Here is a 72,089-nt window from a genome sequence, read left to right as displayed (position 1 = left end):
GGCTGCTATTCCTCTCCCCACCCCATGCCCCAAGATGAACGTTTTGGGTATTCTTCATTAGAAAAAAAAGGAGAGATAGTTGTTAGGTGGTAGCCACTAAGAAGACTGACTGCTGCAAGAGACTGTAAGCCCGCTAACCTCCAAGTGAGTGATGAATGGGTGAATGGGTGAAAATTCCAACAAATCCATTTGTACCCATTTGCTATTCATGGCATTTGTTTTTAAGTAATGAAAATAGGACCAAATCAGCCCCAGATTGTTCAATTTCTCATTTATTCCTAAATGATTGCTCACTCCTGTTCATAGTGGAGGAAGCTTCACCTACTGTTTTCTACAGTAAAAGCTAAAGCAATCTATTAAGTAAAAATTACACACATGGAACTATCTAATATCTTATAAATCTAAATAAATAAAGGTTATTTAGGGTCTGGAATATTGAAATTATCTCCATGTGCAAATTGTTCAGCTTATACAAAGATGTGAGGAACATTTACATTGCATATAATGGTTGGAAATGCCCATGTTGCTGGCTACCATTGTGACCTGGGACATCCTAGAGCAGGCATAGGCATAGCTGTCAAGTTTTCCCTTTTCTCGTGAGGAAGCCTATTCAGCATAAGGGAATTTCCCTTTTTTTAAAAAGGGAGAACTTGTCAGCTATGGGCATAGGCAAACTTGGCCCTCCAGATGTTTTGGAACTACAACTTCCATCATCCCTAGCTAGCAGGACCAGGGATCAGGGATGATGGGAGTTGTAGTCCCAAAATATCTGGAGGGCTGAGTTTGCCTATGCCTGTCCTAGAGCCAGGTGATGGGGGAAACACATTGTCAGAGTGTCTCAGATTTTGCTAAGGTAATGTTCAACAGGGTTCTTATATGCTGGGGGGGAAATCAGAGCACTAATGTTGGACACCCCATGTTTGTTTGCTTGCCACAACTGAAAACAGTTAGACTAGCTCTGATAGGAGTTTGCATGGGCTCTCTGATTGGAGATATTTGCTATTCTGGGCATGCCCTCCTAGCTGAGGTAACTGTGCTTTATGTTTCTCTCCATTGCGGTTTAGACATATTTAACATCCACCCACTTGCCCTGGTAATCCAAGCATCTGAATTATGTGAGTGGTTAAACCATCAATTAAATCATTTTGAATATTGAAGAGATTCATAATAAGTCTCTTGCCCTTCCCCTACAGTGGCTGGCTAAACAGAGCCCATTGTTTGGTACAAAACAAATAGCCTGCTTAGCTCCACTCAAGTTATCCAACTCTCCTGCTCAAGCACTGCATGTAGCTAATGAGCTCTCTGTAGGCAGTGATATCCAAAACTCTTTGGTCAGTGGGAGGGTCACAGAGCTACAGAACCTTTAGCGCTACGCAATCAGGACTTGGAAAGCGAAGGCAGCTGTTACTCTTGATTAAAATGCATTAGTTTAGGTCTGGGTGAAAGGATCTCATATTTTTATCAATTTTCAGCTTCAGATTGCTTTTGATTGTATACCCGAGTGTTTTCTGCCGTCACCTGAAGCGCATTGTTTTGTGAGCTATGTATATTGAAACAAGTTCAGATATAATACAAAAATCAGGAAAGAAAATAGAAAGACAGACAGACAGACACAGAGAAGAGGGAATCTGACTTTCTACAAAATTAATAAAAACCATTTTTATTATGATTTAACATCTTAACCTCAAAGGATGTAATCCTGTACATTACTATACATGTATAATTTCCTGAAATCAATTGAATTTACAAGTGTACTACCCTGGTCTAAAAGCATCATCATCATCATCATCATTATATTTGTACCCCACCCATCTGACTGGGTAGCTCCAGCCCCTCTTTGTGGCTTCCAACATATATAAAAACATAATATAACATGAGACCTCATTTAATATAATATTACATGAACAGCAGAAATATCTGCTATATACCTTTCACATTTCGAGTGGGATTTGGACCATATAACTTTGGACAATTTATACAATTATTTTGTACCAAAACTGAAACTGGATGTCTTAATGGTACTCCCAGCTAGGAATAGGAATGTCTGACCACTAGGTTGTTAAAAGTTTTCAAGTCAAGCAGCCCTGCTCTGTTTCTCTGAGGAAGTACAGCCCACCTTCAGAGGGTGAGCCATCCTGGTTTCTGCTCACTCTTGCAACCTGGAAAGAGGAGACTTTGGAGTCAGGGGTCATGCTGGCTGGTAGGTGATGCAACACCTCGGGCACTCCTAGAAATACTATATTACAATGTTCGGTGTGATGCTGCCTGTGAAAGGGAAGCTTTGAAGGTGGGGTATTGTGCCATGATCCTTGCCTTCAAAATTTCCCAACCCTTTCTGGACTACCAGGAAGAGGAGTCTCTGTGTAGTGGAGAGCCAGTGTGGTGTAGTGGTTAAGAGCAGTAGACTCGTAATCCGGGGAACCGGGTTCACGTCTCCGCTCCTCCACATGCAGCTGCTGGGTGACCTTGGGCTAGTCACACTTATTTGAGGTCTCTCAGCCCCACCCACCTCACAGTGTGTCTGTTGTGGGGGAGGAGGGGAAAGGAGATTGTTAGCCGCTTTGAGACTCCTTCGGGTAGTGATAAAGCGGGATATCAAATCCAAACTCTTCTTCTTCTGAAAGCTGGGATTCTGTAGTTGGCTGTGATGGGAAGGGGAAACCCATTGCAGAGTAAGGCAGTGATCAGGAGTGGGTGGGGCTGGGATGGGGTAGGATGCATGGAGGTGTGATAAGATCAGGGAACAAGGATTGTGAGTGTATATGTGAGAGTGATGGATGGGTTGTGTGGGGGTATGCATGTATAAGAGAGAAAGAGAGAACTTTGCAAGCGACTGAACTAAGGACTTGGCTGTAGACTTTAATATAGCAAGGTCTTTGAAGCAAAGAACTCCCTCTGGACTCAGACAGAAGACTAATAATTTATATTATTAACATCTGTAAATAATGTGTGTGTATATAGTGCTGTATGTTGGTGTTGGCCTAGTAAAGATAACTCTGCTAACCGCTGTTTTCTGTGGTGAGCTTAACCCCTTGACTGAGCTTCCTGCAGTCCATACACTCAACAATCCCAGCAATCTCCACTTCTTGAAATATATGAAATAATTATCAAGGTAGGACTTGAAAACTTCAGACTTTACAAACAAACTCAGTAAGGCCACAGCACTAACCACAGCTAAGCCTCCTTTATTTGGCATTAAAAAGCTGACACTCAATAACATTAGGATCAAGCTCTACTTATTAACATTTCAGAAAAGCCAGTTCTTTGCAGCAAATATAACCAATCTCATAGATATCAAGACCACAGCTTGTATGGTTTATTGTAGGATTTTTATTTTAAATAACTTCGGACTGCTTTTTAGGGGAAAAACCTACTCAAAGCAGCTTACAAATTAAAAAATGAAATACAATCCCAATGAACAACATGCTTAATAAAACACACACACACACACACACAGAGAGAGAGAGAGAGAGAGAGAGAGAGAGAGAGAGAGAGAGAGAGAGAGAGAGAGAGAGGTATTATAATAAATATTCAGTCTTTTGAAAAAGATGACATAATGACAGTAAAGGGAGAGGTAATAAATCTAACAGGGTATAAGTGATTATAGTCCCAGCAGTCTATATGATAAAAATGCCAGACAGGGAGACAACTGGTGTTCTTATGTGTTAAAGGAACATACTTTTAATTCTATCTACACATTCAATGTATACACATTCAAACTTTGTGGGTGACCACTGATTTGTTGCTAAATGTCTCCAAGGAGCTCAGATTCAGAAGCACACTAATAGTTTGTGACTCCCTTCCCCCTAAAATGCCAGTTATACTTAGAACCCTTGTTTAAATTTTTATAGCACTAAGATAAAACCCATGGTCATGATATCATAGTAATGAATAATTGACCAGGAACCGTATTTTTCAGCTTGTTATTGTTCATAGAAACTGGGGTGGGGGTGGGGAGAGGGAATCACTATTACTGATTTACACAGGAAGCCCGTACCTTTGAGGCTCAGTCCTGCAGATACTTGCTTCAAAGATTTAATATGGTTGAATGATTTGGAATGCTAGCCCTGAGCGTTTCAAAACCACCCCGAGAAATATGAAGCCTTGATTGCAAATATGGATCTTTGGTTAAATTTTTTGCCTGAGGCTGTGTCTCCACTAGCATACCTCCAATACAATCCTTCGTACTCGATTTCTCCGTTGTCCCAAAATAGCCTGGTTTGAAGAATGTGTGAAAGGCCATGCATTTATTCTGCCTACAAAACAATGTCTCCTCCTCCCATAGTATGTAGGCCTTTCATTCCACTTGTCAATGGACTCAGGTGTTGTTTTTAGAGAGAGAAGGAACATAAGAACATAGAACAAGCCTGCTGGTTCAGGGCAATAGCCCACCTAGTCCAGCATCCTGGTTTCACATTGGCCAACAGATGCCTGTGGAAAGCCCACAGGTCAGACATGAGTACCATAGCACTCTGCCCACCTGCAACTCTCAACATACAGCCTCTGACAGTGGAGGCAGAACACAGCTGTTGTGGCGGGAAGTCATTGATAGCCATCTCCTCCATGAATTTGCCCAGTCCTCTTTTAAAGCCATCCACGTTAGTGGCCATCACTGCCTCCCATGGAACCAGCTCCATAGTGTGACTATGTACTGCATGAACAAGTACTTTTTTTCATCTGTCTTGAACCATCAGCTTCATTGGATGTCTACCCACCCACACAAGATAAAAAGTTTCATGGGGAAAATATCACTGCTGTGTGTCCACTAGTCCCTTTCCCCATCCCTTCACCTACATCCTTTAGCAGGGTTGGCCAATATGTCTCCATCCAGATCTTGTTGAACTACAATTCCCATCTTCCCTGACCACTTGCCATTCTTCCTGAGGGCAACATCTGGAGGGCACCCACATTGGCTACTCCTGTCCTGTAGTAAGCCAGACTCCAGAAGCCAAAGGAAACTTGGTCAGTAGTGGAATAGGGAAGTAGGTGCAGGACCTGCATCGCCTTAAGACTATGTGAAAGCACCTAAGGATATCTGCTGAGAACCACACTGAAACTTGCTCATGAGGGTAAGTATAAAGTGATGGCAAAGATTAATCAAGGCACATTTTAGACAAGTCACTGTAACACTGCAATTCTAAGTAGGTTTCCTCCCTTGTAAATCTGGTATGGACTGGAGTCTGAATTTCAAGTTCTACTAAATCCATACACACCTACTTCATTATAAGATCAGTGTCACAATCCTGATTTATAAGAGCTAAACTATATATTGCATGCAAATACAAGTAACCTGGGATGCGAGTGGCACTGTGGTCTAAACCACTGAGCCTAGGGCTTGCTGATTGGAAGGTCAATGGTTCGAATCCCCGTGACGGGGTGAGCTCCTGTTGCTCGGTCCCAGCTCCTGCCAACCTAGCAGTTCAAAAACACATCAAAGTGCAAGTAAATAAACAGGTACCACTCTGGCGGGAAGGTAAACGGCGTTTCCGTGCGCTGCTCTGATTTTGCCATAAGCAGCTTAGTGATGCTGGCCACATGACCCAGAAAAACTGTCTGCGGACAAACGTTGGCTCCCTCAACCAGTAAAGCGAGATGAGCGCCACAACCCCAGAGTCGTTTGCGACTGGACGTAACTGTCAGGGGTCCTTTACCTTTTTTATGGCTGGAGGCCCCTTTTTATTGTTTTAAAAGCCTTTTTGGTATATTACAATTGATAGCACAGAAGTGGTTAGGAAGGGCTTCTTCTTTCTCTCCCCCCCACCCCGACCTGCCATTGCTTTGTTCCAAATTGTTGTTTCCCATTGGATGTAGGGCTAAACTCTTTGGAATTTGTAATACTACTCTTTGAATGATACTACAAAAGGCAGTCGTAAGGCAGCAATGTTTCCTAATTCTAGTTGCTAAAAGCCACAGGACAGGAGAGTCTGGTTGTCTCTAGGTCATGCTTGCTGGTTTCCCACGGGCATTTGGCTGTGAGAAGAGGATGCTGGACTACATGGGCAGCTGGCCTGATCTGGCAGGCATTTCTTGTGTTCTTATGAATTTCAAGTGAAACCAAACCCCCATGACTGCTGTGGAACAAGTGGGGGAAATGGTGAGTAGGTAAAAAGTTAAGTATTCCTCCCTGACTTCACCACTATCAATTGCACCTTCTTGAAGGGTCTTTTAAGGTAAAAAGAGCCATCAGACAACAGACTTTTTTGCTACATATTTTCAGAACTTGGATCACCTTAATGCTTTGGTTTATGTTCTCTAGTTTTTACAAAATTATAAGTCACTCTTCAAAGCTAGAATGTGAATTTTCAGCTGTGAAAAGCCATTAAAGTTTAAGCCATTTGTGATATGTAAATCTCACAGTCTTTACGCACAAATATGCACCACATTCCTTTTGTTTCTCCAGCATCCTCTAAACAAAGTCTAGCTCCCTTTTATATAAACTAGAAGTAGGGTAATATGTGCATGTAAAGTGTTAGTTTCCCCGGGTCTATATTAAATTAAATATTTACCTAGGAAGCACTGTGTCATTTATTATTTATCTCACTCAATCTGTGGGATTTATTAAAAAAAATGATAAAAACGGCTAGTGGCATCAACCTACAGGTGTTGAAGTGAGCTCCCAGGCCAAACCAATTATGAGACCAACAAGCCTATAGTTACTGTGATATAATCATACTTGAATTAAGCATAGTTGAATTTAGCATATTTGAATTTAGCAGTTGATGATATGTGAATATATATATATATATATATATATATATATATATATATATATATATATATATTGCCGGGGGTGGGGATTAGGACACCAGCATGTTTATAGAACTCACTTTGTGGATTTTCCTTTTGTCTGATATTTGCCAGACCTTTCTACTCATATCTGCCCTTTTTCTTGACTTGACTTCTCATTTATTTCAATGAGAAATACTGAGAATTCCAGCACTGGAGTCTGGTCGTTTTTCCTCTTAGTATTTTTAAAGGTATTTTAGTGGAGTTCACACTTTCAGAGGTCACCATGACTGCACAATGGTATTACCTAAACCACCACAATTCCAGGTTCCATTTCCAGGTTCCCCATCCTTGTGTTTGTTTCTTTGACTTGTATCCAGCTGGATGCTTTCTAGGGATGGGTCTGAGCAGTTTTGCCTTTGCCCCCCCCCACCGTTCCCCCAGAAAAAAACACTCAGAGAGCCAGTGTGGTGTAGTGGTTAAGAGCGGTAGACTCGTAATCTGAGGAACCGGGTTCGCGTCTCCGCTCCTCCACATGCAGCTGCTGGGTGACCTTGGGCTAGTCACACTTCTCTGAAGTCTCTCAGCCCCAACCACCTCACAGGGTGTCTGTTGTGGGGGAGGAGGGGAAAGGAGATTGTTAGCCGCTTTGAGACTCCTTCGGGTAGTGATAAAGCGGGATATCAAATCCAAACTCTTCTCTTCTCTTCTCTAGCACTAAATCAGAATGAATAACAATCCACGGGAAATTGGATTGCTTTTTGTTCCGATTCAGCACTCAAGATTGGGTTTCCCCAGGAAAAGAGATGGGAAAATCCCTTAGTCATGTTAATTCATTTCAGTTAGTCTACTCTGAGTAAAACTTAGTTGGCTGCCATACAATGAGCACAAAATGCTAGTGGTTGTATCCAGCTAAGTCCTAATCAGGGTAGACCCATTGAAATGAATGAACTTATTTTAGTTCTGCTCATTTATTTCATTGGGGCTGTTCTGAGCAGGACCAGCACTGACTATAGCCCTATGACTATGCGTAATGGACAGGGCAGAGGAATCTTCCCCACCCAACCATCTAATCCAGGCATCCCCAAACGTTGGCCCTCCAGATGTTTTGGACTACAATTCCCATCTTCCCCGACCACTGGTCCTGTTAGCTAGGGATCATGGGAGTTGTAAGCCAAAACATCTGGAGGGCCGCAGTTTGGGGATGCCTGATATTCTAATCCAACACCAGATGACACAGCCCTAATCCCTACAAGTGAAGAACTGCTGTTATCTTCAACATCTGCTCTGTTTTAAACTCTTCCCATAGGCTTCCAGTCAGGCCTTTCCATTATAACTAGGCCATAGATAATGGGCCTCAGTCATAGCACGATGAAGGGAGGACATTTGGTTGTTTGAAATTATGGCAAATTACTAGCGTAAAGCCCTCAACGCGCAGGTAAACCTTATTATCCAAACACTCATTAGTCAAATCCCAATTAGTTCTTGCTCAAAGTACAAATATTGCTTAAAAATGTAAATCAATTGCAGAGCAAAAACATTCTAATACTACAAATCAACACTGTCAACTGAAACACGTATTCTATCCATTAGCATTGGGTTTAAGCCTCTCACCATGCTAGAATGGAAAATTGAAAGGAAGACAAGAGACCTAGTAATTCAAATGAGACAAGTAGCCCTTACTTGCTTTGCTGATGAAAAGGGGAAATCTGAAATGTGGAAACTGAGCAACCTCAGCAGAACGAAAGAGCCACCTTCACCCAATATAAGGCCTGTAATTTGCACATGCATGCAATGAAATGCCCTGTGGGCAAACTATCTTAATTCATTTCATTATTAGAGCATCCCTCAAATGTCAGCTTCTGGCTTTATCGCCAAGGTTTCTCATAGCAACGAGGTGACTTCCAAAGTAGGGCTCCCGTTAACAGCAAAGTTCTTTTGTGAAGTCACCAGACAAGACGGGGTAGTATTTTATTAGAAGAAAGCATATGTCAAAAAGATGAAAAGGGGAGTTCATCATTAAATGAAAATGTCCATCCTCAAGCTGCTGCTTCATACTTCTGCTCTGAGAACTTTGTTTGCTTCAGCATAAAACTTTGCTCTTCGTGTTGTTTGCTTTGTCTGGATCTCAGGAAAGCTGGAGCAAAGAATTATATTTCATTGTGGCGCAGATATGGAAAAGAGTGATTATTTCATGTTGTAAATCCACAGCAATGCCACAATTATGAATACCAGCAATCAAACATTAATGCTGTTAACATTAGAACAGCAATAATAATTTTACAATTGCACATAAAGAGCTTTTACCCCGTATTAAGTAGCACAGATGGTATGTGACAGCCTCTCATTTTATTTTATTTTCTTCCTGAGTCTAGGTATGAAATCAACATATTAAATATTACAAATGTGTTCCTGGTGTGCTTTTGTGCTGCAGGTTTTATGAACATAAGGAAATTAGAAAAAACACAACACACAATGGGCTGTCCCAAGACATTTTTCTACCTGAGAAGCAGAACAAGATGGCGCCTCCCTGCATTCCATGTACAAAAGCTGACCAGACCAGCAGAAGCAGTGCCGCAGAGCCAGGGCCGGTGCTAGGGTTTTTGGCACCCTAGGTGAGATCCCCTTCTGTCTACTTCCTGCCCTTCGGCATTTGCTGCCAATGGTGTCGGCCTCACTCTGCCTCATGTTAGTGCTGGCCCTTTCATTTGTTAAGTACTGTATTGTTTGATGTTGCATACAGCAGACCTCTCAAGTGTCCCGATTTAATCAGGACACCCTGAATTTACAGAAGCAGCCCTGCCTTCTGAACTCAATCCAGGATGCCCCAATTTTCTCCAAAGCCGCTCCAGGCCACACCTGATCTCCCAACATGGCGCAGGCTGGGGTGACTGTCCCGGAGAGCTGCTTTAGGCCTCATACCATTTCTGGTGGCAGCAAGGCGTTACACAGAATTCTAGGGGGCACTCTACCTGTTTGTCTCATCCCTGGACACTGTGCAGGAGGAGGAAGACTATCGAGGTATTGGGGGGCGGGGGGCAAGGAAGGAGTCAGCGGCTGGGAGGGGGAAGGGACGCAGTGGGAGGTGCCCCAAATTGCCCTCCCAAAATGTTGAACAGTATGCATACAGTAGGAAGCCACATATCACATTTAACAAATCCAATACATTGAAGCCACATTTAACATATTCAAAACTATCAGATGCAGCTGGTTTATTATCGTTTTATCAGATGTGGCTTAATATTGACTTTTACCAACTGAGATCGTTAAGCATATGAAATGCTCAATGTGGCAAGAAATATTTTGAGACGTGAATTAGTACATTTATCTCCTTCAGTATACTATGCACAGTCTAATGCATGCTAGCACTGGGTCCCCACCCACAAGCGGATTTAGATCATGGCTTGTGCGCGTGTGTGCGTGCACACACACACATACACATAGTAAGCTATCAGGCTTCTGGGTGTGATGCTGAGATACATGTTCAAAACTGTACATCTGTTGCTGTGAAAAGAGAAATCAGGGGAGGGAGGAGACTCTTCTTCCTGACTCTCTTGGAAAAGAGGGTTCAGAAAGTACAGCTGCATTTCTGGATCTAAGGAAGAGCATGGCAATGAAATGTATACAAACCATATACATTATCTGAATAGCACACTTTAAATAGTAGTTTCCTCAAATGCTTTCTTGGTTCTTTGTGTTGCTTAATTTGTAACTCATTCCTGAAGAGCTGTTTGTCACAACTCCTAGAGGTGGAAAGTTACTCTACTGAACTGGAAACTCTGTATTCCACAGTCTATAACCAAGTGGGGGAAGACATTTGAATCTATTGATTGCAACTTGTGACCATTCAACCATTTAGACCAAAAATTACTTCCCAAAAGCCATTAATGCTAAAAATGGCTGCTTCTGTCCTGATCAATGGGACATTTTCTTGGAAGATCAAATTCGCAGGTATGGGTGTTTATTACTATTATTTCACATATTTTGAATGCCGCTTGACTGCAGCTCAGAAATGTCACAGCTCTGGAGATTGGAAATTACACCCCATTATTACCTACATGAAATATAATCTGCCCATACCGAAGAAAGATAAGAAGGCATTGCTTTTCCATATGTGTTTCCTATTCCTAGATGAAAAATAAGAATAAAAATGGGATTCTGATTTCATTAAATTCTAATGTTGCATCAGAATGTTTCTGATTCCTGATTCCTCTTCTTCCTCTAAAGGGAATTCTAACTGTGCCTGAAATTTAATTAAGTTCCTTATTCTCCATGCTTCACCTTATACAGAAGCAACAGCATGGTACTAAGCTTCTTTTAAAAAACCCCCTCTAAGTGTTGTCTTTAATGGGATTGTTTGTGATTTTTGTATTGCTGTCCACTGCCCTGATATTTTATGAGGGGGTGGTTTATAAACACTTAAATAAATAAATAAATTTCCATATACAGTATAACTAACTGCACATGGCAATTGCCTTCGGGAGACAGTACTTGTTTTTATCTGTTATGTTCCATCGTCCAATATGTTCACTATTTAGGACCAACTATATATTACTCTTAAACACTGGAACTGAAGGAACAAAGGGTGAGGAACACATGCCATAGCTGTAGAGCCTCAAAAACGCTTTCAAGGCACTTTCACTGTAGGAAAGTGTGTCCTCCCTAAAAGAGGGCACGTGTTGCGGTGAGACCTGGAGATTGACCCTTGTGTTGTGGGTAGGTATATTGGACAGCCACAACACCTGGATTGGTAGGTCCCTTGTTGCTGGGTTTAATCTGGCCAATGGGGTGCAGTCTAAATGGATCAAGGGACCTATATATACCTATGCATGTGACCCAGAGCTTCCTCTTTTGGCACGTGTATCGGAACACCCGCCCACCTCTCCCTATTTTTAGGGCATTTTGCAATTGACCTTGCTATGCCGCCGTGTGTCATCTGTCATTGGGACAGGGGCATGGCAGGAATTTTCCCCACTTGGCTGACTAGCTCTTGCCATTTGGGTTTCACCTGCCACGTAGCAAATCATCACAACTTGTAATGTTGCAGATAGGCACTGTTTCAGGTGATAAGGATGGGAGAACAGTCTCACCATCCCTATGTGAAGGGTATTCCGTTAAAGGAATCCAGGGACTCAACTTGGTTTGGTCCAGGGCCGTCTCAAGCGTGTCGGGCGCCCTGGCGCCATGGTGTGGAGATCACTCTGGCGCCCCCGCTCCCCCCTTTTCTTGGCACGGCTGGTGGGCAGGCGCAGGGCGCAGCATGGCGCCCCCCCTGCTGGGCCGGCGCCCTAGCGCCCCACGCCACCCAGCCTACACCTAGAGCCGGCCCTGGTTTGGTCAACCCCTGAGAGGGGGCTATGCCCGTGCCTGAGTCCAGGGGAGCACCTGGAGGGTGAACAAAGTCTGTTCCTGGGCTTTTCAACTATTTCAAATGTTCACCCTTGGCTGACCTATGATAGAGCTCTGGCTAAGCGCTACCTGCAAGGGTGCAGGGAGCTAGTCGAACCAGAGCCCATGCAACCATTCACTTTCTGTAATCAATAAAGTTGTGGCCTAAATTCTACCAAAAACCAAACTAAAATTTGAGTCAAATGGGTTTTTATTTGGGGGGAGGTCTCTGGGTCTGAACATGCAAATGTAACAACTCCTCTTCGGAGTTGTACAGTTTCAAGCAGAAGGTAGCTGGTTATGGCACGGTTGGCTGGACCCTGTTATGCAATTGAGAACTGCAACAGGGGCAAATGAATTAAGAAAGCCTCAATGGATCAAAGGTCCGCCTAATGGGAATTTGGCCAGTTTGATGCCTCCATGGCATAATGGTAAAAGAGGGCAATGCTGTTTGCTTTCTGGTGCCTGATATTTAGAGGCATACTTTCTCTAAACCTGAACTTTTTGAGGCCCTCAGTTCCATTAGTTTATTATGTATACAGTGGTACCTCGGGTTAAGTACTTAATTGGTTCCGGGGTGCCATTCGCACCCCAAAAAGTACTTAATCCGAGCGGCGATAGCACGTGTGCCGAAGCACCGATAGAGCGTTTCTACATTTGCACAAAGTGCGTAGATTGCTTCTGCGCATGCGCGCGCTTCAGGACCCAGAAGTAAACACTTCCGGGTCCGCGGAGTACTTAAACTGAAAGTACTCAAACCGAAGCATACTTAAACCAAGGTATTTGTTTGAAGAAGTATATTTATCACCCAAATCAACTGATCTCACTTTCATTAGATAGCAGTGAGTTTTAGTATTAAGAATGAGGAAAGAACCACATATTTCCACTATATACACACCGTTCATAATTCTTGCATAAAATCAGCTGATCATCAGAGTTTGCATAGCATGTGCATGGTTTTCTGCATCTCCTGATAACTGTTAGGGCTATGCAAAAATGGGTCATCTGACATCAGGTGATGTCAAGTGATTTGAAAATGGGTGACTCTACACACCTGTCAAACTTGGCCTACAAAGTCAGTGGTGGGGGGAGCTAAAGAACCCGCCTACCAACTGGATCAGGTCCCCAACCCTGCCTTGAGTGTCATCATTCTTTTTTCTAAGCAGCACAGCCTAAGCTCTTTAGCTTTTGATATAGACAACCCCTTGGCCATTTCAGATGTTCTTTTCTGTACTTTAAGGACATCCTTTCTCAGGTGGAGCAACATTGTGCCAAAACTGCCAATAAAATATGGTGATGCCCATTTCCCATCACCTTCATAACCCATGGAAGGCATGGAACTTGCCTTCTTTATGCCACACAATGAGTAGACATTTTCACTGAATTTACATATGAAATTGATATTTTCTTGTGCATCAGTGCGCGTGCTTTCAAACTCCCCTGCTTCTTGATATAAGGCAGGCACCATTATACAGTTTTGGCACTTAGAAATAAGTTAATTTCAGCAAACCTATCCAGACAGATAGGTTTTTAAATGGTTGGTTTTATCTGCATTTTATTCACAATAAAGCAGAGGCTGGATACTTCTTTCCTTTTCTTGGATGGGTTCCTACTTCATGCTAGCAGCTTAAATGGCCAGACTTCTTTGCATTTCTCTTGAAAGGCTAAAGGTTGCATTTCAGTTGACGGAAGACCATTTGCTAAAGAGCAATGTGTACTAGCCACACTATGAGCTAAAAAGCGGTGTGTGTCAGATGCTTTCTTCTCATTCAATTCACAGGATTTTTATTCGAGACAAGAATTTCCAGGCCCATTCAGCAACATATGGAAATGTAGTTAATTCCGATTGCTTACCCTCGTGCATACACCTAGGAAAAGAGTCCTTAAAAACTTTATAAGGAGGCCATGTATAATATGATGTTCTTAAGGAATAGGAGGGAAATATTCTATTCAGCTTTTCTTCTTTGGAGAGGCATTGAGAATATACAAAAGAAGTAAAGGATGAGATGGTTGTTAACAATGTCTCGTCTTTGTGGGATGAAAATCATGATTCAGACTTTCAAGGAAAATGCATGAATGAGGTGTTCGATGTTAAGAAACCAACATAACAGATTTTGTAAAAGGATGTATAAAATACAGATTTGGAGTGACTAAAAAGATGAATATTTCAAGAAACTACGAGCAAATATTTATATAGGTTAATGTAATGTATTTTACTTGCTTCCTTCATATTTCATATTGAAAAGGGAGTATTCAGCATTGTATTATATATAGTGAAAGCTTCCAATTCGGTCCTGTAGGTTTCCTGTCTATTGTGTTTCTTACAATGTCTCAGCTCATATGTCTTTAGGCACATTAACTTTTCTTTGGTTTAAGCCTTATTGCTATGCAAGTACTTGAGAAAATAACTTATATCCAAGAAAGTGCTCAAATGTATACCTCAACATTATTCCACTAGGCAAAAGCACAAGGAACTGGAAGAAACAAAAATACTTGTACATTTGTTTTACACAAGAGACTCCAGTTACATGGAAGCGAGCTCGAAGTCTTATTGCAATCATCAGTATAGACCAGGCCCTCCAGATGTTTTGGACTACAATCCTTATCATCCCTGACCACTGGTCCTGTTAGCTAGGGATCATGGGAGTTGTAGGCCAAAACATCTGGAGGGCCGCAGTTTGGGGATGCGTGGTATAGACAAATTCTGACAACGGTTTATACAGATAGGTATAGCATGCTACAGATTACAATTGGGCTCATGTTAAGGAAATAAGGCAAAGAATCTTGGGTATCTTAAATAAGAGACAGTGGGGAAAACTTGGCAAGCAATTCCAGAACTGAGTTCTATTGCAGATCCTATACATTATGATTATTCCAATATAATTTGTAAACATAATTAAATATTTCAGTGAAAAAAATGAGACTCAGTTGTCATTGAATGAGGATAAGCGCATCAAGTCCACATCACTCTTTCTAATCTATTTCCTCCATGACCTAGTCAGTGCCATAAATGAATTCATAACAATTTGCTTTGGTTTTCACAAGTAATGTATGTTTTTTAATATGTACTTTTCACCATAAGTGCACATCAATAGCAATTGTTTTTGGAGCACCTCAGATTTATCCCCCAGTTCTGTTTGCTCTATATCAGCGACCACAAAATTGTCTCCAAAGTCTCCATCTTTTCTTTCTTTCTTTTTTAACAGTGCATTGCTACTACAATGCACATTTTGGATATTTATGAAGTTAATTGTTCCTGTCAAGCACATTACACACTTAATTTCTGCCATTTGGTTATCTTACTTGTCATTATTTAATATACTTGCCCCTACATATTTCATGTGTCAGAAATGACATAAGAGGGTCACATAAGAGAGAGGGTCACATAAGACATAAGAGAGAACACATAGTCACAATTTATTATTAAGTAACGAGGAATGTTAAATTAGTAAGAAGGAATGTGGTGCTGTTTTGCAATGCAACTGCATCAATAGTAGGGTTTCAACAATATAACAGAGGAGCAGTTTTAAGCAACACTGCAAAATAGATATTAGAAAGGTACAGAGATGGTAGGGGAATCACTGAGAATTACTTTCCTTCCTGTTCCTCTGATGGAAGCCTTACAATCCATACAGACTGTTGCCCCCCAAGCAAAATAGAATATGGGCCTCATTTGAAAAAGCAGTCTGTAGCACACTGTGAATTGTTTCATTGGCGTGCATGAAGTCCATCATTTCAGGAGTAAACAACTTTCTTGAGCCAATGAAACTTGCCAGTATGAGAGAAGAAGGAAATCCTAAATCTGATTCACTGGAAATTAAGCAAAGGGAACAAGACCATCAGAAAAGTTATTCTGACTGCCATTATTGAATTGAATGTGTTAAACACAATAGCTATCAGGTCTGTATACCGGTAGTTAAAGATACGGTTTTCCCAGTTGTGATGTATGGATGTGAGAGCTGGACCATAAAGAAGGCTGATCGCCGAAGAATTGATGCTTTTGAATTATGGTGCTGGAGGAGACTCTTGAGAGTCCCATGGACCGCAAGAAGATCAAATCTATCCAATCTTAAGGAAATCAGCTCTGAGTGCTCACTGGAAGGACAGATCCTGAAGCTGAGGCTCCAATACTTTGGCCACCTCATGAGAAGAGAAGACTCCCTGGAAAAGACCCTGATGTTGGGAAAGATTGAGGGCACTAGGAGAAGGGGACGACAGAGGACGAGATGGTTGGACAGTGTTCTTGAAGCTACCAACATGAGTTTGAACAGACTGCGAGAGGCAGTGGAAGACAGGAGTGCCTGGAGTGCTCTGGTCCATGGGGTCACGAACAATTGGACACGACTAAACAACTAAACAACAACATCATGGTTTCCAAAGGCTTAAGAAGAGGCCTTCCCACCCCTACCTCGATACATTGTGCTCTAACACCAATACCAATATAAGTAACATTGTACATCATTAACTGTATCATACGAATTAAGCTTCTAACTTTTAGCATGCCCAAAATCCAGTCAGCTAAGGCTTCACCCCATACCCATTTTAAAATCAATTGAACTTAGTACTGAGTTCAGAATTGTGCTGTAAACAACTTATTAAACCTGATTCAAAAGAAAAACAACGAGCATTCAAAATAAGCCATAGCATAGCGCCCATGGAGAATATGCTCCAATATTATATACAAAATCACTTCATGTGAACATTTTAAACACAGTGGCAAAATAAGTGCCGTAGGTCCACTTGGGAAGGATTTTTCTCCTGTGGCCTCAGTTCTTGCAGGCACCTTTCGTATGTAAGATCTCATGCTGGCAGGACATTAAAAGCAAATGTTTGGCAATAATATTCAACATATTACCTTTGGCAGAAGGCAGAGGACGTTAATGGAGGGAACATGGATGACAAATATCCGAAGTCAATAATAAGGATAATAACAACAGATGGACAAAGATGATAACATAAGATGTCCGACACAAAAGTGCCAATGAAAATGTCCCAACAAGGCAAATATGATTTTATTAATTTTATTTAATTTTAGTGTATGAGTGTCACACTTTCCAAACCAATATATAAACTGAAATGCAGTTTTCTTTCAAAATTCACACTTTTCCAGCACTTGCGAGCAAACTAAAGGCTGCATATGAATATGTGTCTATTAGTTTAAAAAAAATGTGTGCGCAAAATGCATGCTTGTGTCATTAAAGCACCAAAGTGCATTCTGCTAGGCAAGAAAGTGCTTATACTAGGCAATATACTAGGGAAAATTTTGAACAAAAATGATATATTTGGGGAAATGTGCACAAATTTTCTTGGGAACCTTTTCAGCTGCTTCTTTTTCTTTCAAAAAAAAAGCAAACATATGCTTTTTTGAGAATGTAAAATTGAGAAACCAAAATTAGCAGATCATTTTCTGTGTGGAAATTTCTTATTGAAATTCAAGGCAACAAACAAAAAATAAGATACCAAAATCCAGGAAGATGACGTTTCCTAAAGACTCTGTGACAGTCCAAATATATGATAACCAATGGATAGTGAAAAGAAAGGGCAACATGCTTTTTGACACAAGGAAGAGGAGGGGAGGCTTCATGGCTTCATTTGTTATGTGTTGCCTTTTAGCCTAAAGTGAAAAGCTTTCTTGGAGTCAGGCGGGGTCCAAGTTCACAGCCACTTCAAACCAAGTTAAAGATGCATTCAGGCTCTGAGACATTATTCTCTTTCTCTCACACAATAGGTTTCTAATCTACCTTTTTGTAGCTTGGTGGATGAATAGCTATATAGGCTGTGGTTATAAATGTATGCAGCTCTTTTTAAAATCTCCCTAAACTCTTGGCTTAGTGATTTCTCATGGCTGTCAACTTCAGAAATCTCTTACAAGCCTCACAGAGTGGGGGATCCTTTGGGGCATCAGGTTTGATCTCAGCCAATTTCACTGAGTGCCTCCCACCTTTTCATATTGTAGGCCTAGATTGGAGGCAGGGGCGGATTAAAGCAGCAGATCAGTGCCTAGCACACTATCTTTTGTTGGGATATATTAGTCAGGGATTTATTTTGAAAGGTAAGGCACAGGAGGTTTGGAAGAACCCTTCCCTGCTTATTGTTTCATTATCAGCTGGTGTCTCTTGATGGAGTAAGATTTTTCATGTCAATCTGCTTAGAATGATTCACCCTCAGAGACTGATTTGTTTATTAGTATGATTTGCCCCAGATGGAATCCTGAGTGCCCTCCGGGAACTTCTACTTGACATAATTGGTGTTTGGGTTAATGTGGGTCACTCTGTAGGACACGGAGACATAATCACTCCTAAGTAGCCTCCCCTACTTGATAGGGCTTCTTTGGCTCCTTGGAGATGGAAGAGATGAAGCAGATGAAATGATGGCTAGACTGTAATGAGTGAGAAAGTACAAATTTAAGTTAACTTTAGCAACTGCTCTGTGGTGGTGGAGGAGGAGGTTAAAAAAAGCACTGAACCATCAACACTGAGCATCTACGCAATGGCTGTTCAAGAGTTCTCAGTGGATTTTAAGGACAAAATCTATCCCATCCTTAGCAACCCAGGTGCAGGGCTGTTATGAGAAATCTAGGGTTGCCATATTTCAAAAAGCAAAATTCCTGACACCTGCACAGTGAAAATGACTAATATAGTTTAGTAAGCTACTCCTTTCTGGCTTGCGAGGTAACATCTTATCCATTGAAAACTGTTGGGCTCTTTCTTTTTAAGGCAGGGGTGGGAAACTTTAGGACTGGGTCACCAATGCAACCTTCTAGGCCTGCCTTGGGCTTGGAATTCTCCTCAGACCATACCCCTCTTCCAAGGCTACACCCTGTCATTGGCCCTGCTTCATACACAGAGTGTTTTTGCCTGGTTGGAAGGCATCCTTGAACACTGAGCATGCCTTTTGCTTATCTGGAGGGTAGAGAGGGGTGTGCAAAGGCAAAATTTACATTTGTTGCTCCACCCTCCTTTGGCCCTGGCCCCATCTATCACTGGGATGTGGCCCTTAAAAGTGTTTAAAGTGTCTGCTTCTTCTGAATCATGGAGGGTGGGAAGGAAATAATTGGCATTCTCAATAGTTTCTGACTGGATGGTGCTCTTCTTGGGAAGGTATGTCTGGTACCTACAGTAATATCTTTTCTTATCAGGACCAGAACAATTCTGAGTCTAGATGGTCCAGAAAAGAAACTTTGTAATAGTTTCCGTCCCCTCTTCAAGTCACCTTTGTTTTCCCCAGTTAGTTGTATTCATAAATAGTTAAGTTTTTGGAACAAGTTTGCTGTGGTTCTCAAAATTATCAGTAAGGTCCAGGGCAGGATAGCAAATAAAGGTGAGGTGGGTTTTTGAACCCTTCCAAACATTTTTGGTGTGTATACTGGAAACAAGCAATACCGCTGCCATTTCTGAATTTAACTTCATTGTTTAATTTTATCCATCAATCCACGGTCTCTAGACACTATCTTTTTAAGGACTGAAACAGCTGCTCATGGATAAGTAGTTAATGAAATATAGAGTTGGATATCATCAGCATACTGATGACCCCGTAGCTCCAAATGATCTCTCACTAGCATAATGGCAAGTGGAGCAAGGCTCCATAGATCTGCCTCATTTGCTAAGCCATATAACCAAGCACGATGCTGCAGTACACAATTTGTGCTGCAGGAACTGAATTAGTTTTGTAGCATTTGAATGTGGGATGGTGTAAAAATCAGAACAGAATTTAGCAGGCTGGAATGGTCCGCTACTAACAAAACTCATGCCAAAAACAGTGGGATGTGCTAGAAACACTGACAACAACATTTTAGAACTTCCAATATTGTCCTTTTATTAACACCTTCTCACTCTGAGCACATTCAGAGCTTAATGGAAAAGACTAGAAAGAGCATTGTAGGTGTTTTTATTTTCTTCTTTTTGCAAAACAGGAGTGAGGTATGCTAAATACACATGAGAACCAAAAAATCCATGCATTATCAGAATTTTGTTAACTCTTTTACAACCAGAATGCATTTTAACACAAATAGCAGGTCAAACCAACTAGTTCCAAAGCATCAAAAATAGCCCAGAATCCCAACCTTTGAGGAAGACAGAGCAACCATTTTCGCCACCCACAAAATATTAGATGAGATTGATGCAATAAGTGACAAAACTTCCACTGAAACCAAATGGGCAATAAAGGTTAGTCCATAAAAGCAGCCTGGAATACCAACTTCCAATCTAGCCAAGCAAACCAAATTTCAGAGGACACATTGAACTAGACAGGATTTATGTAGTAAGTCACAAACATTTCACATAATCCATGCTCCAGTACTTGTTCCATTCTGGCTTTTATGTTGCTTTTTATATAGCCCCCCCCCCCAATCTCTATCACCATCATATTTCAAAGCTTAGTTATGTTTTTGAGGCATGTTACACCTTTTAAGGTATGAGATGATGCAGTATCTAAAGTATGCAATTACTACTGATTGATCTCAAACCTTCATAATATGATTATTAACCAGAAAGAGGAGCATTGGCAATGCAAGCTTCTTTCTGTACATAGGGAGGAGAAAAGAGGGTGTCAGCTGCAACATAGAATCCTATTAGCCTTTGACTGCAACTGAAAAGTCTGCAGACATCTTAATTGAACTGTCTACAATTACCCCCAGATCTTATTTCCAGAGATATGTCAGCTAATTTGGAACACAGAAGCATGCATGTAAAATTCAAATTAGTTCTCCTAGTGTTTCATTACTTTGCATTCACCCAATTTAAATTCCATCTGCCATTTAGTTGCCCAGTTGCCAAATTGAGACAAGCACTTTGTAGCTCTACAAAGCATCGTGTTGCTTTGACAACCATATTAATGGAAGGCATTTATTAAGAACCACATCCTTGATGTGGGTACAGGATACAAATACAGATGACTTCACTACTTCACATTGGAAAAAGTCCTGAGTCTGATGGATCATAGAAAACTAGCCACATTAAATAATATAGAAGACAGGTGTAACATTTATAAACTGGGGGAAATGGTAGAATAGGACGCTTGTCTTCTTGGATTTGTGTTGTTTTCTTTCTTTTGGAACAGTTTTATCATTGGAATGGTTTTATAATTATATAATCTCTTGTTGCAACCTAACCAGGGAACTTATGGTGAAGGGCAAGAAAGAAACATTAATAAATGCTTCCTCTTCTCCAGTGTTAGGGTCTAAAGAAACTGGCTCAGCAAAAGTTGCATGATATGGAATTTCACAAGCAGTAAAAGCAGGTTCAATAAAACTAGCAAAGTATATATATATATATATTTTAAAAAATGCATATCCCTGAAACCAAATAAATGAAGACGTTTTAATGATATTACTCCACTTCTATATTAAGCTGCTACCTAGTCTCTCTGAGACATCACTTTTTAAGGTATAGTGTAGTTATCTACTTCAGTTTAGAAATGGGAAACCATTTGATTTACTGTCAATCATGGATTTGCATTCTCATTGATTTGCTCCTATAATAGTACAGGTTATTCAGTGGTGTGTGTGTGTGTGTGGGTGTGTGTGTGTGTGTGAGAGAGAGAGCTATAGTTAACGTACTCGTCCAAAAGAGCTCAATCTTAAGATGTACTGCAAAGCACAATATGAAATGATCACCATGATATATATGAGGAGGGACACACACATACACACTTAGCAAATTTATCACATCAAACATACGAATGCCAGAAGAGCCTGCTGGATCAGGCCAATGACCCATCTAGTCCAGCATCCAGTGGCCAAACAGATGCCTGTGGGAAGAGCCCTCTCCTCCCTTGCAGTTTCTGCCAACTGATAATCAGAAACATGCTGCCTCTAATCATGGAGGCAGAGCGTTGCTCTGTGGCCACAGCTACAATAGTGAGATATTAGCATGCTCAGGGAAACTGCAGTTTGCAGAGAGAAAAAAAGAAAGAGAAGCAAATAAAAAAAAACACCAACCTCTCCTTCCCCCAGAGAAACAGCTCTAATGAGAAGTGAATATGCTCCATGACTACCAGGGGTGAAGCATCTTCTGTTATCACCTGGAGTGGGAATTGAGCACACCAGGGGTGTGTGCATGAGCCAGGGTGGGCAGGGTGTGGTGGAGGCGGGGCGTGCCACTGGGCTGGGCATGCTGGGGGAGGGCACACTCATGTGCCAGAGCCCAGAAGACCAGAGGGGCAAGAAGCAGCCACTGCCTCTCCTCTTTCCGCCTCTTCTGCCCCAGGGTCAGGCATGACCCAGGAGTGGAGTTGAGGCTGGCTGGCGGTATTGGCCTGTCGTGCAAGGAAGCTGCCTGTGGTGGCACATGCACATGCGCACGCGCGCACACACACACACACACAGAGATAGAACATTTCACTGGATATGCTGGATTATGCAATATAAATTATTGAGTTCCACGCCTATGATAATCAGCTTTCAAAGATAATGCCTGTGTACAACGCTCAGAAACTTGAGCCACTTCATTTGGGCAAGATTATCTAAGAAGAGATTCCACTCCTACAAGAGTTGCACACTGCTATCTGCTGAACATGCCCTCACCACTATGACTGGGGTGACAGTGAGCTCAGGAAAAGGCCTACTTATGAGTAGGACCCTGACAGAGACACATGCCTAGCTGGCATGTTCTCCCCCTCCTGGGCGATCGTTCGGGAGCTTCATAAGCATTCCCCAGCCCGAACATCACAGCGACTGGTGTCAGATGAACACCAGCACACTTCACAGATACGCAGAGGTTTGTGCAGTTGCGTTAACAGACTCAGTAGCACAGCATTCGGCTAAACTACTTAATTTACATAGAAACACACAGAGAGCTCTTCATCATGGCTCCCTCTCTCTCTAGCATCACACAGCAAAGAGAAAGAACAAAGAAACAATAGTTCCACTTCAGGAACAACAGTAGATGAACATCCTGTCTATGTCACATCCACTCTGTGGAATGAAACACATACAGTCATGTGACAGACAACAAACCTATGACTGCACACAGGGAATGAATCTCCCAACACTCTGGACCATATGAATGAAATTAATGTAACACTTGTGCATTATATGTAGAAACAGGTTTTACAGAGTTGTGACATGTTTACCTTAGAGTAGCAACATGTTTACCTCAGAATACCAAACATTTATTAAAAATAATATCCAATAATATCCAGTTTACAATACGGGTCAATTATTTTTAATAGTCGTGTTTCTTTTCTGATCTAGTTTACTGGTGTGTGTTGCTTCCTTCTTCATTTATTCAGTCACAGACACCCTGATGGCACAAATGAAATTATGTGTTTACTTTAGTCGGATTGCTTTCCAGCTTTAAGAACAACACGAGAAATGAAAGAGGCTTTCAGACTTCAGATGGAACTGAATTCAAATCTCTCATCCTCAATCTCCTATGTCCCTCGCCAAGGATAAATCTGTCATTAACATTTGTAACTTTCCAAGCTGTATTTCTTAACATAGCCCTCTCCCCGCTATTTCCAGGGCTCCTGAGCGATAGTGAGTAAAGCCAAGCAAAGCTGCTGGACATTGTCTTACGTCCTCTCTCTGATTGGCAGATGACAGAAAAGAAACATTTCCCATGAGCCTCTGTGTGAGGTTGTTACTAACTGATTGAGTATTCACTTTCATGCCTTAAATCTCTGAAACCCAGGTGTGTTGTAGATTAGCACAACTTACAAGCAGTGTGTGGAGATTTATTATGATAATTGTTGCTTTTATTTTTTATTTCCCTGAACTCAAAGATAATTAATGCCAGTGTGTGTCCTGGTATCTGACTCCCTTAATTGGCCCTGTGGTGCCTTGGGTGTTTGAAAATCCACTCACTTAAGAGTCCCCCCCCCTTTTGACTTGTTTTCCTGGAGCTGTTCATTAGTGCCTAAAATATTTGATTACATTTAATTGTGATGCCTTCAATTCAGTGCACCTGCTGCAATTTACATAGGGGGAATGGGAGCTTGCCGAAGCTCCCCCCCCCCACTTTCTTTTAAGGCAGTGAGATTGGGGAATTAAATGTAAAAAGAATTCCCCAGTAAAGGGTAATTGGGGTTAAATACAAAAACAAAACTAACCTATAATACAGTTTAGTTTTTGTTTATAATGACTACGGTTGAACCAAAAGGATTTATACTACTTCATCTTTCTTTGCTTTTGCTAAAGGAAAGGACTTATTCCAATTCTTTCATCTTCTGTTGGCCATCTGCACTTAGTTTAAACCTAATCTTCAGTATTAGAAAGTCCACAGGTTGTCCTTCTTGATAGTTTGGCAGCTCTGAACCTGAATTCTGCTTGGAGATTGTGGGATGGGGGGGGGGTTGGTCTACGCTGTCGCCTCCACTGTGCTGTTACTTCCCAGCAAGCACTTTACAGCAAACATTTCCACACCCACAGCCCTCCTTTGGCGCTAACAGGAATTAACTGCTTGGCAGAAAGTTATTGGGCTGGGCAATGTTCTTCCAATTGACCACACTATCATTTAACAAGTTTTGAGAAAGGAGCTGAGAAAATGTGGGACCATGCATTTTCAAAGGGGAAATATAGATCAGACTTCTGCCCTTGCTATTAAACCGCACAGCTTCTTTTCATTTATCTCCAAAGAGCAGTGTTGTAAACCTCTAAAACTGCCTTTAAAACAAGATTTCATAAGAAAAGTAATTAGAGTGGTTTTAACACCCCTATAATGTTAGTATTGCCTAATAAATCTCCATTTGACCCTTGCAGTAGAAAGTAAAGGAGTGCAAAAGCACCATTTATTGCGGAATGAGAATAATGTGACCCATTAATATGCATTTCTCACGAATGCCCAACAGCAGCCTCTCCAGGTTATGATTGAAGCAACAGCAGTTTCTGTTATTACTCTTCATTACAGAAAATTGCTAACAAGCTTTTGAAAAATGAGACTTTACATTTCACTGTCAAAACTCGGCATGACATTTACGTCATGAAAGAGGTCAACATTCTAGAATTTCAGTTAGGGCAATTAATTAACTGATTAATTAATTAATTAATTTACAGCCATGTATACCACACGTAAAAGAATCTGGTGAACTTAAGATATCCATAAAGCAGCATGAAAATATTAAGGGTACAACCCAGACTCTGCCTCTAGGCTTTTGTGCAGTGGTGGAGCCAATTCCATATCCACAGCACTGCTACTCATGGCAGCCACAGTGGAATGAGCGGTGGTGGGCAAGATAATGCAAATGCAATCATGTTCCATTTGATGCTCCAGCTCTAGGCTGGCCTGATACCATTGTGTTTTGGCAGTGAGACCAACTTGGGATCCAGTGGATCTTGGGCTAACTCAGCCCTGACATTTGCCCTCAGAATGCCCAGTTTCAGGGCCTTTCACTGGCTACTGCACTCCTTCCCACACATTCAGCAGCTGTTGAGAGGCCAGATCAGTCAGGAGACCTGTGCAGAGGAACATAATCCAGGCATGGGGAACCTCTGACCTGTGGGCTGTTTTGGGGAAGGTATGTTCACCTGCTTCACACACCTGGCATTCTTCATGATGCATTCTACAGTGCATTTTCAGAGGAACAACTGAGAGCTTGAAGTGGGCTCTCAGTACTTCCTCCAAACTACCCATCAGCAGGTGGGCAGTAGGAGTGTGCCTTGCTAAAGGAGGTGGGAAAGTAAGGATTGTGTAACCAAGAAGCTGTTCTTATTCATTTTGTCTTTATTTTATCTATTATATTATTATTAATATAATCACTCAACCTTTACCACAAGGTGCCAGGACAGGTTACAACAAAACAAAAATACGATATTAAAATCAGACCAGATTGAAGTGTGTGTGTGTGTGTGTGTGTGTGTGTGTGTGTGAAAGGCTATACAGTGAAAGTGCCAAACACAGCTCTTAGCCTGGCCTTTGACCTACAAGATAGTATATCTAAACTATGTGAACTCATACACTGAGACAATTTTATGGCCTTCATATGTAATTAAACAGAAGGTTGGAGGAAGCAAGGCAACTAAGGGAAATAAGCCTTAATAAATGGAAATCTTCTGCACTGATACAAACAACAATTTTGGGGATTATTTGAATGAGAATAATGTAATTGCACAAATAGGCTAAGTCTGGTTTGTGAGTCTAGGCGAATAAAAAGGAGAGAGACAGGCAGCAGTCATGGTCCTTGTAGTGGGTGGCGTGTGGTGAATAATTGATCACCCCTTCCTTCCGTCTGATGAGTTCACAAATTCTCTCAGTGCCGCACTTCTACAAGTGTCACGATCACTATTAAGCCAGCAGAGAAGCCCAACGAGCCCTTGAGAGTTCCAACTGCCTGAGATGTCTTTTAAATCTCTGAATGAAAAATTAAGTGCACAAGGAATAAAATGACTCTGAAAGCTTTAGCTGTTCCACATGCTGTAATGTTACACTTGGCAGGCCCCTTAACCACATGCAAATACTGCATAACAGCTCACATAACCAACAATGGGGCAGCTACTGGGCAGGTGCAGAAATGCACAAACTCCTCATGCATATTTTGTTTGGGAGTATTCAAAGCCTCAGCAGTAAAAGGAAAAGGAGGCAAGCATGTTTTAAAAAGACTTTGAAGTATATTGGTTCCAGTGAAGGTGGGAGATAGTCAAGCAAAGAATTTTGTATGAAATGCAAAGACAATGCAGAAATATTCCCTGTGAAAAACCATGAATGTTTGCTATTTCCAAATACAAGAGAGACTGAAAACAGAGAATGGAGATGTCTGGGGCATGGTGGGAAGAGGAGAAATAAGAAAGTTTATCAGCTGCAAATGTGCATATTATATGTATAACATTCTGGTTGAAGCTACTGAATAGATGAAAAGAAAATGTTTGCCAGATTACTTCCTTCTCCTTCTATGTGTGTAAAGTTTCCAGGATGCCCTCATATTATGTTTGTATTATAAACTACTGTATGTTCAAATTCAAAGGAAAAGAATTGAGTCTTATTATGCAAATGAAGGTTTTAAACACACAGAGAGATGGACTGTTTTCATTTTCCAAAGTAGCTTTTACCTGGGCTGAATTGTCAGAAATTATTCGTCCATATTTGGAAAATGCATTTCTTTTTGTCTTCTCTGGACCACCCTCTCTCCCTCCCACCCAGTAGTCGTTTGGGGGGTTTTTCATTGAGAATTTAGGTTTCTCATTAAGAAAGCAGTACTAGCTACCACAGCTTTTTGTTGGAGTAAACAAATCTTTGAGGAATTGTATTTTTGAAAAGTAATTCTATAGCGCTAAGTCTGAAGGTTTAACTGTGCACAGTGTTTCAATTTAATAGTCAGCCAGGGATAGAAAGCTATAAGAAAGGCACCAAAGTAATCTTACACTGCTGTACAGCTTCTGGATGCAAAAAGGTATACGCTTTTTAAAGTAACAAGGGACTTCTTTGTATGGCAAAGGTGTGTGTTGGGAAGCAACAACAACCAGAAAAAAATGGCCAAAAATTGCACCTTCATCATGGACAGCTTCACAACAGACTTTTAACTTCTGTTACAAGTCACATACAGTGGTACTTTGTGTTGCGAAACCTCCAGGTTATGGAATCTTCGGGTTACGGCCGTAGCTAACATGGAAGCATATACTTCCGGGTTTTGCCATGCGCACATGCACAGAAGCACTATGCATGCTGCGTGCGTGTGCAGAACGGCGCCTCCAGTTACAAAGTTTTCAGGATATGTTCGGGCCTCTGGAATGGATCCCGTTCGTAACCGGAGGTACCACTGTATAAGAAACAGTGTGTCCATAGAAGCACTATATAGTTAGAACATGTAAAGATTCAGAAACTATCAATTGCTAAATTATATTCATCCCCTGACTACAAGGTATTTCTGGGTTTGTACTGCAGTTTGTCTAATGCAAAGATCAGTGGTGTCTGGCTGTGAGGTACAGTGCTACATACCTGACCTCCCAGCAGCAGAGCTGCTGCCACTTACTGAGAGGGAGGTGGGAGTGATGGGGAGCTTGGCCCTGCGTGGGTGCACTGGGGAGAGCACCAGATTGCTTATGCATGTGCACCTTCACAGCACCAACATCCCCACCTCCTACTGCATCTCTTTCCCAGTAAGTGTCAGCAAATCTGCTACTGGGAGGTCAGATCAGAGCATCACACCTCCCCGCTGGCTGCTCTTGTGCAAGAAGTATGCATTAGGTCTGCTGTGAAGAGGTTTACCATATTTTGAAGAGGGGGGAAAAAAGAGGTCACATTTGCCGACTTCTACCTTTAACTATGGGTCGCTATGATGACTCTACCCATGCAAAACAAGACGCGTCCTGGATAAAGAGGACATGTGGCAACCATAGCTGTGAAGGTGTGCAACAACAAAGAGCTGAAGTTGATGCTACGGTTAGCAATATACAATTATTTAAGTCTTGACAGCTTATGCACTTCAAGTGTTCCTGTAAACATCTGATGTTTTTTTTTTAAAAAGAAATGTTCTCATTGGCTGGGATCAGTGCTGGATTTGCGTATAAGCTAAACAAGCCAAAAAAATCTAAAGGAAAAAAAAACCTGGATGTACATTTCCAAAATATAAGATAAAAAATGGCTTTAGATACCTATTAGTTCCATAAATTGCCATATAGCATATATTCAACACAAAAACAGTGACAATTTGTTGCCGCCAAAGGACAGCTGGACATATAAAGGGCCCCATTACCTTCAGTAGCTTAAAGGTAAAGGTAAAGGGACCCCTGACCGTTAGGTCCAGTCGTGAACGACTCTGGGGTTGCGGCGCTCATCTTGGTTTACTGGCTGAAGAAGCCGGTGTACAGCTTCCAGGTCATGTGGCCAGCATGACTAAGCCACTTCTGGCGAACCAGAACAGTGCACGGAAACGCCATTTACCTTCCTGCCGGAGTGGTACCTATTTATCTACTTGCACTTTGACATGCTTTCGAACTGCTAGGTTGGCAGGAGCTGGGACCGAACAACGGGAGCTCACCCCTTCGCGGGGATTTGAACCGCCGACCTTCTGATCAGCAAGCCTAAGGCTCTGGGTTTAGACCACAGAGCCACCCACGTCCCTCTTTAGGGACTCATCAAACCTAAATCCGGCACTGGCAGGGATCCAGAGACATCTTGCACAAGTGGGAAAGCCCTAACCAATTTCTCTCTCACACACTCCAAATCCTGCTACAATCCCAGCAGTGCTGTGATGGGCATTTCACACATAATATTTTTTGACCAGTTAATGAGCGTTCAACCTTTTAATGAGAGCAAAATGAAGTGGCCTGCAAGAAGTCTCTGTGTGCAGAAAGAAATTTCAGGAACTTCTGCTGCAGGGAAGGAGTGTGTCCCAAAGGAAAAATATTTGTGGGGCAGCCCACAATATTACAATATTACCTGGGCCCCCAATATTTTATTGAAGGTACGTTCCAACCATAATCAAGGTGTGAGATGGTCAAGTGGTCTGTTTTCTTTTTCCTATGTACAGAAGCCTTCTCCGACACACATGCTGCAAAGTTGGGCTCTTCTGGCACAGTCTGCCATGCCGGCACTGCTTCCTACAATAACCATATGGTCACATAATCATTGTAGGATGTCTTGTGGCCATTTGATCCTTTTGTCAGAAGACACCCCCCCCCCCCCCCGCTGCTGTGTGTGAAGGCAGGAGAAGGCTTTTTTGAAACATGACAGGGGAGAGACCACTTGGATAATTCATACATTTAACACGGTAAATTCAAGCCCCTCCCGCCAATTTATTTTGCACAAAAAAGCAGAAAAGGTTGCTTTTCTTGGCCAGTGAAGAGTTTAGTAAATCAGGGGAAATGGTCCAGAAGAGCATTAGTCCACTGTGCCCCATCTCATGTTGTTTCAGAGGAATGCCATGGTGTTGTGTATGTGTTTGCTGATTACTATAGATTGGTGGGAGTCAGAGAGCCCATCACAGTCCCACTCAGTCTCCTCTGGACCTAAACTAGTGTGTCTTTAGTAGTTATTTGAAAGTGCCTTGGAAATTCTGTATGGAACAGACCTACATAAATAAATAAATAAATGCCTTGTACAATAAGAACAAGCCACAATGTAGGCTGAGACTAATTATTCCCATATTTCAGATGAAGCTGAGTCTTGGGAAAACTGAAGTGGAGATTTTAGAGGCTAGCTTAAGGACATATAGGGCAAAGCAGTCTGATCTGATGGACTAACAAGTGATGGGTGAACTCTCCTCAGCTGAATTTGGAATCAGGTTTTCAATTGCAACTTTAAGCTTCCTTTTTTAGGCCTTCCCACAACCCCCCTTGGGAATTGTAGTGCAAGCATGGGAGTTATAATTGCTACTATGAGCAATGACAGAGTGCTGCTAGTAAATTCAATCATTGCTCCTTTCCAGACAACACTCAAGGACAAGAGAGGGCTTTACCTCTGAATGGTGTTAGTATATAGGTCTGCTAAAAAGAAGTTATATTCCAAACTGAAGGGACACAAAATAATACTTTCTTGAACTTAAGAAGCCAAGAATACAGGAGGTGTGATTAGAGTTCTCTCCCCCACCCCACGACAAACTCATGAGGATCCTGATACAAAGGAATTGAGCGATGGAGAAAATGAACATGCCACAGAAAACAAGATTTATGTTCCCCAGACACCGATGATACTGCTACCAATAGATAAAAAAATTCTAATATAAAGTAGTGACAGCATATCTGTACTTTTTTTTTTTTGCTTTGAGATCTATAGAAATCACTAAGTGAGCTTCTAAAAGATTATCATAAAGCACAGTGACTATTTGCTCACATTTGAAAATAGAATTTCTCCCTTATATAACTTTCTTTTCATTCAAAAGTTTATTTTTAAACCATTTATTCATTTCACCTGGTGCAGTTCTAATTCAATGCAAGCAATGATGCTGCAATTAATGTTCTGAAAATAAATGGATTGTTGGAACATTCCGAGTCTGCTTCATCTGAATTTATTTGCAAAATGTTTCCGTTGTCTTTCTAACGGCTGTGTGCTCAAAGGCAGCACACAGTAACAACAAAAATGGAGCATAAGAAAAGTACATGTTAAAAAAGGCAAGGACAGAATAAGTTTTCTGCATGTCCCAGACAAAAGACCTTCCATCCCACTGTAGTAAACTCTGCATGAGTGCTCAGGTTGTGATGGAAAATAGGAGAGCCACAAGCGCTACGTTGAGCTTCCACCATTTGGGTGGAATCATGACCACCTTGTATGTATCTGTAAACAGTGACTAAGAAGCAGAAGCAGCAAACAGAGGGACAATGCAATGCTGTGTTTACCAGGACATGAATGGGGTATGTGATGGTTGAAGTCAGGAGAGCAGCAGGCTGGTGGCATCAATCTCCTGCAAGGACACACAGACTTGTGGGACACTTTTGCAACCAACCTAGAGCTCCCCGAGCCTCACTTGTCCTGCCCTGTCCCCATGAGAACATCAGAATAACCCTACTGGATCATGTCATGGCCTATCAACACCCTGTTCTCCGGGTGGCCAACCAGTTGTATGTAATGTATATAGATTCAGTCAAATACCGTATTTGCCTATACCTAAGTTAAAAGTTTGTTTAAAATATGTGGTGCAAAAATTTAAAAAAGGCAAAATAAAATTTTGACAACCATGTGATATGGAGGAATGTGTGCAAGTGATCTTCTGACTGCATTTCTCTCCTGTGATCGCTCAGACAAATTTTTTTTTTAAAAAAACCTATACCCCTACTTGAACAAATGGTGCCCGTTGTACCGTAAGTATATTCATGCACCTTTGGCATTTTTTTTTATTTTCACAGGTAGCACATGCCTGTACTGCACTTGAGTTGGCTGTCTAGTTTTTCATTAGCAAAGTGTGTCCTTCAAATGTGGGGAGGTCTTTTTTAATAGGTGAAATGAACCTGACATTGGGATTCATGGGGGGGGGGTATGAGTGACACCTTGAGTTCTACAGTGTACTTGAATCAAATGAATGATTTTCCTCCCTAATTTCTAAACATTTGTGGCTACTTCTCCCATAGCAAATAACTTTCCATACATGTTTCTTCCTCCCCTCTCCTCCCCTCAAACATCCCAAGCCAAAATGATGGCTTTTAATATTTTTTCCTCTTTTATTTTAAATTAGAACGATTTGAATTACTGTGATAGACATCAGTATTAAACTCATATTACTAATTACTAAATGATTAACAGCAATAACAAAAGGCAAGGGCAAAATCCACCCAAAAATGAGCATATTGTATTCCCATTGATGTGTCAGGGATTTACAGTTTATTTTGCCTGGACCCGGACCTACTGGCTCAGCCACAGAAATTAACTTTGTTTTTTGTATTTATATTGGCTGATGAAATATGAGAAGAGGAAACCATAGGCCAAAGGACTACAGAGAATCTTGCAAGTGAACCCAATAGTATTTTTCCCTTGATGAGTTTTTCTTTCAAGACTGAGAATTATGATTATTTTATTATTATGTTGTCTATTATTGTGCTTTGCATTATGCTTTTATTACTGTGGTCTGTAAAAATATGTTGTACACCACCCTGGGATGAAGGGTGGTATACAAATTACATTACAGTGGTACTCGGGTTAAGAACTTAATTCGTTCTGGAGGTCCGTTCTTAACCTGAGACTGTTCTTAACCTAAGATACCACTTTAGCTAATGGGGCCTCCTGCTACTGCCATGCCACCGCAGCATGATTTCTGTTCTCATCCTGAAGCAAAGTTCTTAACCCGAGGTACTATTTCTGGGTTAGCGGACTCTGTAACCTGAAGCATCTGTAACCTGAAGTGTCTGTAACCAGAGGTACCACTGTATTAATAATAGTACTTTTTTTAAAAAAATAAGATGATGGAAGAATTTCATTTGGGACTTCAGCATGTAGGAAGGGAGATTTTACCATTCCTTCCACGGTCCTGATCCCAACAGAAATTTTAATCAGCATTTCTTTCTAAATGTTCATGCCAATGGAAGTTGTTTTTCTAATGCAAATAAGACTCATTGTCTTGTGCACTGCAATGTGCAATGTTTTTAAACCCCCAAAATAGGTGTGGTCGCCAACAACACAATCTAGTTTTGCCTTATTAGATTTAAACAGTGCCTGACTAAGATAGACGATATAAGGCTAGTACAGTGTGTTCATGGGAACTGCTGAATGGTAGTGGAGGTTGGCCTATTAGGGCAAATGGACCACTGTCCCACTGACCTCAGCCTGGCCTAAGCCAGCCCCCACCAGAGAGAAAAGGGATGGGGGGCATTTTTATTTTTATTTTTGAAATGGAGTGTTTCCATTTCCCCCTTTTATCTGTTTTATATCACAGGAAAGTTTGGGGGTCTTTTTTGTTTATTTTTTTGGAAAGAGATCAATGCAATGTGATTGCATGGAGTTAGGTCCATCAGCCAGATACCCTACAGAGATTCCTTGACTACCAGGCAAGAAATGAACAGATGGACTTGTCATCCTCCATTTCAGAAAGGTTGACTCTAGTGATAAGATCTGCTAATAAGCTGATCTGAAGTACCCCTTAAGAAGTCAGCAAGCTATGGCATTAGAAATGAAAGACTAAATTGGGTTAGACATGCTCTTCTCAAGGTGCTCTGTAGGTCTCATAAAGGTAATAGCAAAATGGATTGGATATTCACTCTGCATCAGCTTCTTGGAAATGACCAAAGTATGTCAAAGAAACATTACACATGACATGATCTATGAACTAAAAAGGAACCAAGTCAAAAATAGTCTCTGTTAGTGGACTACCATTTCCAGAAGCAATATTGACATGGTTCATTACCACAGTTGGATCAGGGAAATGACAACTCTGCAGCACTGCAAGAGTCTGAATGCATCCCACTGAATTCACTTGAATCTATGCACTCCCTCATAAGTGTGCTTAAGACTAAAAATGCATCAGTAAACATCTCTGAATTCTACATATGCCATCTGCTGCCATGGGCTCCTATAGGAGGAAGAGTGGGGACATAATTTTAATAAGTAAATAGCCAGAGAGAGAGAGAAATAGCTGCCTTGGTGAAATCATGGGGAGAAAGACAGGAGAGCTAGAAAAAGCTATAGCATGGGAGACAATATGGGGTAAGCAGCCGTATATAACCAACATGCTTAAGTCCAATTAATGCATGAAGGGGTTAAGACCATAGAGTAAGTTGTGCTGCCAGGCTTAGCTAAGTCACTCCCCCACAACTTGGGAGGAAGACTTATTAAGCCTTTGTTCTTACCATTCCATACCAGATAAGCAAGTCATCTTTGTGTTTCTATACAAATAAACATATACCACCTTTGAACTCAAGTTTTACTGCCTGACTTTTCTTACTGCTGTAGAGAAAAATACATGAATGTGACCTTTGAAGAGTTTGCAAGTAAGCCATTTTTAGCTTACCCAATGTGTGGTCTTTTTCTACGCTAAGGGAAGAGGGGAACTTTTGAAGCAACTTAGAAGGGGATATTTTAAAGGTCTAGTAGCCTATATTTCTACACTTTACTTTTCTACATATTTTGTGATTTTAAATCTCTGCTGAGGCTCTCTCGCCAAAGAGTACTTGCCCAAGCCTGGATCTAGGCACCCAGGGAATAAATACTATTCTTTATTATACCTATATTTACATCACTGTTGATATAAAATTTAACAGCCAGTCAGTTTACATTACATCTGGATTTGGGGGCAGGGTGCCATTTTGTTCTTCACCCAAGGTTGCAAAATGATTTCATCGTATTACATTATGTCCTGATTTTTATTTATGGGAGATGGTTAGCTAACTTCTTATGAAAATTGCAGTATTTCTTTTTAACACATAGCAGCACTTGCATTTGAGCCACAGTAAATTTAACCTAAATGTTTTGCAAATACTCCAATTCTTATTTATTGATGTCTGGAACTGGAACTCAAGAAGCACTGCTGAATGTTTGTGGGATCATAAAAAAAAAACCCAGAAAGCTAATAGTTAGGCATATAATCTACAATTGTCTTTACATGAAAGAATAAAATCCGGTCTGTTCACTGAGTCCCACATTATAAACAAAAGCAAACATTTTGTCAAGATAATGTGTTTTTCCAGTACGAATTCATGAGTAGATTTTACTGTGTGGTTCATCTTGTATTATATTCTGCTCTGTAATGAAGAGTAATAGGATGTTCAGCAAAATGTTGGCCTTAATTGATACTTCATCTAAGGAAAAACAAACACAACATGATTTTAAAAATAAAACAGAACATTAGTGTTTATAATTCCTTAGAAATACCCCCTCATTGTTTATATATTCATGAATTTATGTAAACACGCTGATAGAAGGAACGATTTATAAAATGCTAATAATTTGCAAAAGAAGCCTCACTCTCATTCTGTTTCTGCAGAGTAGGCACTTCTTGTAACTTATTTACTTAATCATCTCTATGCACATAGACGGTTCTATTTCAGTGGTTAAACACAAATGAGCTAAACTAAAACACACAATTACAGACAAAGTAAAATGGAAAGACTTTGAATTATGCTGTCTCTAGCTTGGATTTTGAATGGCTAGGGGCAGAATCTCCCTCTCCCTCTGTCTCGTCAACTGTGGAACTGTTATGAGACAGTCTGCCCTCCTCTCACCCTCAAATTGACACGTGTGTGTGTGTCTGTGTACAGATATATAGATATCTAGATGCACACACCTGATGCATTCAATAGTTTTTATCACCAAAGAGGTTTTCTAGTTTTAGTTGCTGCCTGTTGTCCTCCTGTATTCTGCTGCTTTGGGTAATTTAAAATGTCTTTGATTTTAACTTATTTTTAGGCACTCTGATCTTTTTTTTTTAAAAAATGGGGCGATATAAATGTTGGAAATCAATCAGTTCCAAGCCAGGTACTTTTGGGAAGACCACAAACAGAGCATGAAGGCAATAGTGTTCAGAGGTATGCTTCACTGCCTCTGAACTTTGCAATTTGATTTCAACCTCATCGCAGATAGCTATTGATAAATTTGTCTAATCCCCTTTTAAAGAGAGCCAAGCAAGTAGCCATCACCATTCTAGTGACAGTGAGTCCCACAAATTAATTATACAGTACCTTATATAAAGAAGTTCTTTCTCAGTCATGAATCAACTGCTAATTAGTGACATAATTTTCAAATGAAGCTCAGGTGTTTCTGAGCTTTTCCCAAGAAATTGGGAAAACCCAATCACTCCGCGGTGGGAAACGGGGCAGGGGGCGTGTGCCTGAGCGATCTTTGCACCACGGCGCCAGGGCGTCAGATATGCTTAAGACGGCCCTGATTATGAGTTAGATCAGGCATCCCCAAACCTCGGCCCTCCAGATGTTTTGGACTACAATTCCCATCTTCCCTGACCACTGGCCCTGTTAGCTAGGGATCATGGGAGTTGTAGGCCAAAACATCTGGAGGGCCGCAGTTTGGGGATGCCTGAGTTAGATCATCCCTTAGCCCTCCTTGCCAGTTCCTCTCAAATTGGTTCTGATCGTTATAGGGCTTTGTATGTTAGTATCAAAACCTTGAACTTGGCCCTTGAATTTAGGTGAAAGGTGGGGGCAGAGAACCAGTTTTTACCTAAATCTTTTTATTCTTCTTACCCCACTGCCAAGCTTAGATTCCTTGGACTCTTGTTTTCATCACTAGCTGATCATGTTTGTAAATTAACATTTTTAAAAGTGAAGATGTTGGCTAAATGTGTTTCTTTCTCCACATTACTGCTGTCCTCAACTTAAAGTAAGCCTGGCCCTAAAGCTCAGAAGTGCTGAAATTCATTAGAGAATAATTTTGTACTTGAGCATGCTGCTGGTGTAATGGCAGCAATTTGTACATAATCTTCAATTTGCTAACTAAGCTGTGCTCCACCATAACATGTAAGAGGAATAATGGATCACAATCCTCATGCTAAATGTTTCAATTTATTTGCCACTTACCACTTCAGTACATCTGAGGTATTAGAGACATTGTGATTTTTTAAGCTGCTCTTTTGACTAGGCTGAATGACAATACAAAACAGTGAAGAAAGCTTGCACTCTTTTAAGCAATTGTCCCAATTAACTATTATATATGGTTCTTGTTAAGATCTTGCAACATTTCCTGAGTGGGAGAAAGTTTATTTTAATAGGAAATTGCAAACTTCTTCTTGATTTATTACTCTCCTACCATTCCAACCCAACTTTAGTGATCACACCTACTCCACAACTCCTCCCAAGTCCCCACTCATCAGACAAATTGCTAGCTCCACCCTAACCATCACCACATCTTCTACATACTTGGTCAGGCATGGCTAGGCTTCCCTTTTCAGATCCAGTCCTGCCCCAGATTTAGCAAAATAATTGTGACAGGTGGCTGGGGTGAGAGTAAGGAGCTTAACTACCCTGTGTTTCATGGCAAGAACCTGTAGCCCTCCAAATACAGTTGGACTTAATTTTCCATCAATCCTGACAAACAGGTGTCCTGCCACTACCATATAGAGTGGAATTTGCATGGCTCCTAAATTCAGATGGGGTCTAGCTCATGCATGGATTGTACTCACAATCTTGGAGATGCTCTAATGTACTGCATACCATTCCTTCAATTTCATTGGAAAAGCCACATTCTGTCTGCTTCCTACTTATAGAATCAGCCACCTGGAGGGAGGGCATTCAAGCTGGTGAAGAAACTGAATCCAGATCTACCTTCTAATGCAGGGGTGATGGACTGTTGGTCTGTGACTTATGTATGGACCCAAGAGGGTTCATTTGGCCATCCAACATCTTTCACGTCAGAGGAACATGTGATGCTGCCTCTGAGCTGCCTGGCCAACCATCACCCAGTTTTCTTAGCATGAATGAATCACTGTGTGGCACTGTCCAGGCTCCTGGACATCTTCCTATCAGCACTGGGAAGTGCTCCCCTCTCCACATATTCATTTTATGCAGGTTTATTGCACGAGCAGGGGCTTTTGATAGGACACATTCTATCAGTAGCCCAGTGGCAGAGCATCTGTTTTGCATGCAGAAGGTCCCAGGTTCAGTCCCCATCATCTCCAGGTAGGATTGGGAATGCCCCTTGTTTGAATCATTGCAAAATCCCTGTCCATCATTGTAGACATTGGGAAGCTAGATAGACCAATGGTCTGACTCAATAGCCTCCAGTGTTTCTAATGAATGAGCTTTAGCCATTGCAGGCCAAGAATTAACCACACACCATACCTCTCATGCTGCCTTGTGGGGCCTAATATAAAAGATCTTGTGACAGGCAGTTATGTTGATGTTTCTGGTTCCATGTACAAAAAAAAAGTCCAGCTAAAATAAGAAAGAGCACTCACATATTTCCTTAAATGACCCATTTGGGAATTGTGTGCAGAGCCACTGTCCTACTGTTCAGTCTAGGTCTGGCAGCAGAAGTTCAGCAATGCTATGCTACCAGGACCCTTTGGGCTCATGTTCTGAGAGGTGGAATGCTAGGCGATCTGACAATTGCCACACTTCCTCTCCCCATTCCTAGTGGGGTCCCTCCATACATATAAAATGTTTTCAGTGAAGCTTTTTTGCAAGGAGATAAGAGTGATAGGAAAAGCTGCAGCTGAAAACATTTCAATGAGCTGTTACAAAATGTTGAGAAACAGCAAGAAAACAAAAGTTGCTGCATTTAGATCCAAGGGTTAGGTTGCTTATTGCTCTTTAGTTGATGCAATAAACGTATGTGCATTTCAGATCCAGTTCATGCAATTGATTCTTGTTCTCTATTTCCCAACAGGGAAAACCAGAAATGCTGCCTTGTCTTAAATGCAGCCTGAAGTCTTTTAGCAGGGACAAAGGGAAGAAGGCATTTAACATTTCTGAAAGCCCTTGTTTTATTAGACTATAACACTCCATTTCGCAGTATTGACTGTTGAGATTTTCTGTGTTTGGGGACCAGGCACTGCAGTGACTCCATATCACAGCCAGACTACCATGATGAAGTTGCATTCTGGCATACCGCTGACATTAAAGATCAATGGAGCAACTTATTTCTGTGAAATGGAAAATCCATTAGAATAAAGTATATTGATGAATGATCTGTTGACAAATAAGCACTTATTCAAGTTACTCTAAAGACTATAACTATCATGTGCTGCCAGGTCTAATAAATATATTTATTTGGATGAGTTCACTATTGACTGGCTCCTTACACATACTAGCAATATTAGTAGTATACCATGAATGTAAAAACAACATCTCAGAAGTACAGTTTATTCATTTAATACATTACCACTAGCAGAAGGGCCTTTCTATTAAGATTCCCTTCTGTATAAGGCTGGGGTGGCCAACTCCCAAGGGACTGTGATCTACTCACAGAGTTAAAAACTGGCAGTGATCTTTAGGGAGGAGGAAAGCTCCGTTTTTGGGGGGTGCAGGGCAACAAAAATGTTGACCTTTTTTAAGGGGAGCCAAAGTTGTTGAGCTTCTTTGGGGGTAGCCATTGATCTACCAGTGATCTGACTCAGACATCCAGTCATCAACTGGTAGATCACGATCTACCTATTGGACGTGCCTGGTATAAGGCAACTGAGCTATTGGAGGACTTTGAAAGATAAAGCTACTGGGACAGACAACACAGGTATCACTCAAGTGTTACTATTATTACTGTTCTGGGAAATCACCCTCTGCTAAAGTCCTAGTCATTTTTCAGCTGCTGTTGTGGGGTTGAATAATTTCACTGAATTTATTTTAGGTGGTATTCCATGAGAGCATCCAGTCAATGCAAGGATTTTCATTTGCACAATGATATCCCCACCCCCCTTATCTTCCCTTTGCACCCTTCTCAAATTTCCTCCAGAGGCTTGGAGGCACCTCCAGAACATATGTACCAACTGTATGCACACTGTACCTTTCAAGCACATTCAAAGCCATAGGTGCCAACTCCCAGATTGAAAAACCGGGATTTGCAGCGGCATGGCCCCGGAAGTCGTGCTGTGGCCATTTTGGAACTGGGCAGAGCAGTACCGGAAGTCGCTTCTACGCATGCTCTGCCCATTTCCAAAATGGCCCCAGCGCCAGAAATCGCTTCTGTGCATGTCCAGAGACTCCAGACATGTGCAGAAGGAGCCTCCCATGGCCGGTAAGAATCCAGGGGATTTACAGGGGGGTTTAAAATCCAGGCTGCCAGTGGGAAATGGCTGGAAAAACGGGGATTTCCTGGGGAATACGGGAGACTTGGCAGCTATGTTCAAGCACATCCCCCCACTCAGAGAATTCTGGGCACTATCGGTCACCCCTCACAGAGTTACAAACCACAACAACCTTTAATAAACAACAGTGTGCCCGGAATTATTTGAGAGGAAGAGTGTTCTTTGAATGTGCTTTAAAGGTATGGTGTATACAGAGCTAGTGAGGCTGATCAAAGGCCATTCAATCCATAGATGAGCTTACACTAGGGACTTTTTGCGCTTCGAGAACCCGAGCACCCCCAAAAAATGAGACACAGTGACACAGGATTTTTGTTTAAGTTATTGGGCAAAATTTTGGCCACAACTTTATTGAATACAGAATGTGAGTGGTATTGGCTTAGGCATTGGATACACCAGACTATATCAGATTCCCAAACACGTTCACAGTGAATACTATAATAAGGGTGGGACACCGCCAGTGGGAGCGAACGCCACCCTTGTGGACAGGCTTGAGCTCCCACCGGTGCTCCTGTGGGGTCCTGGTATGGCCCTAGCCCCACCATTGGGGTTTTGGATAAGACCCAGGTCAACCAGTGATTCCTTTAATGGAATACCCTTAAGCTTGGAGGGGTAGATGATGGCCACTACCTCCCCTTCCCCATTGCTGATCCAATGCCTAACTACCAATCCTTACAAGTTGGGACAATTTGCTACGTGGTAGGCAAAAACCGAATGGCTCCGCCAATTTGCCAGATGGAAAAATTCCTATCGGGCCCCCATCGCAAGAACAGGCGACCAACAAAGTCCATAGCAAGGTCAGGCAGATCTAACTAAAGGGAGGGTGGGCGGGGGATCCACTGTGCAAAGGCAAAGAGGACCAGCAAATGATGCACAGGTGTGTTTTATTATTATTATTGTTTCGCAGCCACCCCCCAAGACAAGGGATTGGCTCTAGGGCCCCGGCAACTGAGAAATAACCAATTGGAGTGGAGCAGGGCATAGCCCTGCCCACTCCAGTTGGTGGAGGGTGCTCTTAGGGTCCGAGTGCAACACGATCCCTCTTTGATGAGGAATTGATATAGATGAGCTTATACTAGGGACTTTATGGCTTTTATTGCTTTGACACAGCTGTGAAATGGGTATACTTAGCCTCTGACAACATCAGGAAAAGTGTGTGCATCTTTAGTGGGTGTTTAATGTAAGAAATTTGTCAGAGAAAGGAGGAATTTAGTTTGTTCTGCAATTTGGCTAAAGACTCCTCAAAAGAGTCAGAAAAACCTCGAGAATACTTCCTAAAACAGAAGCTGATACTTTGAGTGTAAGAGGGCTGAAATCGAATTGGATGCTTCAGTATCATTTAGTTTCTCAACCACAAGTATTATCTTTAAAGCCCTAAACGGCCTCGGTCCAGTATACCTGAAGGAGCCTTCAGAAGTCTTCTACAGCTACCAGACTTTTAGAAGACTTCGGAAGGCAGCCCTGTTTAGGGAAGCTTTTAATGTTTAATAGATTATTGCATTTTAATGTTCTGTTGGAATCAGGCCAGAGTGGCTGGGGAAACTCAGCCAGATGGGCGGGGTATGTATGTATGTATGTATGTATGTATGTATGTATGTATGTATGTATGTATAAATAAATAAATAAATAAATAAATAAATATCATTATTATTATTATTATTATCTGATATAAAGAGCTCATTCTACAAAACTAAAATACTTAGTGATTGATGCCTGTGCGTTTTCATATGAACTGTCATCACACTGAAAGAAAGCGACAGCTACTGTCACCATTCTTATGCTTCTCAATGCCATTTTCTTGAAACTCAACCCTTATTAGTGAAAATTAGGTGTGTTGCAGTCTACTATCAAGGCTTTCAGTTTTTTCTTTTATGCTGTTCTTCAAAATACCAGGTTAGCCAAGATGTTGCACAAACTTTTAAAGGCAATGTACTGAGACCGTCAACATATTTTCAGTGTTAAAGGAGCTAATATGAATTGTAATGAAATTTAACAGATGAAAGGCTCCACAAAATTTTGTTTAGAAAGTGTTGTCCTAGCTTCAATAGAAAATTCCTCCAGAAATCATATTCAGGGAGGCAGAAATATGACAGGAAACAGCGCAATAGCGTGTACCTAATTCATTCCAATTCACAGCATAATGCATTTCAATTCACACAGTGATGCATTCCAGTCACCAACATGAGAATCCAATCAAGTTGATGTTTAGTAGAGTTGAAACAAAAATCACAGAAGTAGAAAGCTGACATTGTCTATTTTGCTAAATGGAGAAATACCCAAAATGTGGTTCTTTGTCTTTAAATATGCAACCAGATTTATTTATTAACTTATTATTATTGGACTGAATCCAGGCTTCTGTCAAGTGGAATTCAGGAGACAGGATTTGCTCACTGGAAAAATGGGAGAGGCAACATTTTCAAATTATTTCTTCCCTCTGTTGCCTCCCCCTGCCCCTGAATACCTCCTTCCAGGGTCGGGCACCCTTCCAGAGCAGCATAGGAGGAGCCATGGAAGAGCAAGTCTCAAACAAACTCTGCTACTCCTGCTACTAGTACTACTAGTTGTAGGTTCGGTCCTCATATGCGATAGCTGCATACTCCTGCATTGCAGGTGGTTGATCCTCAGGGTCCCTTTCAACTCTACAAATCTATGATACTATGGCTCTATGATACTACTACCGGTACTACTACTACTAATATTCCCACCAAATCCAAAATATTCTTAGGAAATATCCAAAGCCAGCAGAATATTTATCAAAGTAATTTCATTTGTTATGACACTGCCAGTTTGAAACGCAGCATACTTGTCACTGGTAATCGAGATACTTAAAAACATTAGATTGACTTTTACTGAGAATCCATAGTGTAAATGAAGAAAGTATATGGCGGGGGTGGGGGGAGCAAAATGCTATATTGAGGTGGGCCAGGTGCTCAGTTCACCATCCTTAGGACAGGGCTGTTCACAAACCCCCCCCCATCTTTTCCCTATGACATATTGCAGCACATGAGATTAGTAAAGAAGTTCGAATGGGAATGTTTGACAAAACAACCATGTCTATAATCCCTCTGTTTGAGAGCTGGAAGGGACCTCAAGGGTCATCTAATCCAAATCCCTTCACTGAAGCAGGGTTCACTAAATGATCCCTGACAAATGCTTATCCATCATGCCCTGGAAACACACACACACACACACACCATACACACACATACAACTGAGGAGGTGTCACTGTTTTCCAAGGCGACTTTTGGCTTGCCCAGCTATTTTCTAGTTAACATGTTTTCTACCCAGTGTATTAAAAAAAAAAATCTTTAAATTGAACTCTGTTATCTCTTTGCTTACTTTTTTATATGAGCTAGCTAGCCCCACAACATCTAAACATGGGCAATCTCTCTTTAAAAGAGCATTAAAGAGCTCTACAGATGAAAACTCCCCTTGTGCTCTTTTAACCTCCATCTATTACAGCCTCCATCTTTTGAACTGTGGAAGGAATATGATAGTTTTGCATTTATTTGAGAATTTTTGACGACAGTTCAAGCAGCATTTGAAAAAGCAGAATGCCAGCCCCTCGTTACTACTGCCTCTTGAAATTGTTGCCTTTAAAAAAGGGCAGTCGTGGGTGGAAAATGCTGGGTGGAAGCTTCATTTGCTAGCGGTTATAAATGCCAAAATAAACAGCCAATAAAAATCAGGCAACTCTAGTTCCAGCTTTATTAAAGAACAAAAGAACGTTAGAGCCCTGAAGGATCAGACCGAACACTTATCTAGGCTAGCTACCTGATCTCAAGAGTTGCCAACCAAGAACCTTTAGGAAGCTGATGAGAAGGGAATGTGGGCAGCAGTTCAGTGTGGTAAAAACAAAAAGGAGTGTCATACCTCATCTTTTAAAGCTGTGTGGGATGGGTGGGACTGTTGCAAGTAAACACTTGTTCTGTCTCATGGATATGCCATGGATATGAGACCATGAGTGAAAAAGTAGTCCAAAGTATTTATTTATTTTCTGCTCAGAAAACGACTAGCAGGGATGCTTTTCCCAAATTGGCTGGCCGCTGGACAAAGTGTTCCAAACAGTTTTATACATTTGGCACAATTCCACACATTCCGTTAAGTTTAAATTTCCTATCTAATCAAATACGAAGTTTCCCTCACCCCATTTCAAGGCATTTTAAACCTATACCACGCTGGCTAATCATCATCATCATCATTTATTATTTATACCCCGCCCATCTGGCTGGGTTTCCCCAGCCACTCTGGGCGGCTTCCAACCGAATATTAAAAACACCATACGGCATCAAACATTAAAAAACTTCCCAAAACAGGGCCGCCTTCAGATGTCTTTTAAAAGTAAGATAGTTGCTTATTACCTTGACATCTGCTGGGTGGGCGTTCCACAGGGAAGGCGCCACAACTGAGAAGGCCCTCTGCCTGGTTCCCTGTAGCTTTGCTTCTCACAGTGAGGGAACCGCCAGAAGGCCCTCAGCGCTGGACCTCAGTGTCCAGGTAGAATAATGGGGATGGAGACACTCCTTCAGGTATACAGGGCCGAGGCCATTTAGGGCTTTAAAGGTCAGCACGAACACTTCAAATTGTGCTTGGAAACGTACTGGGACCCAATGCAGGTCTCGGCAGCCGCTCGCAGTCACCAGTCTAGCTGCCGCATTCTGGATTAGTTGTAGTTTCTGGGTCACCTTCAAAGGTAGCCCCACGTAGAGCGCATTGCACTAGTCCAAGCGAGAGATAACTAGAGCATGCACCACTCTGGCGAGACAGTCCAGATTGGTCCAGATTACAAACAGTGTGAGCATGTGTACAGCTATCATCCTAAACAAAAAGATCACCATGTGATTGGCCAATAGCTCAGACAAAGGGAGCGTTGTGTGATTGGTCACCTTTACCAAATTCTTTGGGCATGCTCAGTACACCAGGATCTTATTTCGTAATTCTACTTCAGGACAACTGTTGCGGCATCATCATGGTTGGTTTTCTTTATCAGATAGAAACGAGCAAAGTGATGCATACATACATGGGCTAATTCAGGATGCTTCTTATGTTCACAAGACAAAGCTGTCATGATAAAGTAGTCTAACTTAAGGAGTATAGCACAATTCTAGCACCCACTTCATTAGTAAATGTGATGTTTGCCTCTTGTCTGACAGAAAGCCAAGAGGAGGATCCTTTTCAATTTACAACTCCCCTTCTCTGATCTTTGAACACCCACACCCTCTTCTGATGGATATCTCCCTCCCCCTGTTAACATTTTCCCAATAGGTTTAGAGATCATCATTTGCTTTCATTTGCCCTAGATAGCCTCTGCCTCTTCCCTAACACAATGGAACCCATTGTGTGCAAAGGAATGCTAAATGTTTACATGTAAGTTACTGAACCAATTTCAAATTCTATATGCAATGTAAGGACTAGTTAGAAAAATTGTTTATTTTATTTCAATACATTTACTAGTATCACTTGCTTTGCTTTTGAATCTTTGGTAAATACTGTATATGAAATTGGAAATCTGGAATTGAGTAACAAGCTTTTACTTGGATGATCTCACACTCACCAAGTGTCCTGCTATTTAATTGTGTGGAGGCATTAACATGGTTTCCTTTTCCTATTTAAAATGTCACAGATTTGAATTTCTTTGCGTTCAGACAAAGATATTAAAATGTGGAAGGTAGTGCTATTCAGGTGTCAATTATATGAGCGGCACTTTTCAATTATCCTACCTTGCAAGGGAGGCAGAGGCAAATATATCTATTGGGGAAATTGTTTTCTTTTGAAAGGTATGAAGAAAACATAGAATAAGGGTGAGAAAAGTAATGAATTCTTTTCTGATTCCTCATATTGCAAAGTAAGGTTGAGGTTCTTTGTTACAGGCTTTATGGTATTAGAAGAATAAATATTAAAACTAAAGGGGAGCAATTTTACAGCAAGGATAAAAAATTAAATGATGGTTTGGTTACTTCAGCTTTTATTCTACCACAACCTTGAAGTATGTTTCTATTATGTAATAATATTCTGAAGCATGTAGTTTTAGTAACATAATATTTACAGGCCGAAGCTGTTAGAGCGCCTGCTATAATCAGAACTCTGAACTCACTTGATCTTAAACTATTGTAGTGTGGGTCACAAGTGTGGCAAAAAAAATGAGATTCACCTTGAATATTACCACATTGCCACCTCTTTTTTATGACCTGACATTTTAGCAGCACAATCTAAATGCTATCAGTAAGTATTAGTGGAAGTGTATCCTTGATCTGTGCTTATTTTAGTTCACTAGAGGTCCCATTTGTTTTTATTGAGGTTAATGGATCCATGAATACAAATCCATTAACCTCAGAATTTTTAAATGTTAAATCAGCAGCTTTAAATAAATGTTAGTGTGAAGCGGCAATTACTGATACCGCAATACCAACTAGAGGGCAAGGTCTGGAGCATTGTCTACTAAGAATATGGTAAATTACAGGGGAAAGGAAGTAGAGAAGCAGACACTAACAACTGGGAATAAACAGGCCACAACTTTAATAAAGGAGTGTAGTATAGCATGCTAGCTCTCAAGACCAGTGTGGAGAAGGTAGTTATAATCCTCTCTGTTGGGATACCAAGTGGGACTGCTCAAGAAGCTTCCCTGAACCTGCATTTGATAAACCAGTGGTGGGGAACCTGTGGTGCTCCAATGATCACTGGTGAGGGATAATGGGACCTGAAGTATCTGGAAGTATCTGGATAATATCTGGAGGTTCACAGGTTTGCCACCACCATGATAAAACATCCTTGAAAGGAGCAGTGCTTTTCTTCTAGGAAAGCGTACCCCCAGGGGGGGGGGAACACTGGCTAGGAGCAAACATGAGAGTGAAATTTTTCATTAGAGCCACTGTATTTACACTTTCTATACTTCAAGGATGTCCAACAGGTTGATCACAATCTACTAGTCGATCACGGGGGTGTTCCTGGTCGATCCCGGTCGATCCCGTGATCCTGATGGATTGCCCCCCCAAAAGGAACTCCAATCATAGCCATTTGAGGAAGGGATGTTTCATGTGATATATGTGTTCCTTTTATTCTAATCCCTTTACGATTTCCAACAAGCAACACAACCCTTAATTGCTTTCCAACAAATACACCTACTTTAATTATTTGTTTTTCATTTATTTTGCTTCCTCTTATTTTTCCTTCTATTTGTGCAAACTTATCTCAGAGTTCTCCCCATCCTGCTGCTGCATACTTGTTTGTTGCTTTTTATTCAGGATTTTCCCCCTCCCAGTTCTAGTTTACTTTTATCCTTCTCTCTTTAGTTTTATGATTATGTGATTTCATTCTTTTGAATTCCTGCCATCTAGTATTATTACTATGTTTTATAGTGTCTCACACAGCTAAGCCTACTTTTCCTTTAAGAGATATCTCAGCTGTGATCCTCTTTGCCAGTCTTTCATTGCCCACTTACTCATGGGCGCCTTCCTCAGATCACCAGTTTTCAGACTGATTACCCACAAAACTCCAAAGAGGATTAAGTGATTTCTACCTACTCCAAAATGGTAAAATATGTCCTTGCAGAAGGAAACACTGCACCTATTGCTCTGAAGGAAATAAAAGAGATATTTGTTCTTTAAAAAAATAAAATCTAATTTCTCCCTGAAAGAAAACACCTGGATGGATCCACCAATAATTTGGCGGATTTAACTCACTCTGGAGGAGTTCCTTGGCCTGCAAATTTCATCCACTTCTGTGAATAGGGGAAATAATGCTGTTTTTACTTTCCCATTACATTCCATAGAAGGCAACAGAGCCAAATTGTAAAGACACAGAGCAGATCTGCATTACTTCCTAGTGACACAGATACGAGTTTAATCTTGTGGCGGATACACACACACACACACACACACACACACACACACACACACACACACCCCTACTATATAGCTCTGTTTTCAGAACCTCAAGCCAAATCTTGACTATGGAAAGACTTTGGAGGATATAAGCCTGCACTTTTGCTATGTGATATTCTTCCTGGGTTGCTTCTTCATCCTTTCCTAACAATCTTCCCACTAACACAACACTTCAGAATCTTAGCTGCAAGGCATGGAGGAGAAGGGCTAAGTTGAGAAAACAAACTACTACTGTTCAACCGCAAATGCAGTGGAATATTGGCTTTCAAACATAATCCATTCTGGAAGACTGTTCGACTTCCAAAATGTTCAAAAACTGAGGATCAATGGGCAGTCGGCAAATTCCATTGAGGAAATGGAGAAATGCACCTTGGAAGCCGTTCGACTTCCGAGGCGCATTTGAAAATGGAAGCAATTACTTCCGGATTTTCGGCGTTCGGGTTCCGAATTGTTCGGCTTCTGAGATGCTTGAAAATCGGGGTCCACTGTAACAGTTTTTTGATGATTTTCTAAAGATTACGGTAGCTACTCCTACATATGAACCCTGATACAGTATACAGTGGTACCTCAGTTTAAGAACACAATTGGTTCCAGAAGTCTGTACTTAACCTGAAGCGTACTTAACCTGAAGCAAACTTTCCCATCGAAAGTAATGGAAAGTCGATTAATCCGTTCCAGATGGCCCACAGAGTACCACTTAAACTGAAGCGTACTTAACCTGAAGTGAACTTTCCCACTGAAAGTAATGGAAAGTGGATTAATCCGTTCCAGACGGGTCTGCAGAGTACTTAAACTGAAAGTACTCAAACCGAAGCATACTTAAACCGAGGTATGACTGTACTGTTCATGTTGCCAACTCTGACCAAAATTAGATGCAGCAATTGAATATCTATGCATCTCAATTAGATTCATCTTCACTCTGCAGCTAGTTCTCTGTGTTAAGTGACATTTACTTTTGAGTAATTGTGCAGAGCACTGCAGCTGCAGACTGAATAAGTCCCACGGAGCTCAAATGGGCTTTCTTCTAAGTCAACATTCTATGTAGGAGTCATGCTGCATAAAATCAATTTATACGCATTCTACACATTTGGTTAGGAAGGTTAGCTTCTAGATTAGCATATCAGCCTTCACCTAAGAAAAAAAAAGATTTAGTTTCAGCACAGTGATTATAATTTATAAGACAAAATATATACATATTCAGATCTAGGCTTTGCTGGGTCACAGAATCATAGAACTGTAGAGTTATCATAACAGCAACATGTAGGTCACCACTGTGATGATCACTGGGGGTCAGTTTAAGCCTTGACAATATCTTTTGTGGGGGAGTGAAAGTGCCTGTGCTTCAAAAACATGTACAGTGGACCATCTGGATACGGGGGTCCATCCGCAACCTGAAAAGTCCTTATCTGGAGGCATTGCCTCTGCGCGGAGTGCGCAAAGCGCTTCTGTGCATGCACGTGTGGAGGGATACGTAAGTAGAGGTATGACTGTACCTCTACCGCATATATAATTTTTACATTGCAGGCAAGCCTCACATCTGAATCACCAGACATCAGAGATACTCCCACAAATTTTTGAAAGAAGGATTGTGAAACTTAGGAAATATACATATTAACAGCAGATGTATACAGAATATGTCCATACAGTAGCAAGACTATGAGTGGTATTCTAATGAGCCCCATCAATGGAAGTATCTCTGCTTGAACAAGCCTTTCCCATCAGCAATCCCTGCACAGATCTGCTCCAGAGAGTTGGGAGAGCCCTTGAAACGAATGGGAGGGTATGCAAAAGGAGACTATTCTGTAACACAGGTAAAAAATCATTGTACTGACAGAATGATTGCCTTAGAACTACATTGCATTTCACCCTGTGTTTGTGGGGTATAGGGTTGTACCACATGCAGAATATTTTTTAGCAGAATGTCTTTGCACTGGCCCAAGGAAAAGGCCTGGAGCTTTATTGCCTTAGTCATCACATTATCCTCACTGGTCGTCATTCCCCTCACCTTGTTCCACATTTCTCTGTTCCACATATAGCTTCCTTTTTATTATATCCACACTGGTTTGTGGTAAGTGTTTTGTTTAGAAAATACCCCAATCCTCATGAAAATTCATCACCATTTATTTTATCTTTTTACAAATTTCTCCTACTATAAACATGCCATTTTGCCTATTATACAGTTCTGCTAAGCAATTCCCCTTGATAGAATACCCTTTTCATTCTTATTTTCACCATACCCTCCAACGTTTCTCCAATAAAAATAGGGACACCCCATTCCGTAATTTTACTATTTATACCCCACACACCTTACTGGGTTTCCCAAGCCACTTTGGGCAGCTTCCAACATAACATTAAACTTTTTTTAGAAACTTCCCTATACAGGATTGCCTTCAGATGCCTCGGGGGTAGGATAACTCCATACCCTCCAACATTTCTCCAATTAAAATAGTGACATCCTGCCATACCCTCCAACATTTCTCCAATTAAAATAGGGATGTCCTAAGGAAAAGCAGGACATTCTTGGATCAAATCAGAAATCGGGATGGCTTCTCTAAATCAGGGACGTCCCTGGAAAATAGACACTTGGAGGGTCTGTTTTCACCAATATACACATTTGTATGTACACTATATGTCAGTAAACATTGCTTGGCTGGAGAAATACACTGTAACATTTAAGTGCAAATTTTGAAGATACCTGCATTTCAGTTCACTTATTGTTTGACAAATGCTAATTTGCCTTTAGATGCAAACTGAATCAAATTTCTCTTCCATCCCTATTTCTAGGTAAATGAGTTGGTGGTAGGTCTTGTGCCAAGGGAACTCACACATATTATGAGGGCTATGTCTCTCTCATCAAGCCCCAGTTGGATAATTTCAGGCAAAGCAAGTTGATGCTAACAGAGCAGAGCTTGCAAGGACTAAACTAGTATTAATTGCAACAGGGAGCTACTGTAGTATATCTTCTTTTTACATGCTATGTAGGTAGTTTCGATAATAAATCAAATAAAATTAATCACACCCAAAAGCCATATGCTGAATCAGTAATTTAAGAGCAATTCAAATTGAAATTCAACAGCATTTTAATTATCACAGCCTGTCAGCCAAAGCTAAAGAGCAGTTTAACATGTTGCCTTTGGTTCATTCCAGTATGGTACAGGACCTTCCTCTCTCTCTCTCTCTCTCTCTCTCTCTCTCTCTCTCTCTCTCTCTCTCTCTCTCTCTCTCTCTCTCTCTCTCTCCCTCCCTCCCTCCCTCCCTCCCTCCCTCCCTCCCTCCCTCCCTCCCCTACCCTCTCTCACATGCATGAGAAAGAAAAATCAGCCCCTAATGTTTTACTCTGGCCAAAAAGAAACAAAAATCTAAACTGAAACTGGGCAATTTCAAGATGCATTAAGGGAACAGAAAGAGCAAATTTGACACAAATGAGCAAGATTTAGATCTTGCCAAGCCCTTTGAGTGAGATGAACGTGCAAAGAGAATTCTTCTACTGCAGTGTTAATTGCTGACATCCATTTACCACAAGTAGACTTGAGGAAATGTAATGTGTAATAACCATCTTCCTGGCTAAGATTAATGGTCCAGTAAACACAGAATCTTGGCTCTGATGCTGGACAATTCAATGCAATGTACAAGCAATGAAACAAATATAAAACTATTCCTCTCTTGCTCTTAATTATTGGATTTCAGCAGCACACATTTCAGGGCAACTTGATAGCAAGTTTGCTGCCTGACAAAACTTAGCTAGGGACATACTGATATATGCATCTTTTATCTGTATGGGGTGTATGTAATTTCCAGGGCTTTGTGGCTGGCTAGGGAAGAAAAACAATTTGCCAGACAAGTGCACATGCTTTCTTAACATTTCAGTGTTTAAAATACCTCATGCACTAAAATGAGCTGTATTTCAGGGTGTTGCTGTTTGCAATTTCACAGAAGCCATTAAGCTTTAGTCTTAGGCCACAAATAGAAATAAAATACATTCTTAACAAGATATTTGTCACCGTATCAAGGCATATCATTCAGCTTCCTTCACACTAATGTCAAACATGTAAACAAAAGAGAAATGGCCATCAACTGTGTTTCTGGTCTCCTTTCAAGCATTCACTGAACAGTGTGTGTGTGTGTGTGTGTGTGTGTGTGTGTGTGTGTGTGTGTGAAATTGGATCCTCTTCAAGGAGGGTACACGTTGCGCTCGGGACCCCAGGCATGTCCCACCTCCTGGTGTGGGCAGGGATATGCCCTGCTCCACTCTGGTTGGTCGTTTTGCGGTCACTTGGACCCTACAGCTTGGCTTGGGGTGTGTGTGGCCACAAAACATTATTTAACCCCTGTGTGATGTTTGCTGAACCTCTTTGCCTTTGCGCAGTGGATCACCCGCCCACCCCACCCCCTTTATCTGGTGTGTTGGTCTTGCTATGGACATTGTTGGTCTCCTGTTTTGCAATGGGGACCTGGTAGGAATTTTTTCATCTGGCAGATTGGCAGAGCCATTTGGTTTTCACATACCATGTAGCAAGCATCACAACTCTGTAAGGTTTGGTGGTTAGCCATTGGATCCGCAATGTGTGGGGAGGGAAGGTGCGGCCATCACCTGCCCCTCCAAGCTCAAGGGTATTTTGTTAAGGGAATCAGGAGTTTGCCTGGATCTTGTCTGAAACCCCGTGGTAGGGGCTAGGGCCATACCAGAGCCCTACAGGGGCACCGGGGGTGAGCTCGAGTTGGTTCACATCGGTGGGGCTCCCTCTGGCAGTGTTTCACCCTTTTATCAGATTCCCCGCGATGCAGGTGGGAGTCTGATATAGTTTGGATGATTCCAATGCCTAAGCCAATACCACTCACATTCAGTAGCAGAGCTTCATGCTCCGGCACCAGGGGCGGAGAGCAGGTGGGGGCAGGGCTGGCACGCATTCTGGGGGCGTGGTGTGCCACCCGTAGGAGAGTGGTGCATGTTCTGGGGGCGGGGACCACCGCCTGCGGGGGCAGGGCGCCCAGTGCGGGTGGGGAGGCAGCCGCCGTGGCGCCCTCGGGATTGCGCTGCCCAGGGCGGAGCGCCATCGCCCCTCCCTTCCTACGCCCCTGCTCACATTCCGTATTCAATAAAGCTGTATTCAAGAAATTTGCCCAATAACTTAAACTAAAATCCCGTGTCACTGTGTCTTCATTTTTGGGGGTGGTTGTGGGTCCCGAAGCGCAACATGCCTTATGGCACAACACCTAATCATATACTTTGTATCTCTTTGAACTTTTGGGTAGCAGTTCCAAAGAATATTTAAGAGGAGATAGTGTGTATATTAAAAAATGTAACACCCCATACCTCTTTGTGCTTAATGATGTGATGATTCTATGCACGATTCTATCACCATTCTTTTTTGTATAAAGCATTTTGACAGATGAACTGAAGATTCTTAAAGCGATGAAGAATGTCCGCCTGTTCTCTTTAGTAAAAAAAAGAGCCTCCAGCAAAACAGAGCCTCCAGCTAATCTATTAAGTTCATTATTTAAGATCGTTTGTACCTGAAATTCTCTCTTATCTAGGGGATTCAACTGATTGCATAAATAAATTTGATGTCCTTGATAATATATTGTAAAGGTGGTGTCTCCCCTTCGCATTAACACCCCGGCACAGTCAACTTCATATTTACAGTCTTTATTACATATGTACAAGAAACAGCTACAGTTCAGGATTATGCGTCTGAACACGTTGGGTCAGATTCGAGGAGTAGCTTTCTTCGATTCCCGTAGGTGGTGGAATCACGCGAGACGTCTTTGACCCTTACGTTTCATTTCCCTCCTTGTCTGTGCTGATTTGAAAGCCCCCTCCCTTCCAGAGTCTGAGCTCCCTTCCTGGGCCTCTGCAACATCCCTGAGCCCTTCCTCCTTGTGGCTAATCTCCTCCCGCTCTTCTGCTTCCTCTGTCTCTGGCTGGTTGAAAGGCTCCACAATATCCCCAAGCCCCTGCTTCTGTCTTCTGTCACTTCCTCCTCCAAATTCTCCCTGACATCTATGAACTCCCTGACATCTATGAACTGGAAAAACTATAGTGTCCTTGCATGTCTAATCTTTGTACATGAGTGTTCCCCCCCATCAGGAAGCTCTGAGGGTAGTAAAGATGACTCAGGATAGATTTTTAAAACTATACTTTTTTCCCTAAGGCAGAAATAGGCTTATTTTATTTATTTATTTCCATTTCATTGTTTTATTTTTAAAAGTTATATCCCATGTTACAATTGCAACAGTGTGCCTTAGATCTAGATAGATAGAGATAGAAAGAATAGATAGAAATTCATATGTGGATCTAGCACACTAGCTAATACAAAAAGGCTAACACAAAAGGGTTTTTCCTAACTCAATTCTCGCTGTACCTTGAGTTTTCCACCTCAGTGTCCTCCCCACTTGCTCTACTCAAATTTCTACCATTGTTAAAAATCACCACTCCCCCCCACCTCTTAGCGCCACTGAATATGCAAAGCTTTCTCCACACTATTGGGAATTCAGCTTATTTATATTCTAGGCTGCTCACATAGCCAGAAAGCAAGTGTGTCATAGTGGTTAGGGTGTTAGGGTAGGACCTTGGAGACCAGAGTTCAAATTCTTGCTGAACCATGAAGCTCATTGAAACTTGGGCCAGTTACCATCTCTCAGCCCCATCTTCTTCACTGGGTTGTTGTGTGGGTAAAACCGAGAGGTGGAAGAACTATATACAATATATTGAGCTCCTTGCAGGAAAGGCAGAATATAAATGTAATAATAAATAAACAAATCTGGTGATTTAGTGAATTTGTGGTGCACACTTTGGGCTTGCTCTACATTCAAAAAATATTATTTTGACTCTGTTTAGAAAAGGCAAATGTGAACTCCTAAAAGCATCTTTGCAATCCAATAAGCACCTTAAAAACTCTGTGAAACCTACTTCCACATAAATGCACATAGACGCGGGAAGTGAGATTTTATCTGTATATTCCTCTGCATATGTTACATTTTTTGCTTTCTTTTGAGTGCCTTTAAAAAGATACGACGCGGCAATTCAGCTACAGTATCAGCTAAATGAGCGGCCCTGGAGTTTACTTTATTTTAGCCACAAATAGTGCAAGTACATCTACAGCTTTGTCAAGGCTATACTTTCAAAAAGGTTCAGCTTTATACTTGAGGTCTCCCACTGTGCTAGCTTTTGATTCCATTGTGGTGGTTAGCATACATACTGATGGCAAGCTGTGTGCAGCAGGACCACAGTTATACCTACGTGTATTACACACATCCTCAATTGTCCAACAAATCCGGATCAAATCTGTGGTTTTATTCTCCTAGTGACATAGTATAATTTGCGGGAGCCTCACGTTTTGTCAGAAGCTATAGCTACAGTTGCGGGCAGGGGGCAGACACCAATTCCCTGGCTTTTTGAAAGCAAACAATGACCATATCTGAATGAGATTAGAACAAGCTCTTTTCCCTATGCAGGCAGCCATTTTGCTCCTCCCACTCCGCAAAGCATGATCAAAGTCTCTAATATAGGTGAGGCTGTCCCTAAGGGGCACAGCTGCAGCAACAACCTCCCAACAGCAGCATTGCTGCCACTTTCTGGAAGGTGATGATGTCAGCACTGCATGAAACACTGGCAGGAACAACCAAACTACTCTGCCAGTGTACCATACAGACCCAGCCTCATTGCCACCTTGCCCATCTACCCCTGGTAAGTGGCAGTGTCACCGCTGCCAGAAGGCAGTCACTGTAGTTCTGCCCCATTCTGCTTCCGATCTAAATAACTATTGTTTTCAATTTTGTGTGAATTGGGCTAATATGGCTACCAGCTTCACAACAAGCCAGAATATTAAAATAATTTCAAAATATGCTTTGACATCATAGCTTATTAACCATATGACTTACTCTGTCTATATAAGATAAGATATCTTTATGGTCGTTGTCCCCTTGCGGGGAAAACGAAATTACTCAGTTGCTAGATCCACTCTATGTGTAGAATGAAGAAATGACTGGGCTACATTTTGAAGCTCCAGCTCATTTAGTGTGCAAAGTTCTTAAGTTGAGGAGGTGTTAGGAATTCCATCATAAGGCAGTTACAAATTGCAGGGTTTAGGATACCGACAAACCGGAACAGCAGCAGAGGAGGGCAACCAAGATGATCAAGGGTCTACGTATTTGTACTACGTATTTGTACTGACAGAAAAATGGGTTTGGTACACCTTTTGAAAGTGGGATGCAGGTGGCACTGTGGTCTAAATCACTGAGCCTAGGGCTTGCCGATCAGAAGGTCAGCGGTTCAAATCCCTGCAACGGGGTGAGCTCCCGTTGTTTGGTCCCAGCTCCTGCCCACCTAGCAGTTCAAAAGCACATCAAAGTGCAAGTAGATAAATAGGTACTACTCCGGCGGGAAGGTAAACAGCGTTTCCGTGCGCTGCTCTGGTTCGCCAGAAGTGGCTTAGTCATGCTGGCCACATGACCTGAAAGCTGTCTGCGGATAAACGCCAGCTCCCTCGACCTATAGAGCAAGATGAGCACGCAACCCCAGAATCCATGACTGGACCTAACGATCAGGGGTACCTTTACCGTTTTACACCTTCTGAAACAGAAAGACCTTCATTACTAAGCGATATTCCAGTTAAACCAGAGGAAGTCTCAGTTTTATCTATTTATTTTTATCTATTTAGTTTTGGTTCTCCACTTGCTCATAATTCAATAAATTTCTTCTGAACACACTGCCAAAACAAAAGCAAATAAAAAACCAACATATCCTGGTTATTTTGTTTATGCCATTTACCCATAGCGTTATTGCTTTTACTTCACATATTTATCATATTCCCTGGGGATTCTGTAAAACCCTTCCTACTCTTTATCAATAAATGCAACTAGTAATAATCAAAAACAAAGTCATAAAGTTAAAACCATTTAATCCAGTTAAAGTCTCATCACATCAAAACAGTATTGAAAAGGTAGACTTTTCCTCCTTATACTCTCCCCTGCCTGCAAATCTTCAACTCACAATGTTCACAAGGTAATTAGCAACTTGTGCAAGTTGTTGAATAGGCAATTGCTTGTTCTCTTCCCAGAAAAGTAACTACCGCATTGACCTAAATATAAGCCTCACTTTTTCCCCAAGTTCTGACCATGAAAAGTTAAAGTACGGCTTATATTCATGACCTTATAGTAAGCAGCCAGGAGTGCGGGGCAAACAGAGGCAGGCGCGTGGCAAAACAGCACCCGCACCGCACATAGTCCCCTGTCCTCTCCCGCAAGGCCGGGAAGGAAGAGAGCGAGGAAGGGGAAAGGCTGCGGGCAACACAGTGTGGCTCTCTCTCTCCCCCACCACTGCCCAGTGTGAGCCAGGAGCAGCAAGGAATGGAGTGACTTATATTCAGCCCCCCCACCCCCATTTTAAAGGTGTGGGCCAATATGGTAACTCTCACACCTTAGGCATCTCAAACTCCCACTGACATCAGTGGGGAATGCAGTGCAATCATAAGCAAATTTACCCAGAAGTCTCCATTAACTTCAACTCACTGCTACCATGTAGCACAAGCATCCCCAAACTTCAGCCCTCCAGATGTTTTGGACTACAATTCCCACCTTCCCCTACCACTGGTCCTCTTGGCTAGGGATCATGGGAGTTGTAGGCCAAATCATCTGCAGGGCCACAGTTTGGGGGTGTCTGATGTAGCAAGTTTGCAAAGGTATGCAGACATCAACAGAGATGGCCATCAGGTATAGGGATGGAAGAATCTGTCCATTTTGGTTTTCTCAGTTTCTCATATTTCCAATCTTAAATGCAGTTCTCCACATTTCTGCAGCAATTTGGGATTTGCTTTTTTTTTAATCCTCATGAAAATTAATTAATGTTTTAGTGCAAATTTCTCCTAATAAGCAGTTTTGACACATGTACACATTTTTGCAAGCATATAATGCATCCATGTATGATATCTTCACTAATATATTTCTTGTATGCCCACTTTCTCCTAACATTTGTAGACATTGTTTGGTTGAAGAACAGCCGCAGGGAACTCGGCACAGAATTGATCCAACTGGCTTGAAGTTACCATCTATTAGCTGATCTGTAGGGATCAGCAGGGTGATCAAGTTCTCTTTAGTGAAATCCGTTGTGCAGCTGATGTGGTGGACATGGTTTGTGGAAAACAGTATTGGGTGTCAAATTTGGCCCACAGGACAGATGTTTTCCACCTCTGCCATAAGAACTAGATAACTTTTAATCAACTTGATGAGATTCCTGTATGTTTATGCCTCTAATAGTAGAGCTGCGTCTATATTCATATTAGCAGAAACATTTTATCAATAATTGCCATGAGCCCCTATTGCATCTATCCTTTTCTTATCTTAGCTAAAAACATGTGTTCTTTCTGCAAGGTTATATCTCATCATCAAGGAATTCTACTCAAGAAAAACCAAAGACAGAAATCTAGTGGGCATCATCAGTGTCCTGCATGCAGGAGATCCTCCCTGTATGGAGGATAACCCCAGTTATGGCCCAAGGTATTTTACTCGTCTTTGACTTAACTGAAGGCCAATGAATTAAAAGATGCATACGGAATCCTTCCAGAAGTCATGCAAAATAACCTACCATGAACTTACAGCATTTGCGGAGTTATTGTGATCTGTCCAAGAGCAATAGAAAAGTGCAGGACATGGTTGTTGTAACTTGAGATAATAACAACATATTGTGAATCTGTGGGAAGTGAATGGATGACAGAGGCGTGCCATACTGCACCAAGCAATTTTGGCACTGACTAACTTGTTATCCCTTAATCCCTTCAACCTCAGATTGTTCTCTTAATAAAGCCATCTGGTTCATTACTTCAAGAAGTGCGCGCACACTTAGTGTCAGTTCTTTTCTCATCTTCAAGTATGGGATATGTAAGAATAAAGGGTTTTTTTATGCCCAAGAAATCAAACCTTAGGAGAAGTTAATCAGCCTTTGTGTAGTCTGTGTTTTCCCACTCTTTAGAACAGTGGTTGTCAACCAGTGTGCTGTGGCACTCTAAGGTGTCAGGGGTGCCACAGGCAACGCTGGCCTCTGTCCCTCTGCCCTTCCTCCTCTGATGCCCTCTTGTGTCTCTGCCTCCCCAGGGCTTGCTCAGCTGTTTGTTGCAGCAGCCCTGGCTACGAGCTCCAGGTGAATGGTGCCTCCAGGGCTGGCCAGGGGGTGCTTCCCAGCCCCCTGTGGGGCACTGTGAGGAGACACCGCTCTTTGGGGCAGAGGGGCAGCTCAGAAACCAGGGACAACAGCTGCTGCTGCCCAGAAGACTCCCAAGGAGAGGGGAGAGGAGGCTGAGGAAACACTCCGCAAGGGAGGGTGCTTGAAAAAGGGTAAGAGGCTGCCAGCTCTGCAGTCAAGGGGTGACATAACTGGCCTTCTGAGCCCCACAGGGGTGCCGCAGAAAGAATGTAGTTGGTCAAGGGAGCCATGGACTCATAAAGGTTGAAGTCCTCTGCTTTAGAACATAAGAACCTTGCTGAATCAGATCAAAGACTTATGTAGCCCAGCATCCTGTTGCCCATGGTGGCCAATGGGATGACCCTTGAAAGCCTACAAGCAGAATATGACACTTCTGAATTAGCCCTGTCCCACTACTGATCCCTAGCAACTGGTAGTTGGAACCATAGTCTCTGATCCTGGAGGTAGGCAATATAAAGCCATCATGACTATTTATTTATTTAAAATGTTTGCAGATCCTTTATCTTAAGATCTCAGAGCAAGGAGAATAAAACACATTCCATGTAACAACTAAGAACAGATAAAATGGACATCATAAACCATGAGAAATGTAGAACTTCTCGAATTTCCAGCTGAACCTTGAAAATTTGGGGGTAAATGTATCAAACCGGCATCTAAATGAAAAATGAAGAAGACAGCAGCTGAATTTCAAAAGGGAGGAAATTTCATAATTGGGGCACCACCAAAGAGAAGGCCCTCTCTCATATAATTTCATAATGTATTACACTGGACTGAGCAAATGATTTGATTCAATTTTGCTTTCATTGGCACTCATCATAGGCGCATTCTTTCTCATTCCATTCCTTGCATGCCATTCCACCCAGTTTAAACCCCATTCTACCCATTTTGTTCTACATTTTGTACACACTTCTCAGTGCACTCAGTAGTAAAATATGCAAATTTGTGCATGCTTTAAATGCAAAATTTGTATCTTTGGTGTGGAAACAGATAAAAAGCATTCCCAAATTCAGAAAAATATGTTTTGGAACTGTGTTCCAATCTGCAAATAAAGTTTGTAAATGCCAGACTGGATCAGTCCACTGCAAAGAGCAAACAAATTCTCTCCCCCCCCCCACTCCACAACCCCCAGTGGCAGTACACTGAGAAGGGCCGCTCTGGAAAACCTTAACATCCAGGCAGAGGTGCAAAGGGAGAGGCACTCTTTCACTTAGGCAAATGCCAAGTCATTAATTTGCCACCTAAGTTGTTGGCCATCACTCAGACCAGTGCCTTGATTTGGAATACTGAATCTTTGCCAATAACTCGAAAGGGAGGAGGAAGAGTATAAAATGTTGCTTACAGTTTGCTAAACTTCCTCTGAAGGTACCTTCTAGAACAGGATACATTCCAGAACGAAAAGATCTACTGATTTATAATACTTCTTGCGAAAGCTGTGTTGACCAAATGTGAACACAGTCTATTTAATTCTAAAGCCATGGGCACTACAATTGCAATAGTGAAATAGATTTGGAAATGTGCCTGTTCTGCAGGCATGTAAGCCCTTCTTAGAGGGAAGCCAATTAAAATGTTGGCTTTGTCCTTGGAGGTTAATACACACTTGGCTGCTAAGGAAGTAGCCTACTTTCTTAGCAGAAATAATGAGTGGACAGGAGACAAAGGATTAATGAATTATCCTAATCTCTGTTTGTTTACAAATGTACCATTCCAGCAGATGGCTTTGAACAGCAATTGAGTTTAACAGCGACATAACTCAAGCATCCCACAAAGTGATTATCAGCCAAACCCCCTTTTCTCCCTTCACACAAGTCAATCGTTTTAATTCAGCCTAAAGTTCCCAAAAACAGATTTTTTTTTCTTCCACACCCAGAACAGAGAACCAAGCCTTGTAAAACTTACTTGCATTGTCAAGCTGTCGAAATTGCTATCTGCAACACCTTGATTCCTAAGAGAAAATGCCTCCTGACAACTGGCAAAGGCAATTAACCTGGAGAGAGGCAAGTTTGAAAAGAAACAGATGTGAAATCCTCTCCTAAAGTAACAGGAAAGTTGAAAGGCGTTACATCAGAGAAATATTCAACTGGCCAGCTAGGCTGGTTGAGCAGGAGGAATTGTAGCGAAACACCCACCATTATTATAGATAAGTCAAGTGTAGAAAGAGGCCCTGTAGACTGCAAGAACATCTGGCACTAGGATGGCCAGATGCAAAAAAGAACAGGGCTCCTGCACTTTGAAGATGGAACTTTAGCTACTTTTCATAGCAGTCTTTTATTTTATTTTTATTTTAAAAATCATCTTGCCATCCTACCTGGGATTTGTGTCTCTTGTGTGTGCGTGCATGCACAACCATAGGTGCATTTCACTTCACACAGTGCATCTTGGTGGAGTTGAGCCACCAGTTTTCTGGGATGGTGGGAGGAGTTTGCCCAAGTTGGGAGCAAGCACAGGATGTGGCGTTTTGTCCATCAGCTCCATTCCATATGGCAGCAATATTTTTAACTATATAAAATTCAGTGGGGATTCTCAGAGAACCTAACTGGAGATGCCACATTGATGAGAAGAACCTGACCTCATGAAGCCATTATGCTCACAAAGTGAAATGGAAGGGATTAAATTTCCCAGCACAGCAAATCAACAGACCAAATGAGGGCACCAAAAGAAGCATCTTCTCTACCACAGTCCATTCTAAAGTACCTTATTGCCTGCCTGGACTGACTGCAGTACTGATATTGAACTTTCTATGAAAACTTTTGCTAGCCCCATGTGTAGAAAATACAAATGGTCCCAAGATGTGAATCTTTCTAGGGTTGCCATATATCAGGAAGCCAGGACACCCTGAGCTTTTTTGTTGTTGAGCTTTTGTTAAGAAAACGCCAAAAAAGCATGATTTTCCGATTAACAAAGCATCACATCTGCATCAATCTGCGTATTTCACTTTCAGCTGGTGTAATTTTTGTTGCTATTATTTCAATATTACAAATTGCTCATGTCAGTTAAAAGCTCTGGATCTTTTTGTATATGTAAGTTTTTCACACTGCATCATGGGTTTGAAGCATTCACAATATGTATTCATTATCGTGTGTCTGTCTCCAATGAATGTGAAAGTATTACAATATTTTATGAATATAGTTCTTGTTATGCATGTATGCTTTGCTCTATGAGAATTAATGTGATTTGGTATGAAAGCGTTCAAATACTGTGAAAAAATACTTTGGCCCTCAAAAGGGCTTAAAGACATGAGAAGAATGTGGGTGGTTTGGCACAAACAATGACATTTGAGAATGTAAATACAATATAACGGCAATGCAAAAGAAGATACATGTGCACAAAGCAATCTCTAAGGCAGGGGTCAAGAGCCTCTAATTGGTTTTTTTGTATATATATATATATATATATATATATATATATATATATATATATATATATGACTTTATGTTTCCAGTTTACAAGGACAGTTCCCATTACACAGAACATGATGCTTGAGGAAACCGACAACCGTTAACGCCAATTCTGGACACCTGCAGGACTCTGAGGGTGAATCAGCATTTCTTATCAAGAGCCTCTCATTCTTGTTGGGTTAGAATTCCGATCAGCCTCAAGCAGCATGGCCAATGGTCAGAGATTAAGAGAACTATAGACCACAAGTTCCCCAACCTTCCTGTAAGGCAATGAATCTATGCACACTCAAGTATACATTTTTTTAACAAAATCACAAAAAGGAAATGTTCATGGTGTAAAAGTGGACTCAGAACAGCAACCTCTTATCTCACCTACAGTACATGTGTTCACTAGATTGTCTGTACTGTATGCACACACAAGTATATGGATATGGACTGTGAAGAATGTGTAGTGAATGTGTGTAGGTATGGACCAGACATGCTGCCATATGAGCCGTTCTCCTTACAAGTTTGCTGTACATGCAATTGCTTTGTGAACAGCGCATCAGTTTTAGGGCTAAGTACCCAATGGGTATCCTATCATTTATAACTAGTTTAAAATAAATAAATAAATAAATAAAATTATAGTACAGTTGATTGGAGTCACTGGATGCATCCAACTCATTATTATTAAGTGGATATTCACTGAGTAATATTTCACAAGGAAAAAGAAAGAAAATTAATTAATTTAGTTTGGTGGACTGGAAATATTATCTACCCAGCTCTACTAGTATGTCCAGGCTTACTATAATTTGATAAGTCATGATTTGCAAACAAAATAAAGACAACTCTATTGAAGAATGAGTCTCCAGAACAGAAATGTATGAGTTTGATCATGATAGGAAAAATATATCATTAGATTAATTAGGCAATTAGCAAAATTCACAGCTGCACTCTTTGACAACTGATTCAGCAGCTCTGTATTAATGAGGCAAGTCTATATACTTTTTATGAGCAAAAAGTTTAGGGAAGCAATAATTCCTTTCATGTTTATCATAAAAGCTAGCAAAAAAAGGAACTTGCATTCAAATATTCTAAGCTTCTAGTCAAGGATTATGATCAAAGGACAGTCTGCTTCCCTGCTTCTGTTTAGCAATTGTATAGCATTCAGTAATAACTTCAGCTACTCTCCTTCTCCAATGCAAAGCGGCAAATCTCCCCTACCTTCAGTAGAAACAGAACATGTCTTTAAGGAAATTTCTAAACGTGCTTTTCTGTAGCAATGTTGAGGCTTCCCCCCTCTTCAATCCCACCTGTGCCCAACAAATCTGCTCTGCGGTAGTCAGGAGAACCCCAAGAGCAGTGCAGGGAGAAGGGAGATTGTTCTCATCAGCACTGCATTAGATTGTACCCCAAATGTTTTGCCCTGCAGTCTCATGAGAGAGGCCAGAATAAAGCCTTTAACCATCTTGCCTGTTGCAGTGGTGAGTTGCTAAGATTTGTCTCCTGTCTCCTGGATAGACTCCAAATTAATGGGGCTGAGATTGAGTAGATTTATCCAACAGTAAGAATTTAATAGTGTAAGACTATCAGAAGAGTCCTGCTGGATCAGACCGTAGTTCCACCCAGCCCAGTGGAACTCAGCTATCCAGAAGTCTCTGAGCAGCCCACAAGTAGATTGAAAGGCTATAGACCTCTCATGCAGTATTCAACAGCATACTTGCACTGGGCTCTGGAAATTCCAAATACCCATCATGGTGAATGTGCATTAATCATCATCTCCCTGTTGAATTTGGAAAGCCATCTAAGCCAGAAAGCAACACAAATCTTCTGACAGCAATTACCATCAATTAATGCTGCATTTTTATTTTACTTGTCCTAAATCTACTGCCAATCTGTTCCACTGGATGACCCCAAGTTCTCAAGCAGTTGGCACATTGGTTTAGGAAGTGCAGATCAGGTGAGTAGTCCACTCTAGAAATCAAGTTCACTGATTTGCTCCACCTATCCATAGTAGTTGTACCCATAACTTCGTGTGTATGTCTGGCGGGGTGAAGTATTAGCAGATGGAACCCCTGCTGGTATGGTTGGGACTGAGGGGGGGGCTTGTTATAAAAGTTAATCATTACCTAAACCCTTGAACTCTGGCCAGGATGTGTTTGGAGATTTTGGTGTGGTGGTTGTTTGGGGAAAAATGTGTGAGGAACACAATAGAGTTTTATTCAATAGAGTTTTATACATTATGAATGGAGTAAAATTCGTGGCTGGAAAGATCTGGTGATGGCACTTTGTTTAGATGGATTAAAAAGGTAATTAAACGAAGTCTTCTTCAGTCTAGTAACCTCCTGATATTTGGGGCTATAGCTCCCATATTCCTGCATCACTGGTCATGTTTTCTGGGGCTGATTGGAGCTATAGTACAAAACACTTGAATGACACCAGGTTGGGAAAAGCTGTTCTTTGGTCCAGGTGCACCGAGTTGCGCCCAACATTGGGGGGCACATATTGTGTGTATAATGTCACACACATGACACACACCCCAACCTAACCTGACCCACTCAGTCCACCGTCCACCGGGCACATTTTCTGGAGGGGATGCAACCAGGCGCCCCCCCCCCCCGAACAGACTCCCATCAGAGTCTGTTTGTTTCCAGTGTGCGAGGTAGCCGAGGAGGCAGCTTCCTCAGAGTGAAGAGCTGGTGGCAGAGAGCTGCTCTCCTCAACTGATGGGGTGCACGGAGGGTGATGAGCACCCTTGCATGTCCCATCCCCACCCAGCTGCCAAGCTCTCAGGAGTGCTTGCCCAGGTGTGCAGGGGAGGGATGGGCAGAAGACGATGTTCATCCTTTCATGCCACACCTGGCTGCCGAGCGCTTGCCCAGCAGCAGGCCATGGGGGTGAAGCCCGGTGGTGGTGGTGGCAGCCCCTCAATATTGGGGGGCCGAGCCCCCTGCCCCAAAATATTGAGGGGATGAAGCTTCCTCTGTCCCCTATACTTGGCGTCCCTGTTGGAGTTCTAATTATGTAATTTTGGAATACTCTTATAACTATTGCATATGTGGGGTGAGCATTCATCAGACCAGGCACCCAAATATTTGTAGTGTATACAGAAGGTCTTTAATGCTCAAAGGCTTATTTTGGCAAAATTGTTGATTTTTGTGAACCATGTAAACAGTTCTGCCAAACAAGGACTCTTGGTTGTTCACTATCTTCTCTATTTGGGTCAGTTATCTTGATTGCCTTTTGCAATTGTTTCATGAGGTTGTGATCTTCGAACCAGCTCTAAATAAATCTTCCTCTTATGTATGGTAGGGAAAGGCAGTGGAATTTCCAAACGCTCCTCTGTTATGACTGATGCTCTGGGTTGGATAAATTAAACCAAACTACATTTCCTAATATAGTAGGTGGGCACAGTGCACAAACTCCGTTAAAAAGCATCAACTTTATACATCTGGTAGAAACTCTTGGGAAACAAATGAGCCTTTTCTGAATGCTCAGGAAGAAAACTTGTAAATACCAAGCCAATTCTGAATCAAGCTGAGAGCACAAGCCGCCTGCCCTCCGGGCATTGAAAATGTAAGGGAAGACCTTCTGCCATGATTATTTACATAATTAATTTTCCAGGTAATTTCACTTTTTAAAACCTCAACAGGCCTCCTTACAATTCTCTTATCTCAGTCACATATTGTAGTGACACTGCACTTTAATTTGGCATGCATTTGAAAGTGTCACATTTTAAGAAGTGTCCAGCAGACTGTTGAGAAATACTTTCAGAGTAAAATAGAGCAAAATGACGCTTCGCTACTTTCGGTTTTCTTCTTGAAAAGTGAATTCTGGCAGCTTCGTCAAGCCCTTTATGAACATTGAGCAGTTTCTCAGTCATGCTAAATGAGCTTTCATTACAGAGAGAAGTGAAATTCAGCAGCCAGAATTCAATTGTGCCATACTTTTGAATTTATTTATCGAAATTTATATCCTACCTATATTTTTTATAAAATATCCAGGGTATCTTAGTTACATTATACAGTCAAAAAACCCAGCACCAGTAGCATCAATGAAAGCAGTCTAAAAACCAGAAGAAGAAGAGCATAAGTTTTAAATGATGTTGCTTGCTCTATTCCCCCTCCCCCTTTTTTGAGGGGCAGCTTTTTCTAAGCCACCCTGGAAACTCAATAAAGGACAGAATGCAATTCCTTAAAATAAAGGGATATACATCATTCAAATTATCACTGTCCTACATACATCTCTGTTCAGAATACACTTCTTCTAGTGAAGCTACCAGGTTTAATTGGTTGAACTGATAAGCCTAAATGTTTGAACCATGTATCAAGGTCTGGCTGGCATGTAGGGTCATGCTGATTAAGAGCCTAAGGTGTGAGTCAGGAATTGCTGGCTCAGGAGAATGCATAAGCAAGGAGTCTCAGTAGTCTTTAGGTCTGCATTTCCTGTAAGCTCCACACTAGTTTTTGTCTGCACAACATTATTATGCCTTTTCCCATAAGAACTTCAAGAGGCACAATTCAAAACACTGAAGCAGTAAAGAGAAAAACAAAAACTACAGCTCTATGATTCTATGAAACAAAAAACCTTGATGGCCGCCTGCTAATCTTTCTGCTCTGTGGGTGTTCAGTCAGAAGTCCTCCACCTGGAGGCAAGAGAAATGAACTCAGAAACAGACTAAGAGTTCACTGAAGGAGTTACCTGAAGGAGCGTCTCCACCCCCATCGTTCTGCCCGGACACTGAGGTCCAGTACCGAGGGCCTTCTGGCGGTTCCCCCGTTGCGAGAAGCCAAGTTGCAGGGAACCAGGCAGAGGGCCTTCTCGGTGGTGGCGCCCGCCCTGTGGAATGCCCTATCAGATGTCAAAGAAAAAAACAGCTACCAGATTTTTAGAAGACATCTGAAGGCAGCCCTGTTTAAGGAGGCTTTTAATGTTTAATAGATTATTTTATTTCATTTTTCTGTTGTAAGCCGCCCAGAGTGGCTGGGGAAACCCAGCCAGATGGGCGGGGTATAAATAAATTGCCATTATTATTATTATTATTATTATTATTATTATTATTATTATTTTCACTGTGTCCACTCTGATTGACCAAACCACACTACAAAGGGGCAGGGGGGATTTGATTACTCATTGTCATTGTGACATCAGGTGACTGATAAGAGGGTGGGCCCATCCACCCACCTGCCAAAATACCCTACTGGGTGGGGTTGGAGAACTGTCAAAATGGTCTGCCAGTTGGAAAAGATTCCATACCCCTGAAATGGGTCTTTGTTCTGACGCATCTTTGTGCAGATAGATAAGGCTATTTTGACATTTGTAAGAGAACATAGGAAAGTTTAGAGACCAGCTGTGATTCCAGATTCCATACGCACCGTCCACTCCCTCCCTGAAACCAACTTCAACTAATTCTTGGGGTCAGCACACATGAACCCCCATGGCCTGAACAATATGCTATCCCTGACCAAGGGATCACACCTAACAAAAAAAGGTCCAAGATTTAGAATGCAAAGTAAGGAAATTTCCAGTGAAAGCATTGGTTTCCATTTCATATAAGACACCCCCCCCAAGCAGTTTCAAGCTGATAAGCGGGTGAATGAGGCAGATGGACTCTGTGCTGCAGAGAACAACAATTAGTATTAACCCCCCTCCCCCAGCCTGAGATATTTTTTTTGTAATGCATTAATAATAGTGCACTTCTTCAAGGCAGGGAGCTTTTACAGATTCTCTCAGGTCTGCTCAGCAGTTTGCATAATCTCCTTACTCATGGCTACACAAGCTTCCTCTGGCAAATTCTGAAAGCTGCTTTTAGATCTTGTTCAAACAGTAAACCCAGCTAGATTTATTACTGTTGCTTCAGGGGAAGGGGATGAGCTGACTGTCTTGACCAAATCCCCCCTTGAGTTTTGTGGATGTTTGTGACCAATAAATACAGCTAATGCCGGACAAAAGCAAATTTACTTTTCCAGATCTTGCCCTGGTCTGTTGGGCTGTAGCTCACACAAGGAGCCATAAATGAGACACTCTTCTGATTGTGCCAAGTGTTCTATCCCCAAGCAAGCACTCTTGCTATATACTATGATTTAATAGTGTTATATATATATATATATATATATATATATATATATATATATATATATACACACATACATACAGTGGTACCTCAGTTTATGAACACAATTGGTTCCGGAAGTCTGTTCATAAACTGAAGCGTTCATAAACTGAAGCAAACTTTCCCATTGAAAGTAATGGAAAGTGGATTAATCTGTTCCAGACGGGTCCGCGGAGTACTCAAACTCAAGCGTACTTAACCCGAAGCATGGGTGTAATTGGTTCCAGAAGTTTGTTCATAAACTGAAGCGTTCATAAACTGAAGCGAACTTTCCAATTGGAAGTAATGGAAAGTGAATTAATCCATTCAAGATGGGTCTGCGGCGTTCATAAACCGAAAATTCATAAACCGAGGTGTTCATAAACCGAGGTTCCACTGTGTGTATGTGTGTGTGTGTGTATACACACACACACACACACACACACACACAATGATTTTAATCATTAGACCATTTCATCACAAAAGAATGTGTGCATTTGATTGAAGCAAATGTTGTTGTTGTTTATCAATTGTCTAACATTGGAATAAATCTCTCGTGTAAAATCTAGTATGTTTGTGCCTGTAAATTTCATCAATTTTGGTCAAAAGGGGGAAGAGATATATCTGTTTTTAGATTCCCCATTATAATGAATGGGGAACACAGAGCTTCATATTATACAGAGCAGCCCAGGACCTGAACTATAGATCAAGGCAGAGAGTGTACAGAGCAACCCAGAAACAAACTGGAATTCTAAAACACAGATATAAGGTAAAACTTGGGGGCTGTGGACAGGACTTCTGTGCCTTTAATTGCCCTGCTCTCTTTTGAGTCTGGAAACCTTAAAGAGAAACCAGCAGACCCTTTGTTTAATTTCCAAGCAAAGGGTCTGCTGGTTCTCTTTAAGGTTTCCAGACTCAAAAGAGAGCAGGGCAATTAAAGGCACAGAAGTCCTGTCCTCTATTGAGTCTGGCAACCCTAGCTGTGGATGCTTCTAATTGAGAGGACACAAAAGTGAAGAAGTCAGCATGGTTCTCATAGTGAGGTGAGTAAAACAAAGATGTGCTTTGTTCAAATCATTAAACCATATTTTGGAACTTGACCTCTAATCTGGAGTGCCTAGGTATCCTGCTCATAAAGGTGACTTATCTTTATTCAATTGCACAGGTGTATCTACTGATATCTCCTTCCCACCTAGCAGTTCGAAAGCACATCAAAGTGCAAGTAGATAAATAGGTACCACTCTGGTGGGAAGGTAAACGGTGTTTCCGTGCACTGCTCTGGTTCACCGAAGTGGCTTAGTCATGCTGGCCACATGACCCGGAAGCTGTACGCCGACTCCCTTGGTCAGTAAAGCGACATGAGTGCCGCAACCCCAGAGTCATCCGCGACTGGACCTAATGGTCAGGGGTCCCTTTACCTTTACCTTTATCTACTGATATATGCACAGTGTGGGTATCCCAAGTGCTGATAGCACTGGAGTTGCCACAGAATACGAGTCAGCCTACAATTTCAAGGTGAGTCACAACACAGAATTCAGATTTGGGTTTTAATGGGGGGGGGAAGAACTACAAACATTGAACAGAAGGGCTGCTAGAAAACCTCTGAGTTTATGGAAGTACACGGAATGGAAGGGGAGAAAATGCTGAAGAAACATGACCCTAATTTTATGACATGCTGATCACACCTAAGACATTCACTTAAAGCATGAAACACTTCTGGTGCTCAATTTCTCCATTGTTTACTTTTGTTTCATTTTTGTTATCATTTTAACAGCACAGTCACACCTTCAAAAAAAAAATCAATATTCAATTTAATCCCCCTCACTGAACGTCAACCCATGTAATAAAAAATAGTATTTTTCTTTTCCTTGCCAAATCCCAATTTTGAAAACCACATCCATTCCATAAGACACTTCTCGGTGTATCTCATTTCCAAGCATTCACTGTCCCATTTGTTTTCTCTCCAGTCTTGCTTTCAGTGATGTAAATATACTCTAACCTGGGTAGCACTTCTAGGCCAATGAAATGAAATGACATGTTATATTCCAATATTGATCAACTGCTGTTAATGTAGAAAACAAAAAAGTCTCCTTTTTGTGTTACTGATATAGATAATTAAGAAATTTTCTACAATTAAATTTCTGTTCAGATTTTGTGGATTTCAGTAGGAGAAATCTATGTATGTTTACTCAGTGGTAAATCCCATTTTGGTAAATCCCATTTTGTTCCAGGGGGTATTTTCCTAGGTGTGTGTTTAGGGCTGCAGCCCCAGTGATCTAGAGCAGCACTAGTATATAATAGAATCATATAATTATAAAATCCCCTTAAAAATAATCTAGTCCAACCCCTGTCAGTGTTGGGGGCTACTATTACAGCCCTCTGGGAACCCACCCTTTGCTTAAAAACCTGTAATGAAGGAGTCTACCACCTTTGAAGACAGAAAGTTCTTCCTAATGTTAAGTCCTTCACAAGGGTTAAGACCACTGCAATCCACTGCATTAGCCATCAGGAATACTGTTAGCAGCCAGCATTCCTGAGCAGTTGCTAGGGCCCCAGTATCTAGCAAGACCACTGATGTTGAGAGCCAGCGTAGTGTAGTGGTTAAGAGCGGTGTACTCTGGTGAACCGAGTTCAATTCCCCGCTCCTCCACATACAGCTGCTGGGTGACCTTGGGCTAGTCACACTTCTCGGAAGTCTCTCAGCCTCACTCACCTCACAGAGTGTTTGTTGTGGGGGAGGAAGGGAAAGGAGATTGTTAGCCATTTTGAGACTCCTTAAGGGGAGTGAAAGATGGAATATCAAGTCCAAACTGTTCTTCTTTGTCTTCTTGATATCTGCCTGAGGGACCTGGCTGCAATCTTACCTTTTGGTGACAGTGGCAAATAAGGGGAAAAGAAAAATGGGCATCCACTGATGCTGCTTTCAAGTTGTTTACCCATGAAAGCCTATCAGAGAACAAGTTCCTGAGCCCCCCCCCTAACCTGGCACTGTCCCACCTCTGAACCATGATTCTTCTAATTTTCACATTAAAAGCCAAACCTGTCCACTCTCGACCTTCTGTAGCTCTGGGTGTTTTCCTAGTGACAGCCACTTGGACGTTTAGAGATTCCCTCAAGACATAAATAGTACAATCTGATTCAGAAATTTGGGAACCTTCGCAAATCACCTCAATTCCCTTTGTAATGCAGGGTGACCCACAGATCCAATGCACACCAGTAATAAATATATTATTGATATTGACTCTAATTCTGTGCCTAATTTTATAGTCTATACATGCTGACAGGTCACTTTTTGACACCAACACTGAAATATTTTGGTGGTTTCTTCAGTTTTGTCCTTTTTAAAATGGACAGGGGAATAGGTGTATGAAGAATTATGAATTAAATATGACTCT

The sequence above is a fragment of the Zootoca vivipara genome, chromosome 2 (genome assembly GCF_965207765.1).
Source record: "Zootoca vivipara chromosome 2, rZooViv2.hap1.1, whole genome shotgun sequence".
Classification (NCBI taxonomy): Eukaryota; Metazoa; Chordata; class Lepidosauria; order Squamata; family Lacertidae; genus Zootoca; species Zootoca vivipara.
The sequence above is the reverse complement of the archived record's forward strand: the minus strand, read 5'-3'. Positions refer to the sequence as shown.